Raw genomic sequence first — 72,089 nt, 5'->3', positions numbered from 1 at the left:
TACCAACCTCACAATGTAAGTTGTGATCGGTTATACCATGTTTCCCAAACCAGGTTGTGACCGGTTACACCTTTCTTCCCAGAGGTCGCTTGTGATCGGTTACACCTTACTTCCTGAGTTAGCTTGTGATCGGTTACACCTTGCTTCCCAAGGGTATCTTGTGATCGACTACAGCTAACTTCCCAATTCATCTTGTGACCAGTTATACCTTGGTTCCCAAAGTAACTTTTGACTGATTACAACTTGCGTTCCAATATAGCTTGTGATCGGTTACACCTTGATGGCCAATGAAGCTCATGACCAATTGCAACAAACTATATTATATAATCTATGACCGGTTATACCATAAATCTCAACGAGTTAAGATAGGTTCTACCTTGTCATCTTATATTGGTCAATCAAAAGATATTCAATAAAGAACCTGATCAATCATGATTTCCATTTGATTATGAAACAAGTTCATATATGTACTTCCTTTAATAAAATGTTATAAAAACATTGTTTCCTAGGGTAAAATCATTCCTATATAATGCACACATAATCAAACAACTATTTACAATAGATTACGTCGATGTCGTACTTACGAAGTTCCAAAAGATAAGCGTTTATACTTCGTAATATGTTTTCTTGACACTTTGATCATACTATTATGACCAAGTCACATCGCTAGAGTATATTATATACAATATATATAGCTTCGCATGTTATTTTTTCAATATAGTACTACTTGAAAGATACGTTAGAAATGGAAACAAGATCAAGTCAATATTACTAACCTCAGGTGGAAGAATGATGTCGTTGTTGTAGTCGTTACTTCTTCACATTCTTCATATCTTCGGAGTAATACTTGTACGTCTCAACATTCCTAGAATTTCTAGTCTAACCTAAACGAAGTTGACTCTAGTATTTAATCAAGTGACTCTAGATGAGTTTTGGTACTAAATTATGAGAACCAAACTTGACATACCAACGCTTGGTGAGTTCAACCGAGCTATGCTCTAACAATCTCCCCCTTTGTCAATTTTACTGATAAAACTCTTATTACATATGGAGCTAAACAAATTATAAAATAATTAATTCTTCATACGCTTGATTCCAAGAATCAACAACACAATATTTCTCTCATCGGGATCTAATTATTCCATAAAATAACTTAGACCTTTCCCTTTAGACAAGACAAACACTAGGTTAGTTGACTAGTTTTTCTTGTCAAGGCATTCTTTTAGACTTGAATGACCGAATCCTCCAATTGATAAGTCTAACTAAGATCATAATTAACTAGTTTTTCTTATCCAGAATCATATGGACTAAACAAATGATCATGTATCTTTTGTTAAGCCAAAAACAATATATACATACCAAAATAAATTGACTTGCAATTCTTTTCTCAACCGGATGCAATTGAAACAAATATAGCACTGTAAGCACCACAATTGCACTGAATTTCGTTAAGCAAAAACACTTGATACGCAACAATAAAGAAGATACCAAATCATAAGCCAATAAATTGACACAGTTTTTCTTAACCGGAAACAATTGAATCATAAAATCAATCCATACACATCATAATGGAATACATCAATTGTACCGAAATTTTGTTAAGCAAAAGCAAAATATATGCAATATAAACAGGCTTTTCTTAAACAGGAAAAATGATTAACTAACAATAAAAATCGTTACCTCAATTTCCGCAGCCACTACTCCCCAGAAAGATACATCATTTTAAGCGCAAGTTCAAATAAGAACTCTCCCCCAGTGTGTTGTCATCCCCTCTCAAGAACAAAAGAACAACAACAAAATCAACCTTTACCAGAGAAAGGTTGAATCGGTTTTAACTAATGCGTGCTAATAGCAAAAGTTGAAACCCGAAACACATATGTTATGCTAAACATAACTTATGTAAACACTCTCCCCCAGTGTGTTGGAACACCTAATGATCCTTTGATAAAGCCTATCTACATGGGCTAGAACTTAATCCCGCTAAATCAAAAATCCACACAAACCATAAGGGCATTCACCATATGAGATCGAACATTAAGGTCAATAAAAACTGAAATCAGACATCTCATAAATCCGAAAGTACATAACATAAAATATAGACATTCATACACATGCTATGCGATCGGAACTATCACATGAATCAAAAAAAATTATAATAATAATAATTGTATTCATTCGTAATAAATATTAATAGTTTTATTTGTTAGAGCATTGCTCGGTCGAACTCGCATGCATTGCTATCTCAAGCATGTTTGTCAATGTTAGTGATCAAAACTATAAGTCTTGATTGTTAGTCTACTATAGCTAAGGTCTCGGACTAGGATATAAAGTGTAGTTGATCTCAAGAACTCCATGGCAATCATCATACAAGACGAAGGACTACTCAAGGAACTGGTGGATCTTCATCGACTAAAAGGTATGTGGAGACTTGAACTTATCTATCACTCAAAAGTCTATTTATCTCCTATCTTGTGACAAAATTCGTTTTGCTATATAGACTTAGATTATACACATTTGGTATTTCTAATCTATTTCTCGAAATATGTGTTGGTAAAGCTTTCGCTTTAGCCAAGTTCATCTTTACTTAGTGAGGAAAGTCATGTTATGTTTCAATCACTTTGAAAATTGCTCTGACGAAAAATGGTTTGTGAATAACAACTATATAACGTTCTCTGAGAATGTTTCAATGATTGAAATGAGAGTTTAGACTATATAACCATTTGGAAGATATAAGCATTATTGTGGAAACACACACACACATATATATATATATAAGTCCTTATTGCTTGAACCAAAGTTTGCGAACTTTGTTGATGAAGTGAACCGGAGAAGCGCGTGAGCGCTAAGTACGCGAACTCAGTCCGAGAACTGGCGAAGTTCTTAAACCCGAGAATTTCTGCTGGAGTTTGTGAACTCCATCCGGGAACTTAAGTCCGCGAACCCAGTACGCGAACTTGAGTAGGTTATGTCTAAAAACGATGTTTAGTGAACTTATCTTTATAAAATAAGGAATGCAATTGCAAACCATGGCTATAGAGTTCATGAACCGATTCATGTGAATCAAATAGTTTTTGCTTCAATTGTGTCTTGTGTAGTACATAAGATTTCCTTATAATTGAACAACTCTCTAACTAGTTCATTTGAGTCATTTGAACTAGTTATGGTAAAGAAGAATATGGTTGATATGAAAGTGATCATATGGCTAACCATCTAGTTAACTATTGTTGAACCAACTAATGTACAAGTTTGGGTACGGTTACACAAGCCCAGGAACGTGCATTTCATTTGTGTATAACAAGCTATGTTTTCGATCTAACGATTGATAAATATTAGCTTGAATCTAAATCAGGTTTTCATCTAACGGTGAATATTGAATGCTTTGTTACCAAGCTAACATTGATTGCAAACCCTGATTTGAAAGACTATATAAGGGAGAACTCTAGCAACTGGGAAACCTAATCCCAACACATTCTGTGTGATACTAGTTGTGCTAAGCTAGAGTCGGTTCTCCTTTAACCTTTGGTTTCTTCTTCTAAACCAGGTTAACGACTTAAAGACTTCATTGGGATTGCGAAGCCAGACCGATACTACTTTTCTTGTAGTTGTGTGATTTGATCTTGTTGTTTCTATCATACGAGTACAATTGTATAATTGGCTTGATATTTCTATCTCGGATAGGGAAAATAAAAAGTAATCACAAACATCTTCGTCTCATCGTTTTTTATTCCATAATATCTTTTTTCGCTGCGTCGATTAAGACTATTGTGAGGTGATTGATAATACTAGGCTGTTCTTCGGGAATATAAGTCCGGATTATCAATTGGTTCATGTTCACCTTAATTTATCTATTATCGTAGGTATATTCGTGGGAGACGGATTAATCTATTATCGTAGACTTTTATGTGTGATACAGATTTGTTTATTAAAGTCTTCGACTTTGGGTCGTAGCAACTCTTGGTTGTGGGTGAGATCAGCTAAGGGAATCAAGTACGTAGTATCCTGCTGGGATCAGAGACGTAGGAGCATAACTGTACCATGGATCAGTGTGAGATTGGTTGGGGTTCAACTACAGTCCAGACCGAAGTTAGTTTGGAGTAGGATAGTGTCTGTAGCGGTTTAATACAGTGTGTATTCAATCTGGACTAGGTCCCGGGGTTTTTCTTCATTTGCGGTTTCCTCGTTAACAAAATTCTGGTGTTTGTGTTATTTCTTTTCTGCATTGTATTTTTTTATATAATTGAAATATCACAGGTTGTGCGTTGTTCAATCAATTATAATATCCGACCTTTTGGTTGTTCATTTAAATTGATTGACACTTGGATATTGGTCTTTGGTACCATCCAAGTTATCTCTCCAGTATTTGATAAAGACTTGCAAATTTCTATTTGCTTGAGTATATATCAAATCGATAGATTGAGATATAAACTCTTTGATATACTTTTTTATCTAGATTGAGTCTGACTGTCTAGTTGATTCTCTAGAAAGTATATTGGAGTTTGTCCATACAGATTGCTAAGAGAAATATTGAGTGTGGTTGTTAGACCTCTGCTTTTTCATTATTCAAAATAGGCTTTATACAAAAATCAACGAGTTGAATAGCCTAATTTTAAATAAGAACTGAATCTTACTTTTGATTTAAATGCCTCTCCTGAGATTTCCTTTAGAAGGTTCTCAGATTCTGTCAGATTTCTTTTACAATAATCCAACATCCTTCTATACTCGGCATAATCTCCTTCTTGTTTTCAAGAACGAGTCTTGTAGGTTTTTTGCAGTTGAGTTAATACTATCTAGGTTTAAATACGTACAACTTGTGATTTTTCAATTATTAAGATAAAACAATGTTATGCAGAAAAGAAATAACATAGACACCAGATTTTTGTTAACGAGGAAAACTACAATCTTGTAGAAAAACCTTGGGACCTCCAGATTAAACACACATTGAATAAACTGTTACACCAATTATCCACTACAAGATTTAAGACTAGATGTAATACATGCTTCAGTTGTGTTCGTGCACCTGTATAACTCCTAGCAGAACACCGATTCTCTTTAGGAATCGCTCTTGTAAATCTTCTAGCATAACACCAATTTTCTTTTGAAGATACTCTTGAAAATCTTCTATAAGAACGTTAATCACTTTAATAGATGCTCCTCAACAATTAGGGTTTACCGTTCCGTAACCTAATTGATTCTTCCTCACAAGATCACCTAGAATAGTCTAGAGATATCTTGATCTATCAAATACATGGTTTATGAAAAACACTAAGAAACAAGTTCCTAAATATCAAAGAATATAACTCCTCTTTACTTTATGATCCCCAAGTAAAGTCATCTCACTCTTGTTCATGAAGAAAAAGATATGAAAAACAACCTTATGCAACACGCACACAACTTTTCAAAGGATAGTTTGTGTGGTTATATGAAACCTCTGTTTATAGTGAATGATCAAGGCTAGGTTGCTTGAAAACAAAGCTATCTTGTCTAGGAAACGAAAACACCAAGTATATGACTAAAATATGCCTTTAGTCACGTACTCACTGTTTAAATTCTAGAACTGTTGCCAAAAGTTAGTGCACAATTTCCAATTCACAAAATCATCTCTAGCCATACATATAAGTGTTTTTATAGTAAATCACTCATAACTTCTTCGTTATAACTCGGAAGTGGGGGGATTCTTGGCTCGTTGAATTCGTGTTTTCATTGACTACAACATGAGAACCTTTCCAGGATAAAGGTCATCCTCATTAAAATCTTGGGCTAAAATATCCTCGAGTCTATACAAAAACGTATACTTACCGTCACGGGAATTGTTCCATAGAGTGAGCACTTATTTCGTTTGATAGAAGTATAGTAAACAAGAAAATCAAGAGTTTTTACTAACCTTTAATGAAGTTCTCCAATATGTCTTCGAGTAGTCTTGAATATCTATTCTTCAAGGATAGCTTTTATTTTATATTCTACTTCTTAAACCTAATCTAGTCTGAAACTGAATTTTAGGAGACTAAATCAATAACGCGTTCTGGTAATCTAAATTTGACAACTAACTTGACATACCAACGCGAGTGGGTTCAACCGAGCAATGCTATGGAACGACCATTTATTGGTTTTGTTGAGGATTATACAAATTGATCTCTCAAACTTAAAAGTACTTATATAATACATTTTTTAAGGGTTTAGACGTTTTGCTCTCATTAGCATCATCTTACCTCTTTATTTTACCTTTTTCCATGTAAATCGTTTCTACCACAAAACAACTAGCGACCATCGTGGGAGATTAATTTCTCGATTAAAAACACAATTTCTGAAAAATGGTTGATCTTAGGTCAGGATCAGTTACCAACCTTAATGCTAATCCCAATGTTAGAACTAGTGATGTTGCTCTTGGTACCACTCATTCCATTTCCAATATTGGTACTCTTGGTGAAAAAGCGGGGGTCTAACAACACCACCCAATATTTCTCTTAGCAATCTCTATGGACTAAATCCGAAATACTTTCTAGAGAACCAACTAGACAGTCAGACTCAATCTAGGTAAAAGTATCTCAAGGAGTTAATATATCTCTCTTGTTTTGATTTACTCAAGCTAATATAAATCAGCGAGTCTTTAATCAAACACAAGGAATAACTTGGATGGTACCAAAGACCAATGTCCAAGGATCAATCAATATCAATCAACAACTAAAGGTCGGATTTCCAATTGATTGATTCAAACGCACAACCTGTATTATTTCAATTATATAAACAAATATAATGCGAAAATAGAAATAACACAGGCACCCGAAATTTTGTTAACGAGGAAATCGCAAATGCAGAAAAACCTCGAGACCTAGTCCAGATTGAACACACACTGTATTAAACCGCTACAGACACTAGCCTACTCCAAGCTAACTTCGGACTAGAATGTAGTTGAACCCCAATCAATCTCCCACTGATCCAAGGTACAGTTATGCTCCTACGCCTCTGATCCCAGCAGGATACCGCGCACTTGATTCCCTTAGCTGATCTCACCCACAACTAAGAGTTGCTACGACCCAAAATCGCAGGCTTTGATAATAAACAAATCTGTCTCACACAAAAAAGTCTATCAAAGGATCAATCTGTCTCCCACAGATAAACCCTAAAGGTTTTGTTCCGCCTTTTGATAATAATCAAGGTGAACATGAACCAATTGATAATCCGGTCTTATATTCCCAAAGAACAGCCTAGAGTTATCAATCACCTCACAATAATCTTAATCGTATGGTAGCGAAACAAGATGTTGCGGAATCACAAAAAATGAAGCGAAGATGTTTGTGATTACTTTTTATATCTTGCCTATCGGAGATATCAATCTCAAGCCAATCAATCTGATTGTACTCGTACGATAGAAGATGCAAGATCAGATCACACAACTAAGATAAAAGTAGTACCGGTTTGGCTTCACAATCCCAATGAAGTCTTTAAGTCGTTAACCTGGTTTTAGAAGAAGAAAACCAAAGGTTAAAGGAGAATCGACTCTAGCACGCAAACTAGTATCACACGTAAGTTGTGGGGATTAGTTTTGCACAATACTAGATGTCTCCTTTATATAGTCTTTCAAATCAGGGTTTGCAATCAATGTTAGATTAGTAACAAAACATTCAATATTCACCGTTAGATGAAAACCTAATTTAGATTCAAGCTAATATTTCTCAACCGTTAGATCGAAAACTTAGCTTGTTACACACACTTGACAATGCAAGCTTCTAGGTTTGTTAACCGTACCCAAACGTATGCACTTGTTGGTTCAACAATAGTTAACCAAAAGGTTAGCCATATGAGCATTTCATATCAACCATGTTCTTCGTCACCATAACTAGTTCAAATGACTTCAAATGAACTAGTTAGAGAGTTTTTCAATTGCAAGGAAATCTTATATACTACACAAGAAAAAATTGAAGCAAAGATGATTTGATTAACTTGAATCGGTTCATGAACTTTTATAGCCACGGTTTGCAAACTGCATTCCTTACTCTTTTTAAGTTTAAGTTCAGAAATCATCTTCAGATATATAACCTTCTCAAGTTCGCAGACTAGGTTCGCCGACTTAAGTTACGGGGCAGAGTTTACAAACTCCAGCAGAAATTCTTGGGTATGAGAACTTCGCCGTTTCGCGTACTGGGTTCGCGGACTTAGCTTCACGCAAGTAGTTTGTCAACTCCAGCAAAAAAATCTCGGGTTTGAGAACTTTGGCAGTTCGCGGACTGAGTTCGCGGACTTGGCTCACGCCATTCTTCCGGTTCTCTTGATCAACAAAGTTCGCAAACTTTGGTTCAAGGACTAGGAATTATACATAAATGTGTTTCTACAACAATGCTTATGTACACCATTGCTTATGTAAGCTAAACTCTCATTTCAATCACTAAAACATTCTTAGAGGACGTTATACAGTTGTTACACTATTTCTCGTCAAAGGAATTTTCAAGATGATTGAAACATATCATGACTTTCATCACATGGTAAAGATAAACTTGATCGAAGCGAAAATCTTACCAACACATATTTTGAGATATAGATAGGCGAGGTATACTCGGATCGATTACCAAATATATATAATCCAAGTATATATATATAGCATACGACGTCTTGTCTTAAAGAGTAGGAGATAGAGTAGATAGACTTTTGAGTGATAGATAAGTTCAAGTCTTCACATACATTTTTGTCGAGAAGTTCCACCGGTTCCTTGAGTAGTTCTTCTACTTGTATGATGAATTTCCATGAAGTCCTTGAGCTCAACTACACTTTCTATCTTAGTTCGAGACTTAGCTATAATAGACTAGAAATCAAGACTTATAGTTTTGATCACTAACATTGACAAACATGCTTGAGATAGTAACGCATGCGAGTTCGTCCGAGCAATGCTCTAACAATCTCCCCCTTTGTCAATTTTAGTGACAAAACTATCAATACATATGGAATACAAAAAAGATAAAGAAACTTTAGTAGCTCCTATTCCACATGTCTAATCTTCAACATTCCTCGAAATCTTCGTCACCTCCAAGTACTCCAATGATCCCAAAGGTTGTAAGTTTAGCATCACCGCTGTTGAAGATCCGTAGCTATAACAATGAGAAAACATAGTTCTCGATCATTGTTATACAGTGTCATAGTATTATTACACAACGTCAAAGTTCAATTGTATCACAACTTAAACAATAATACTATGGTGATATATATCACTCCCCCTTAGTCAATACTCCATCTCATATGGAAACCACTCCCCCTTACATAATGATCCGAAAACCATATGTATTTGTAGTATGAACTACATATTAATTCTCCCCCTTTTTGTCAATAAAATTGGCAAAGGTACAAGAACGGGATCATAATGAAGTTTCCGAGAGAGACATTTCATGACAAAAGGAAGAAAATACATACCAACTAATTTAGATGCAATCATAAAGTCAAAGCTAAATGCATTCATCAAGGAGTTTAAAGATACAAGATAACCCCTCTAAAATTACACAACCGCACACCCCTCAAGATATGACCATTAAGCACAAGTTCAAAAGAACTCTCCCCAATTTGATGTCATTTCCGAAAGAACAACAAGAGCGACCTTAATTTCAATATAAAAGAAGGATTTTATTGGAAACCAAAAACCATGAGAACGATTTTCTATATCCAAAAAACTCAATCAAATTAATCACAAGTAAACCCATGATTAATTTATTCGGAATACACAATCAAATTAAGCACAAGAGGTAATCAATTCAATTGATTATGCTCAACATAAGAGAACTTATGGAGACACGTCAACTAGATTAATTACAAGAGAACCCATAATTAATCTAATTGGAATACACAACCAAACTAATCACAAAAGTAATCAATTTAATTGTCATTTATTTTGCTCGACATAAGAAAACTTACAGAGCAATAACTAAATAACCAAACAAGATGATTAATTTAGTTCAATATGCTCGACATAACATATCTCACAGAACACCAACTAAGCTAAAAGATCAACTTGGTTGTATATTTCTCAACATAAGATACATTACGGAGCCTCACAGTAATACATAAAATATGGATCAGGGATGATCAATACTGCGGAATACACAAGGATTCATTCTATCTTCGATCACTATTTGCATAATGACAATTAATAGACATAATCCTTGAAAACAAAAGATTTTAACCTATATTCCATCAAAGATTGACAATATAGGCTTAACTTTTGTATTTGTCAAAAGTCTATTCATTCTTTTACCAGTACGTGAATACCGAACACGAACGACTTTACTTTTGAAAAGTATGGGACAAACATAGTTCACAGACGTAAACACCAATATCCCATAACAAATTTCAATATAACAAATCATAAATATTAAATACTGGAAAACATCATCCTCCAAAAAGTTTTTAGAATTTAAACCAATAAACCCAAAAAAAAGAAGATGAAAAATAATAGCTATGTGTAGTCACAATCATTGCTATTCAAAGCACTACTTATTCTTCCAACTAAACCAAAATGAAGACATACTAGGCAACAATTGAATCAGGTCTCTTTGACCACTTCATACCTTTGAAACGGACCATAAAAGTAAGTATCGCTGATATCCTTGATCTTCTTGACGAAACACCATGTTCAAGAGTTAAAACATTAGTTTTTCAGTCAACAATGCGAGCAAGATGTCTAGCTTTGGCGCAGTCAAGGATAACTTTCTTCTGATTCCTGATTAAGATATTCTGAATATCAAGGATTTTTGCCTGTCCATCAATAAGATGGTTTATATGCAATTGAAGGTTACCAAGTTTGTTCTCAACCTCACTTTATACGAGAATTAAACCCTTGACAGATTCTCCAATCCAAGAGTTATACTTTTTTCTTTCGAGCATCTTTTTCAGAACAAAATCTTGAGCTGGATCACATCCTTTGAAGTCTTCCTCCATTATAGGGTTAACTTCTTCTTTAGGAACAGTTTCCATAGACATCCTTTTTGAAGATTAAGAACACATATATGATATATATATATATATATATATATATAGTACACCCTAGATAAAAACTCTAGAGTTCCTTGAGGAGATATGGACGTCCGTGGGCTAACCCGAACGTATGAACAAAAATGATGGACCAAACAGGGAAAACTGCATATTGTGACATTTTCAATGCTTATGAACAAGTTAGAAGAGTTACAATGAAGAAATACTAAAAACTCACAAAGTAAGATATCAATCATACAGACAGATGAAAATCAACTAAATAATTGAGCATCTCTCATTCATTATCCTTGTATCTCTTAAGTTAGATACGAGAATGGAACTTTCTACTATTAGGTAGCAGAGGGAGACATAGTCTCACCATAGGTATTGAGAGGATAGTTGTGATTTTCACCTGGATGTCTGACCTCAGTATTTCTTGTCTTCCATTGGTTGTTTTCAAATTTAGAGAATTTTCTCACAGCCCTTCCTGAAAGCTCAAGAGAAGAAGCTTTCTGATTACTGAGTCTAGGACCTCTAGAGATCGGTTCTAGAGGATTTTCCGAAATGGGTCTCCATACTCTAGACTTAGATTTACCAGAGTTGTTCTTATAAGCACATGACATGCTTTCATTAGCAGCACAAGAATTTGTACACTAGAATGCACAAAGGTCATGTAATGATTTCTAGGGAAGAGATCATTCTTATAAGTTTCCTGGTTTCCTGTGGACATAAGGTTCACTATTGTAGCCGACTGACTATTTGTTCCATTGATAGCGAAGCGAAGCAAATTGTGAAGTATAGAAATTTGTTTCCTCCTGGCAAAACAATGGATAGCATAATGGTTCCCTTTTCCACAGAAAGTACAGGTTCATGGAGGAGAAGCAAAAAATGGCATCTGTTTTAACTTCACAGCCCTGTGAGAATATGGCAAGTTATGTAAACTTTTCTTGACACAATCTCCTCTTGGAGGATATTTATTCATGTACTGTACGTAAGGAACAGAAGAATTTTTCCTTAAGATAGATTTAGCCTTTTCCAAGGACTTGCACTATTCATAGGATAGTGAAAGGAATGCTTCTAGTTTCTCCTTTTCAACACGAAGTCTGTCAAGATCAGATGAATGCATCTTGATCAAACATTTTTCTCTAATTGACCCTTCTTTGACAATCTTTCCAAGATCACAAATATTTTCACGCTGTAGATTATTTTCTTGAAGAAGTTTCTCAATATCCTTAGAGAAGGTCTAAATAATATTATAGAGTACACGTTCTCGATCAATAGACTTTTCAAATTCATCGATGAGTCGATCATGATTATGAAGATCAACAAACTCAGTAGAAGTTTTTGCGATTCTGGTGAGCTCCATTTCAGCTTTTGCCATTGTGTCCAATGTCTCATTGGAGGAAGAGTGATCAACACAAGATGAGAAAATCTTCCTACCTCGGGATTCAGAAGATCTACTAAGGAGAAATCCTTCGAGGTATTCCCGAGACATCAGACATAGTTGAAATATTTAGGAGGCATCTTGGTATATGTAAGAGATTATGTCCTCAGACTCAGATTGCTTACAAACACAGACTTGTAAGGTCTTGAACGTGTTTGCCTGCTCTGATACCAATTGAAAAGGCGGGGGTCTAACAACACCACCCAATATTTTTCTTAGACATCTAGTATCTCAAGGAGTTAAAATCTCTCTATTGTTTTGATTTACTCAAGCTAATAGAAATCAACGAGTCTTTAATCAAACACAAGGAATAACTTGGATGGTACCAAAGACCAATATCCAAGGATCAATCAATATCAATCAACAACCGAAGGTCGGATTTCCAATTGATTGATTCAAACGCACAACCTGTATTATTTCAATTATATAAACAAATATAATGCGGAAATAGAAATAACACAGGCACCCGAAATTTTGTTAACGAGGGAACCACAAATGCAGAAAACCCCCGGGACCTAGTCCAGATTGAACACACACTGTATTAAGTCGCTACAGACCCTAGCCTACTCCAAGCTAACTTCGGACTGGACTGTAGTTGAACCCCAATCAATCTCCCACTGATCCAAGGTACAGTTATGCTCCTATGCCTCTGATCCCAGCAAGATACCGCACACTTGATTCCTTAGCTGATCTCACCCACAACTAAGAGTTGCTACGACCCAAAATCGCAGGCTTTGACAATAAACAAATCTGTCTCACACAGACAAGTCTATCAAAGTATCAATCTGTCTCCCACAGATAAAACCTAAAGGTTTTGTTTCGTCTTTTGATAATAATCAAGGTGAACATGAACCAATTGATAATCCGGTCTTATATTCCCGAAGAACAGCCTAGAGTTATCACCTCACAACAATCTTAATCGTATGGTAGCGAAACAAGATGTTGCGGAATCACAAACAATGAGACGAAGATGTTTGTGACTACTTTTTATATCTTGCCTATCGGAGATATCAATCTCAAGCCAATCAATCTGATTGTACTCGTATGATCGAAAATGCAAGATCAGATCACACAACTACGATAAAAGTAGTATCGGTCTGGCTTCACAATCCCAATGAAGTCTTTAAGTCGTTAACCTGGTTTTAGAAGAAGAAAACCAAAGGTTAAAGGAGAATCGACTCTATCACGCAAACTAGTATCACATGTAAGGTGTGGGGATTAGTTTTGCACAATACTAGATGTCTCCTTTATATAGTCTTTTAAATCAGGGTTTGCAATCAATGTTAGCTTAGTAACAAAGCATTCAATATTCACCGTTAGATGAAAACCTGATTTAGATTCAAGCTAATATTTCTCAACCCTTAGATCGAAAACTTAGCTTGTTACACACACTTGACAATGCACGCTTCTAGGTTTGTTAACCGTATCCAAACATGTGCACTTGTTGGTTCAACAATAGTTAACCAATAGGTTAGCCATATGAGCATTTCATATCAACCATATTCTTCTTCACCATAACTAGTTCAAATGACTTCAAATGAACTAGTTAGAAAGTTGTTCAATTGCAAGGAAATCTTATGTACTACACAAGACACAATTGAAGCAAAGATGATTTGATTCACTTGGATCGGTTCATGAACTTTTATAGCCACGGTTTGCAAACTGCATTCCTTAGTCTTTTTAAGTTTAAGTTCAGAAATCATCTTCAGATATATAACCTTCTCAAGTTCGCAGACTAGGTTCTTGGACTTAAGTTACCGGGCAGAGTTTACAAACTCCAGCAGAAATTCTCGGGTATGAGAACTTCGCATGTTCGCGGACTGGGTTTGCGGAATGAGTTCGTGAAATTAGCTTCATGCAAGTAGTTTGTCAACTCCAGCAGAAATTCTCGGGTTTGAGAACTTCGGCAGTTCGCGGACTGAGTTCCCGGACTTGGCTCACGCCATTCTTCCGGTTCTTTTGATCAACAAAGTTCGTAAAATTTGGTTCAAGGAATGGGACTTATACATAAATGTGTTTCCATAACAATGCTTATGTCCACCATTGGTTATGTAATCTAAACTCTCATTTCAATCATTGAAACATTCTTAGAGGATGTTATATAGTTGTTACACCATTTCTCGTCAAAGCAATTTTCAAGATGATTGAAACATATCATGACTTTGGTCACATGGTAAAGATAAACTTGATCGAAGCGAAAATCTTACCAACACATATTTCGAGATATAGATAGGAGAGGTATACTTGGCTCGAAATACCAAATGTGTATAATCCAAGTTTATATATGTAGCATACGACTTCTTGTCTCAAAGAGTAGGAGATAGAGTAGATAGATTTTTTGTGATACATAAGTTCAAGTCTTCACATACCTTTTTGTTGAGAAGTTCCACCGGTTCCTTGAGTAGTTATTCTACTTGTATGATGAATCGCCATGAATTCCTTGAGCTTAACTACACTTTCTATCCTAGTCCGAGACTTAGCTATAATAGACTAAAAATCAAGACTTATAGTTTTGATCACTAACATTGACAAATATGCTTGAGATAGCAACACATGCGAGTTCGACCGAGCAATTCTCTAACACTTGGTACCACCCTCTTGTTACCAATGTTGGTGTTAATACTAGTAGAAATATTGGCACCAATAACACTTCTCTCCGGTTAGCCACTAAAGAAGTCAGGAATGACCAGGCTATGCCTAACATAGTTGATTTAAGGCAGAGGAAGGAAGCTTTTTCTACGATTAAAGAAGATATGGATACAACCCATAAGTAAGTTCTTGATTATCTCAAGACTCTGACGGAACAAGAGTTACCACAACAACGCCACTAAAAAGACGAAGAGCCAGGAACGCTTTCATATCATCCGGTGATGTTGGCACTTCAATAACTACTCCTCCTAGAGATGAAGAGGTCCATGTTATCGTGAATCCAACACCAAAAATAAGTCAGCAATCCAACTTCATTACCCATGAATACTTGGAAAGTCTCCTGGAAAGCCGTGGAATGAAAAATGTACACTGCTCGGTCGAACTCGCAAGCATTGCTATCTCAAGCTTGTTTTTCAATGTTAGTGATCAAAATTATAAGTCTTGATTTCTAGTCTACTTATAGTGATATCTCGGACTAGGATAGATTTTGTAGTTGAGCATTAGACTTCACGGCGTTCATCAGTTGAAGACAAAGAACTACTAAGGTGAGCTTGTGGAACTTCATCAACAAAAGGTATGTGGAGACTAAAACTCATATATCACTTGGAAAGTCTATTTCTACTCTATATCCTATGTTGAGACATAAGTCGTATATAGTTTTCGATTATGCACATTTGAGATTTCGAGCTGAGTTTAACTCGCTTACATATTTCTCGAAATATGTGTTGGTAAGCTTTCGCTTCAACCAAGTTCATCCTATATTCTTGACGAAAGTAAAAAGATGATCATCTGAAAATCACCGAGTAACATCTTACATGGTTTGTGTGATACCGTCATTTGGTGTAGACTTGGAATGTTTCGTTAAGATTATTTCAATAACTTGAAAATTGCTTTGATGCTAATAGTGTGTGAAAACGACTATTGTCATCCTCTAAGAAAGTTTCAATGATTGAAATAAGAGTTTAGAACACTTAACCAACATTGGATTATAAACATGTTGTGCACTCTTGCATATATGTGATCCATGTCCAGGAACCATAGTATGCATACCCGTATGCGTACCTGTTGGTTTGAGAAGTCTGGGAACCTAAGCGTGCGTACCCGTACGCACACTAGCACAGGTTTATGACCGGAATTTTATGTTGGTTTTGGAGGTATGCGTACACGTTTGTATACTGGCGAAAACCAAACTTGGTCCGGCTATTTCAACTATGCGTACCTGTTTGTATACTTGAATGGTTAAAGTTCTAAAATCGGTTGTGACATGAACAAATACATTTATATAACAAGGAATGCATTCTTTGCAAACCGTGGCTATAATGTTCATGAATTGATTCGAGTGAATCAAACCGATTTTTCTTCAATAGTGTTCTTGTATACTTCTATGAGAATATAGCAATTGAACAACTCTTTAACTAGTTTCATTTGAGTCATTTGAACTAGTTATGGTTAAGATGAATAAGGTTGATATGAGAGTGTTCATATAGATAATCTCGGTTAACTATGGTTGAGACAACATGGTCTACACGTTTAGGTACGGTTACATAAACCTAAATGAGGGTACATTTCATTTGTGTATAACAAGCTAAGTTCAGTCTAACGGTTGAAAGATATTAGATTGAATCTAATACGGATTTCATCTAACGGTGAATATTAAATGCTTTGTTACCAAGGTAATTTGGACTGCCAACCCTGATTTGAAAACTATATAAAAGAGAACTCTAGCAACTGGGAAACCTAATCCCCACACCTTCTGTGTGATAGTAGTTGCGACTAGAGTCGATTCTCCTTTAACATTAGGTTTTTCACGAAATCATGTAGGTTAAAGACTTGAAGACTTCATTGGGATTGTGAAGCCAGACCCAAATATTTTCTCTGTAGTTGCGTGTTCTGATCTTACTTTTACTATCGTGATTGAGTATTATATTTTCTAAGATTTTCTTGAGATTTATCTCCAATAAGTAAGATTAAAAGTAGTCATAAACATCTTCGTCTCATCGTTTGTGATTCCGCAATATCTTGTTTCGTTAATCGATTAAGATTATTGTGAGGTGATTGATATTTCTAAGATGTTTTTCAGGAATATAAGTCTGCTGTATCAATTGGTTCCTGTTCACCTTGATTTATCAATAGACGGAATAAAACTCGTAGGTATTTCTGTGGGAGACAAATTTATCTATTCCAATAGACTTTTTTGTGTGAGAAAGATTTGTTTATCAAGTCTTCGACTTTGGGTCGTAGAAACTCTTGGTTGTGGGTGAGATCATCTAAGGGAATCAAGTGCGTAGAATCCTGCTGGGTTTCAGAGACATAAGGAGCGCAACTGTACCTTGATCAGTGTGAGATTGATTGTGGATCAACTACATTCCAGTACGAAGTTCATTAGTAGTAGGCTAGTGTCTGTAGCGTCTTAATACAGTGTGGTGTTCAAAGCTGGACTAGGTCCCGAGGTTTTTCTGCAATTGCAGTTTCCACGTTGACAAAACTTCTGGTGTCTGTGTTATTTCTTTTTCGCATTATATTTTGTTATATAATTGAAATATCAAAGGTTGTGCGTTGAATCGATCAATTGGTAAATCCAACCTTTGGTTGTTGATTGAAATTGATTGATCCTTGAACATTTTTCTTTGGTACCGTTCAAGTTATTTCTCTTATGTTCAATCAGGCTCACAAATTCCTATTTGCTGATTGCAGTCCGATCGATTGTGTAAGGCCCGCGGTAGCAACGGAACCGGGAAAGGTATATAGAAAAGATAGTTATTTTCTATTCTATTAGTATTGGATTCATTAGCGCAAAAAGCCCTACTACCTGCCCTGTAATTTCGCTCTCTTAAAAGGAAAAGGGTGCTCAAGACATCATCTCCATTCAGCCGTCGCTTACTCCTTTCCGGATCGAATTGAATTGAGAGATTAAGATATAAAACTCTTTGATATATTTTTCTCTAGATTGAGTCTGATTGTCTAGTTGATTCTCTTGAAAGTATATTGTAGTTTGTCTATTTAGATTGCCAAACGAAATATTGTGTGTGGTTGTTAGACCCCCGCTTCTTCAGAAAGCTCATCCTATGTACACCAGCGTCATCCTTCTAATCATGTTGAGATACAAAGGAGTCCTCTTCCTAGAGAATACTCTTCTCCCCCATTTTCACTTTATCATGGAAACGGGAATGCCCGGGAACACATATCACGTTTCTTGGGATCGCTAGAGGAGAACAAACACAATCACGTGTTTCTCCTCAAGAAATTCTCGAAGTCCCTTACAGGGAAAGCCTACACGTGGTACAACAACAAACACGTCCTTAACCGTATACCAGCTAGGGCAAGATGGTTAACGATTTTTATAGTAAATATTTATTTTTTGTCTGAATAGATTACTTTATCTAACTTAGGAAATATGTTCTAAAGAAACAACGAGCATCCCAACAACTACGTAAAGAGATTTAAGATCCATGCTTTAGATTGTCGTGATCCGAATATGATCGAAAATCAGCTTGTAGAATTATGTATTAATGGCATAATTTTTATATACCGAGCATTACTGGAGAACCCGTGTTTCCAAACATTATACGAACTTCATGAAACATCCAAATGATAGGCTACTACTGCACCTGCCTTGTTGGAGACAGCCAGACTTACCAAGATCGAGGAAGCTTGTGAAACTAATGGCAACAGATGCCTCATCAACAAGCGGTATAACCTACATCAGTCTATAAGTGTTATCACTAAAGGGATCAATAGGAAATCTACCCCAACAGAGACAACAACCTAAGCATGTGGAACCACCACCATCCTATACTCAAGCACCACTAGCATGACTGCCATGAAGAGCAACTTAAATTCAAGCGACACCATCTTTGGCTCAACGCCCACAACAACAACATAGGGAAACTCCAATATTTCTGGACTTTCCTCTTCCTATAGAAGAGATGGTTGAATTACTAGAAGTGTGGATACAAGATAGAACCATCAAATTACCACCTGTCCAACGACCACCAACTGAACAAGAAATAAATAACCCAAGTATTGTTGGCTCCAAAGGTTTTTTAATCATTCCACAAGTAAATGTAATGGTTTAAAGTGCATAATTAAGGAAAAGGTCGAATCAGAAGAGCTGCACTTGGGTAGTGAAAGAGTACACCGAAGTCCTCTTCCACTTAAGACTTTCACTTTCTCTAGAGAACTTGTCAAGATCTTATCTACTTCTCAAAAGGACAACGGAAAAATATTTTTATGGCACTCAATCATGTTGCTTCAGGAAGGCGTCTGTCTAACCTAGAAGAAACTGAAATACCTCTTGAATCACAGACAAAGAGAAGTATGACTGTAGACTGCTCGACACTGCCAGTCTCAAAGATATTAAATTTGGAAATATTGATGTTGGCACCATCATCAATATCATACCGATCAAGATTCTCAATGATGTGGTATTACTCATTGAGAGGATGTCTATGCTCCAACAATAATCAACAATCATGAAGAGAAATCCATAAATGCTTATAGTTACCTCACTCTTGAAGTAAAGATGAGTTATGCTTATACGGAAACTTAATCTATATAGACACTCAGAAGAATAAGCATTTATTAGAAAACTGACCATCTCAGTCACGCCCCGTCTCACGATGCTTGACAGTGCAGATGCTCGATGCTAGCGCCGACTTCAACTTCAACTTCCATCTAAGTTCCTTCTCCAACTAAATCAATAACAACCAACAACACAATAAAATATGATATCTCCCGCATTTATATGATACATAATATCAAGTTACTAGAGCATAGACACAAATGTTATACAAACGATGAGGAGATCCGGTAGTCAAAGAACATTTGGTCATTCCATGCAAACTTAGTGAACTAAAAAGTTTATAAGGCTTCTAGAATGAATGATGTGCAAATAAAGGTTTCCAGAGGGTATTTAAGACACTCAGCTTTACGAAGACCTTATCCACTTATAGGTTCTCATATGCTCAAGGACACTATCATCTCAGGTTCCACTTAATCTCCTAAGAGAGTTCACATCAAAAGATCTCATCAACCTTGTGTCACCATTACTCTACTGCTATGACCCTTGTCGTTTCAAATTCCGATGCTCATGTTGATATCCTTATTACTCAATGCTCATGATATGAGATAATCCGGATCTACTGGATTCTATTTTCCCCGACCTTGCTGCCACGTGGTACAACTCAAGGCTTCATCTTTGGATATTATATCTCTCATATTTTTGCTGACATCCTAATGTCATTACTAGCACTTGGTACTACACATTCGAACTCTAAGCGCATACGTCTACAACTTGCTCACCGAAGGGTCCAATATATTCAAAACATATGATTGCATAGAGGACACTCCTGGTGGAGATATAACTAGGTTTATAGAACTACTCGGTAGAAATCACAAGTTTTGTTATCTCAAGCTTGTTATATCAATATTAGATGCACAAAATTATATCTTGATTTCTAGTCTATGAAATTCAAATCTCGGAACAGGATTGCAGTTTGGTGGTTGAATATCAGACATCACTAAATAATTCTCGAAGACTGAAGAAAAAACAAAGATATTTGGAGAACTTCATCGAAAAAGAGGAATGTGAAGACTTCAGATACACCTGGAAATGAGCTCTTTTGATTCAGAATTAAAAGTAAATAAGATATAAAGAGATCAAACAAAACTTGTTCTTCCCTGTTTCACCCAATTAAGTAAATAGGATGGTTCAATATTCATATAAATCTTTGTTAATAGTTCAGCCTTCACATGCCTGACACAGTCTACTGTAGGTGTGTATGACTTACGTTCAATTTATGAATCAAAAGAGAGCAAATGAAGCTTGTTCCCTACAAATTCTGAGTCAAGTTTTTCCGCGTTGCAAGTTCATCAAGACGCAAGTCGGTTACCTTGTGCTGAGTATTTTTATGTTGAGTATAGCACTAAGGGTGGCAGTTATTTGGTAAATCGTAATTAAAAGTGTTTGCGTAATTCTAGATTGATATTTGATTTGTTCATTAGAGGCGGAGGCTATTGAGCACATTTTTGTACTTTGTTATTTTCCTCAAGTAATACAATCTTATTTCATTAGTGCTTTCAAGGTGAAGTGGTGTTTTCCACGTTAACTTGGGTGAATCTTGGTTTTGCCATTGAGAAGCCTGGATCCTAAAGAATTAGCTATGAAGGTATTAATCACCAGAACAACCTAAAAGTTTAATAACTCGATTTTTATCTTATAAGATTTGATAGACTTGTGTGTCATAAATGTCCTTGTCAGTGTTGAATTTCAATATACTGATAAAATCGTTGGGTGATGATACCAATGACCCGAGTTCGAAACTCCTCAGCATCGATCGGGATGAGATCTTTCTTTTCTTCATGCCGCTTCTCATGAAAGATTTTTCATTTTTTAAGTGACGACTCCGATTCGAACGTAAATCAGATATATGTACATCAGACTATTTCAAGCATGTTGAAGCTCTCTCTCTTGATAAACAAAAGATCTGAGTTCGATACACGTTATCATCAGGGTGATGGGGATTTTTTTCTTCTTTCTTTTCCTAGATACCCGGGCTTCTAGCATGCCTCTTCTTATAAATAAAATCTTTGAAAAAAAATAAAAAAATGGTGATTTTGATTCAGAAATTGAACGTAAATCAGATACACCTAAATCAGATTGTGTCAGGCATGTAGAAGGTATCACTCTTTTGATTCACGGATTAGTAATTGTTAAGGAACCAAACCGGGAATTGTTATAATCCCATGAGTAGAAATCATCTCTCTCTAAGACTGGTCTACAAATTGAGGGAACCCACAGACTTATAAGCTACCCAGTTCTACACCACTTAAATGATGTGGGACTAAGGTTCCAACGTTCCACCATGCTTCCAGAGCCAACGTCCTCATTGACCCAACACTGAATCAGAAGTGTTTTTTTCCTCTCTGGCTGTTCCACTCGACCACCAGTATTCAATGTGGTGGCTCCACTCGACTACCAATATTCAGTATGGTGACAAATATGGCCATAATTCCCCCCACCCCTTTCGTCTTTGGTGGCTCCACTCGACCACTGGCATTCAATGTGGTGGCTCCACTCGACTACTACAATTATGCCCATATACGCAGTGCCCCCACAACTTAGTATAGGTCGCTCGATTAATAGTATTCAATATGGTGGCAACTATTCCCATATACACAATGCCCACACACACCTTAGTATAGGTCATCCCTTCCGTGAAGGGAGCTTGGATCGTGGTGGTTGGCTCGGATACCAACAAAATAAAACAAAAAAAACGTCAGGGACCCCCATGACAACTATACCCATATACATAATGCCCTCACACCTTAATCAATCTTATAAGTAGTTGAGTTATTCAAACAAACAAAACAAAGTTCTTCAAGAAAAACAATACAAACTCTCTGCAATTACTCAAAGTAATTGTCTTTCTTACATCAACCGGAAAGAGAAAGGAAACTATTAATACCAGACACCAACACACACAGATGACCAATCAGATCTAGATCTAAAATCACCAATGAAAGAGTTACACGTCACAAGGAGTGACAATTAGCAGTGACAGTGAATGATAGGATGTCACAGAATAAGAGGAAAATAGAGGAGTTACCGAGAGTGTGGTTAAGTGTTTCTATTAGGCCCCCTCAAGTTGGAGTGTGCTGCAGAGACCACCTTCAATTTGTCCCTGAAATAACCAAATCTTGGTGCAGAAAGCCCTTTAGTAATAATGTCTGCAAGCTGTTCAAATGTGCAGATATAAGAAACCTGTAAAGCCTTAGTCTGTACATGTTCATGCACAAAATGAAAATCAACATCCATATGTTTCATACGACTATGAAAAACTGGATTAGCAGAATATGAGATGACACTCTGACTATCACAATGTAAAGTTGGAGCCATTGGAATGAAGATGTGAAGATCCTTTAGTAACTGACATACCCAAGATAACTCAGCTGCAGAATGAGTTAAACTTCTGTATTCTGACTCAGTTGAGGATCTAGCAACAATATTCTGCTTCTTACTAGACCAACAAATGAGACTGGAGCCAAAAAAGATGCAGAAACCACAATACTTCTTCTTGTGTTTGGGTCACTAGCCCAGTCAGCATCACTAAAACCATGAACAACAAGAAGACCTTTTGAAAAGAGAATACCATAATCCAAAGTCCCTTTAATGTACCTTAGAATCCTCTTAGCAACTATGAAATGATAATTTGTTGGTTGTTTCATATGTCGACAGACATGATTAAATGCATAGCTGATCTCAGGTCTTGTCCATGTTAAATATTGTAATGCACCAACTAGAGATCTGTTAGGTATTGGATCGGATAAAATGGTGCCCGAAGAAGCAGTTAACTTGCAGCTAACAGGAATTGGAGAAGAACAAGTCTTAGCACCAGTGATGTCATATTTTTCCAGAAGGTCAGGTGCATACTTAGTCTGAGACAAGAAAAGGCCATTGGAAATCCTCTATCTTCAAGACCAAGAAAATAATGAATGGCACATAAATCTTTCACAGGAAAGTTTTCACCAGGTGAAGATATAAGTGAAAAGCAATATGCTTTAGAATTGCCAGTAATCAGGATATCATCAACATACACTAGAATGATGATTAATCTGGAGCCAGATTTTTTAACAAATAACGATGTGTCTGCAGTTGAAGGTTGGAAACCAAAGGAGAGTAAGACATCCATAAGCTTCTGGTACCAAGCTCTTGGTTTATGCTTTAGTCCACACAATGGCTTATGTAGTTTATAAACATAGTATGGTTTGGTGGCATCAACAAAACCAGGTGGCTGAGTCATGAAGACATCTTCAGATAGATCACCATGGAGAAAGGAATTACTCACATTAACTTGAGAAATGAACCAATCAAAATGCACTGCAAGATCTATGACAAGTCTTATTGTGGTTGGTTTCACTACATGACTAAATGTTTCTGTGTAATCAAGACCTTATTTTTGATGAAACCCTTTGGCAACAAGTATGGATTTAAGCCTAGCAATGGTACCATATGGATTTTGTTTTATCTTATATACCCATTTACAACCAACTAAATTTTGAGAAGGATGGGGAGGAACAAGAGAAAAGGCACCTGCATCTTGTAAAGCAGTGTGTTCTTCTTTCATAGAATGTAGCCAATATGGACTCTTCTTAGCTTGTGTAAAGCATGTTGGTTCAGTAGGTGAGATGTTGGCAGCCATTGCAACAGAAAGAGCATGCTTGGTAAAATAAAATTCTGGCTTGAAAACTCCATTTTCGCCTCTAGTGATCATTTAGTGAGTATTAGTAGATGAATATGGTTGTAAAGATGGACCTTGAGGTGCAATAGATGAAGTTGGTGGTTCAGGAGAAACAACAGATGAATCAGAAGATATGTCAGCTGCAATGGTGGTGTTCAAAAGATCAGTTTTCCCTTGAGATGTGTCACATACTGGCAAGTCAAGCATTGTATCAGGAGTAAAAATAGGTACTGAAGAAGTATGTGTGAGAAAATAAGGAACTGAAGTAGTCTTTAGTGGAAAAATATCCTCCTGAAATACCACATGTCTTGACACATAGACTCTGCCTGAAGTAGTATCTAAGCACCTGTAACCTTTATGTTGCTGGTTGTAACCAATAAAGATACAAGCTTTACTCGTAGCTTCAAGTTTAGATGAAGAATAAGGTCTAAGCCAAGGATAACATTGGCAACCAAAAGACCTCAGAAAAGTATAGTCAGGTTGATGATGAAATAAAAGTTCATATGGTGTCTTAAGACCAATTTCTCTTGTAGGTAATCTGTTGAAAGTAAAATTGGCAGTGTGAAATGCTTCTACCCAAAAAGATTCATACAAACCAGATTGAAGTAGTAAGGTTCTTCCAACATCAACTAAGTGTCTATGTTTAGAATCTGCAACACCATTCTGTTCAGGTGTGTGTGGAGAAGATAACTCATGAACAATACCACTATTGTTAAGAATAACAGTCAAACATTTATGTAAGAATTCTCCTCCTCCATATGTTCCAATTGTGCCAATATGATTGTTAAGAAGATTTTCAACTTGAGCTTTGAAATGAAGAAAAACTTGCTTAAAATCAGATTTTTCATATAATGGAAATATCCAACAGTATTTGGAGAAGTCATCTATGATGTTTACATAATATCTATATCCTGAATTTGACTTTATAGGACTAGGAACCCAAAGATCTAAATGTAAAAGCTCTAGAGGCTTTATTCTACAGTGACTAGATTCAACAAAGGGCAATTTGTGACTTCTTCCAATACTGCACTCATGACAGAACAAAGGTTCTTAGATTACATTCTTCAAATCTAAAGTTCTACACACATACTGCATTGTTTGAAAAGAAGGGTGTCCAAGTCTTCTATGCCACATGTCTGCAGTTGTTGTAGTTGTAGTGACTCCAACAAGAGCTTTGTGAGATGAATCATGTAGAAAATGTAATGGATATAGTCCATTAAGATGAGGGCCTTGTCAAAGAGTCCTCCCAGTTGACAAGTCCTTTACAATAAATCCATCAGAATCAAATGTAATAGAACAATTTTTATCAGAGGTAAACTTGTGAACATATAACAAGTTGTTTGATGCTTTGGGCACTAGGAGAACATCGGATAGTTTAAAAGTATGATTTGAAAGAAAATCCTGTGTATTAGTTATTTGCATACCTTCACCATTAGAAGCTTTTATTTCCTCAGCTCCATCATAGACAGAAGCAAACTGAAGTTCAGAGCCATCTGAAGTAATGTGATTATTGGCTCCAGTATCTGCATACCATGGATTTTCACCAAGAATATTGGTTGTAGCTAACATAACACTCATATTATGTGGAGTGCTAACATTCTGATAGACAAAATTAAGCCTATGTCTGCAATCTTGGGTTGTGTGACCACCTTTATTGCATATCCGAAAAATAACACTGTTCATAGCAGTAGGAACAATAGGAGTAAAAGAATGTGGTGGTGGTGTTGGATGTGGTGGTTGTGGTGGTGGTTGAGAATGAAATATATTGGAGGTTGATGCTCTAGCAAGTAATTGAAAATTGCTTCTGAAAGAAGGAGTGTGAGAGTAATTACCTCGACCTCTTCTTCTGTTAGATGATGAGAAAGAAGGAAATCCTGAAGAGTAAGATCGATGCGGAACTAAGAATGCCTGTTGAGATTGAAAAGCTTTGTTGTTTGCCTCAGTAAGAAGATTTTTAGATATCTTATTGACAACGATTTATTCATTGAGCAACAGATTGTGAAGTTCACCAAAAGGCACTGGTAGATTGCGAACACGAATCGAAGTGCTAAAAGCATTATAATCAGTACTAATACCATTGAGAATCAGAACAACCAACTCAGCATCAGAAACATCAGATCCAGCAGCAGAGAGTTGATCGAAGATTTTCTTGATTTCTACCAGAAATTGAGTAATTGTTCCAGATCCAAGCTTTAAGGACTACAACTTTGTTCGTAATTGAATAGAATGAGTTGTAGAAGTTCTTGCAAACCTGGAATCAATGTTGAGCCATAGATCACGAGAAGAATCGCACCAACCACATGGAATCACTGCATCTGAAATTGTTGATTGAATCCATAAAATCAATGTGTTGCCATCATCAACCCAGGCAATGTAGTGTGGATTTACATTTCTTTGTTCGAGATCATCCTGATTAAGATATTTGGGGAGGACAGATGATAGAACCATTAATAAGACCAAGAACTTTGTATCTCTTAAGTAAAGGTAAAAGTAAATTCTTCGATGAAGTTATCATCTTTGAGTTCGAAGTTGATAATACTGGAAATATGATTGAGAGGAATGTTGGAAATTCGTGATTCGTAAGCATTCATCGCCATTGATGAATCAAAAAAAGAAATTTAAAAATAAGAAAAGACAAGATTTGGTAAGGTAAAAACTAAAGAATCGATCAGAGAGATGAAACGGAAGTGAGGATTTCTGCTCCTCTTGATACCATAGTTGAGTTATTCAAACGAACAAAACAAAGTTCTTCAAGAACAACAATACAGACTCTCTGCAATTACTCAAAATAATTATCTTTCTTACATCAACCGAAAAGAGAAAGGAAACTATTAATAACAGACACCAACATACACAGATGACCAATTAGGTTAAGATTTAAAAGCACCAATGAAAAAGTTACACGTCACAAGGAGTGACGGTGAATGACACGCTGTCACAAAATAAGAGGAAAATAGAGGAGTTAGTGTGGTTAAGTGTTGTTATCAATAAGTCATCCCTTATACCATCTAAATGATGTGGACTATGGCTCCAACAAGACACCCAGAAACTTTGCTTCAAGAAAAATCACTAAAACCAAGGAGATAAGAAAAGCCTTGATAATTTCCGGAAAAGAGGAAAATAACCGTTAAACTGGTCTTTTTGAGGACAACCACCTTTACAAATAAGATATGCACGTACAAACATATATAAAATTCCAAGATTTCCAGCACTTCTTCGTGTTCAATCAACCAACCAATCAAACGAGAGATCTATTAATCTTTCTTGTTAGTATTGGAAGTGATGGATGCAGGCTCAACAGCTGGAATTGGTGGCCGCAGTCCTAGATACAAAGCAGGACCTACGAATGGAATTAGTGAGAAGGGCAGCAACCATGATCCTCTGTCAAACCTGCCAAGAAAAGAATGTAACAGAAGTACATAATTTTATATACATATAAGATTGTCATTGAACACAACAACAAGACCGCAGTATTTCTTTAGTTTGTAACTTCTGATTATTGGGTGTGAGACTTAAATAGCCAGTCTCTTCTTGTAACTGATTACTAGGGGAACATGTTTGAAGGGAAGATATGTAACCGATTATTCCTTGCAATTTATGTTGGTCCAGTTGGTCTGCTAAAAGAATGGTTGAACAAAACAGGCTTCGACAACCAAAAATGGAGAGAGATGATAGGGAATTCCAAAGAAAAATACAGAAACAAGAGTGGATAGAAACCTCACCATTTCCTGGTAGTCATATCATTGTACACCCAGAAAGGAGCAAATGTTGACAGTAAAGTGAAATCAAGGCATGTGGCATGGATCTGCAATGTAGATCATATAATAATCAACGAAAATGTAAATGCAACCCGCCTGTATGGCATGCCGCAACTAGTGAATCTCCAAACAGAGTAATGGTTTGGCGATTTCTTATCTTTAAATATTTGTATCGCTTTTGTATAGGGATCTCTTAGAAGATTTATATTAAATCTAATCAAACACAGTCTAAACCACTTACAAATTTGCTCTCTCTGAAGTACTGATAGAATTCTCTCCATGCATCTCCACCAGCCAGTGCAGCATATATGATCAGACCTAATCCTGCAGCAACTGATATCTAATGCGCAATGGAGTTATACTTTTCCTTCATTGAATAAAGAAGTAATAATTTTAAGAAAGCCACTGAGATGGTATAAATTAATCCAAGTACCAACAAGTCTCATACCCCGGCAGTTAATTTTGATTCCAGAAAGTTTAAAGGCCATTTCTCGAGTTCAGCTTCTTCTACTGGAGGTGGAGGTGGTCTCCAAAGAACGAAATATGGAAGAAGAACATATGCACCACCAAAGCAAGAAAGAACTAGGAATGGCCACACAGGAACTTTGCTTCTTGAGCTGCATATTCAATTCGATAGTGGAGAAATTAGACAACTCATTTCCAATACAGCGGTAAAAGGGAATACTCGAGCCAGGTGCTGTAAAACCTAGCTCCATGCATGCATGCATGGAGATAGCCACAGCGCAATATGACTCATCAAGGAAATCTTATGAAGGAAGTCCCATAAAGACAATTCAAAGTAAACTGGTTATAAACTTATGATCATCTAAAAGAGCTGTTTCTCAATTAATGTACCCAGCTGTACCAGTTCAGTGAATATATAGAGCAATTTCAGGATGACACTTCACTGTCAAACATCTCAAATAAGCTAAGTACATTCTTAAAATGATATCCTTCAATGACCTAAATCTAAACCATATCTTATAGAGAAAAAAATGACATCCTCAATTCAAAGTGGTTGAATGCGGTGAATGATGATAACACGGAATTTCTCAATGGATGGTTGGTAACCCCTTTGTGCAGATCAAATTTCAGCTCTTTAAAGCTACCATCTGACCCTTGAATCACTAGATAATAGCAAATTATAATCATGCACGAAATTCGAAACAATGAAACTGCATTCTTAAACCATCATAACTTACCTTCTACCAGACGGAAGTAAAAGCATACTATAAACTAAGGGCCACAGGCCCATGATGTACCACAATGACACTAGCACCTGGTTCATCTCAAATCCATCATCTCTCCTCAAATTTAAGAGCTTTTCCAAGAAATATATGTCCCTGGTCTGTTAAAGTCCAAAAGAGGCAATTAGAAAAAGTAAATCACCAAATCAGGAAAAAAAAGAAGGCATATTTAAGACTATATATTCAGGTACACATATGTTTCAACTCTAGTCGTAAAAACATATAGTTAAACTGAATAGCGGCAACAAGGAGTATGACCGGCGTATACCCAAGAGGGAAGACAAACGGTATACCAAGGGAGTAGTTGAAGCTTCCCACATAACTTAGAGTTCTGCGACGGATAACTCTTCCCTTTGCAAGCCGTTTATCGATGAGAGTTAGGCCTATGAGTTTTTAACATGGGCCTCTAAGTATAGCTAATTCAGTTTGACAATCACCACCACCATAAGATTGAGCTTCTCTCACTTTCAAAATTCTTCCTCTAAGTCTATGTAACAAGACACTTTCAACATATTCTTCATATCAACACTTCAAAACTGATAACTTGTGTCTGATACTTGCGAACCCTCTAGTGAGCAGTAGCACTTAATAATGTTAGAGATTGTGCGTAAATATAGTATGTACTTGCAGATATTGGTGTTCAGATATAGCAATCTTTCTCAGTTAATGTTGTGTGCATAGGGAAAAATCTTTGACTGGTGTTCAGACATGGCAATCTTTCTCAGTTAATGTTATGTGCATCTGTAACAATCTTTGATTCCAAAGTCCAAATTCTAATTTAAAAGTAAAGCAGAGGATATCAGAGACAAGTATCTATGAACATGTACACCCGTGACCTCATTTTGGTTATTTCCCATCTCAATACCCCCCACATCTTGTGTTATTATTGGACACCAACATGCATACCATATCACTGGTACATAGCTGTTACCAAGAGTATACTCGTAATAAATCCTAAGCAAAACTGTGAGACACTACCTAAAAGAACAATCTTCTGCTGTGTTCGCTTTTTCATGTCTTTTGACAGTTCCAATATAAAAAGGTAACACTTAACACTATAAGCAATCAAGAAAATGAAATGCAACAAGCTTAATACGATTGAACTGGCAAAACCGGGTTGTTCCTATATTATGTGAGCAATGTGCATAAAAGCTAATATGCAATCGAATCGAAAACATACATGGCAATTCACTTATTCATAAACGAAATGCATTTTTAGAGTATGCGATAGGGATTTTTACCGGTGTCTGATTCGGAGTGAGCATGAAAACATAGTACATAAGTCCAGCCCATAGACCAAATAGCAAAATTGAAGTCGTCCAATCTCCACCATTGTTATTACCACTATTGCCAAGCTTACTTTCATCACTTGTACTCTTCTTCAACACATCATTCTCTGAATTCTTGATACTAAAAGAACTTCTATAAATTTGAAGAAACCCAGGTCTCTTAAATGGGGAAAATGCAGCTGAAACTGAGAGATTATTGCAAGGTTTAAGAGAAATTCTATGATTTATTACAGTTTTGAAAAATGAAACTTTAGAGATAGCAAATTGGGATCTGGGAATCGACTGAAACGAAGTTCTAGGATTTATCGGTCTAATTAGTAATAGTGACGGAGAGGATGATAAATTGCAGGAGATTAGGTTTAGATTGGGTAACATTTTGGAGGGAAACGCAGAGAGGGAAGTCCTCAAGCTTGGGATTCATCGCCTTTGACTCTTTGTAGATAAGCCATGGGTATTTTCGTCAATTACGAGGCAAAGTTATTGCCCTTACCCGCCATAAAAAACGAGATTTAACAGTATTTATTACCGTAAACACTACAAAATAAAAGCCTTACATTTTATCTTCTTCTCCTAACAGATAAGGGTTTTTCCTTTCGGTTCTCTACTACTTCACTCTCTGTGTAAGTTGTAACCATGGCTGAAACTTCCAGAAGTTTCTATTCAACACTGATACCCAATTTCTCAAAACCCATTTCTTCAATTAGAAGAACAACATCTGTATCTACAAATACAATCTTAAAAAGAAATTCAATATCTTGCTCTAGTATTTCAACTACTACTACTTCAAATGATAACAGCATAATCACAGCAAATAAGAAAATTCCGTGGGGTTGTGATGTTGATTCTTTGGAGAATGCTTCTTTGTTGCAGTCATGGTTAACTGAATCAGGTCTGCCTGAACAAAGAATGGCTATCCGAAAAGTCGATGTTGGTGAGAGAGGTCTCGTTGCTTTGAAAAATATCAGAAAGGGTGAAAAATTGCTCTTTGTTCCTCCATCTTTGGTTATTTCTGCAGACTCGGTAAGCATTTTGATCAAGTTTTTAATCTTATTAGCCGTTTTTCTTATTGTGTTGAGTACTAGTAGGAATTATGGTGTTGACAACCCAGTGAAATTAACCCTCTACTAGAGAGGCAGGCATTTGCACTTTAATTGTCGATAAATTAGAACTGCATCTCTTGTTATGTGCATAAGGAATGGAGCTGCCCAGAAGCTGGAGAAGTTTTAAAAAAGAATTCTGTACCAGACTGGCCATTGCTGGCAACATACCTTATTAGTGAAGCAAGTTACATGAAGTCTTCGAGATGGAGCAATTATATCTCGGCCTTGCCACGGCAACCTTACTCGCTCTTGTATTGGTATATTTCCTTCTACATTAACTACTTAGTGAGTACTTTGTGAAGGTCTATGTTTCCCGTTACAGAAGGGTGCACTCTCAGTTTTTTCCCTACAGCTTCTATATATGATTTCAGGACACGCTCAGAACTAGACACGTATCTAGTTGCTTCGCAGATCAGAGAAAGAGCTATTGAAAGAATAAACAATGTAACTGGAACGTATGCATTCTATCTTGCTTTACCAATGTGTACCACTTCTTTCGCGTACTTTGCATCCTTGTTAGTTTTTTTCTATGTAGCTAGATTTATGGCTTTGGAGGTTCTAGTAACTAAATCTAGTCTAAATTGCTTTTGTAGATACGAAGATTTGAGGCTCAGGATTTTTTCTAAGTACCCTCATTTATTTCCAGAGGAGGTACTTCATTAAAGTCCATCTGACTCTTGATAACTTTCAACTTGTTCTCGAATTTGGTCTTGTACGTCATTCATTAAGCAACTTTTGTGTTGTATCCCTGCAAACCAACTCATGTATAGGTTACTTGAATTTGTTTTATTTGTAAGGTAAATATGAGGTGTAGTAATACTTAATCAGCTATAGAGTAAGAAAATATGACCAGAGGCTAGAGGAGCAATCTTGAATGTTTATTTGCTTTCCATGTTTGTCTTCTGACCATCGACAATAATTTAGGATATAATGTTCAGTAGTAGGCCAGCTAGTTAGCCTTTTAGCCCCTAAGGGTTGTTGTTCACCCATATCTTCTAAATCTTTGTATTAATAAGTCATATCATGAACCCTATCTCCAATTGGTGAAGTATGCAGTGTTTTGTTTGATTCCTAACTCTACTGTTAGATATATGAAGCTGTTATCCTCTTATTGCTTCTTACGCAGATTTTATTACAAAGTATTTTTAACTTGCATGTAATTGCAGGTGTTCAATATGGAGACTTTCAAGTGGTCTTTCGGTATTCTTTTCTCACGTTTAGTAAGCAAGCCTTACATTTAGTTTCAGATTTATTTCCTTTTCAATTTCTGAATGACAGCTGAATAAAGTATCAAAAAAAGGTGTGCGCAGTTGCACTGCTGGCATTTACTTTTCACTGTAAATTCGTGTAAATGCTTAGCTTCTAAAAACTTGGCAACTGGTTAATTTATTCGATAAAATTTACTCATCTCTTCTTGCCACAGGTTCGGTTGCCCTCACTGGAAGGAAGGAATGCTTTAGTCCCTTGGGCGGACATGTTGAATCACAGCTGCGATGTAACTTCTTGCGCATAATTCAATATGCTTTGTGTCCGTGCTAATGTATTTCGGAGTCTAATTAGATGCTGCACTTGGTTTCTCTAGGTGGAGACATTCTTGGACTATGATAAGTCATCAAAGGGAATTGTTTTTACAACTGATCGGCCATATCAGCCAGGCGAGCAAGTAACTACCAACTTTACAATTATATCTTAAATATTTCTTTAAAGGTTTTACTATTTTTCCTATATACTAAGCTTTTGCAATTATTTTGTTTCAATTGCTTGCTGACAGGTTTTTATATCATATGGGAGGAAATCTAACGGAGAGCTGTTGCTGTCTTATGGTTTTGTTCCAAGGGAAGGCACAAACCCAAGTGATTCAGTTGAATTGTTACTATCACTTGATAAATCTGACGACTGTTATGGGGAGAAAGTAGAAGCTTTGAGGAGGCATGGCTTGTCTGCGTGAGTGAACAGTTCTCCAGAAATTAAATATAGTGTTTACTGTTAGTCAAACATTAACTCCAGCTATAATGCGCATCTTCTCAGTAGTACATCGTCATACTTGAAAAGTAAAATTTTCTCTAGATGGTGAACGAGATATAATCCAGGGTGATTATCTTCGACTAATATTCTTATCCCGATATTGCAACTTTGAAGTGTGGATGTGTGCCACGTATTGCCCCATACAGGAAGTTAGAACTAGTGTCTGTGACATCACGCTTATTACAACTTCAATGTTCTGTTAACATGATGAGCATGACACACAATTGTGGTTTATGTTCTCGTTGAGCAGGTTTCAGCGGTTTCCGGTGCAGATCACTGGTTGGCCATTAGAGTTGATGGCATATGCTTATTTAGCAGTCAGTCCTCCAAGTATGTCTGGACAGTTTGAAGAGGTTAGGCAGTTGAAACCCTCTCTGGCGTTCCTATAATTTCTTCAAATGCTTCTTAAGATACACACGGATTAAGAATGTTATGAGATTAATATAGTGCTTCGTTCCTTCCTTTCATGAACCAGATGGCTGCAGCAGCTTCAAATATAACAACATCCAAGAAGGACATGAGATACCCTGAATTGGAAGAGCAGGCTCTACAGTTCATTTTGGATAGTTGTGAATCAAGCATATCAAAATACTCAAAGTTCCTTCAGGTGAGGAACCTCTCTCATTTTTTGATTAATATGCCGCCACTTACTCACTAACTAAGATTAGTCGTATTAGAAACATAAATCATCATTCCAAACACATTGTCTACATATGCAGAAGTACTTGAGGCCGCTCCGTACTACTCACTCAGGCTTACTCTATTGAGGTCGAAGTTCTTGGGTTTATGCTTACGCATTGATTTTCTTCCATCTTTCAGGGGAGTGGTTCACTGGATCTGGATGTCACTTCACCTAAGCAAATAAACAGGAAGTTGTTTCTGAAACAGTTAGCCATAGACTTGTGTACCAGTGAGAGACGTATATTATTCCGTTCCCAATACGTAAGATTATTAATATGCCCTCTTATTTTTCTACACTTGAATATCACTCTATATGAATTTATTTGCAGCTGTTTAATTTTTGACCTTTTATGTTGGAATCCAGATACTGCGAAGGAAGTTGAGAGACATGAAAAGCGGTGAACTTCAGGGTCTTAAGATTCTGAATGGATTCTTGAAGTTCTTCAACTAAGATAGATGGATAGATAAGAGGGCACAAGTAGTGCTTCACTGGTAACATAGCAAGGAAGGACTAAAGGATATATTGTGTAATATAAGAATTTCGGGATGTCTCCCTGTTATAGATCCTTGTATGTTGTTGTAACTCTTAAGTTTGATCAGTGAATATGCAAGAACAAATTGCTCATTTCATGGGTTCCCTTTCTCTCTTTTGCTCTCTGGTTCATGTCACAGAAGTCATTTGTAAGACGTGTCTGTCTTACTCGGTTGTCGCTCCGTCTAAGGTTTATGACATGTTATATGTTTTCTTCTAAATCAATCTGATTCATCTGAACTTGACTCGTTACATCTGGATCTAAGTTATTATGTGCGACTCAAGATATTTAAACAGTAGGATTACAAAAAAAAAAAAAAAAAATGCATCCTGTCAGACATGTGCATAAAGAGTACATAAATATCTCCGAGTCAGTTAGATATATTAATCGAGTCAGACCTTAGACATCCGAAAACTTTAGGTAGAGTCCTAGAGTGGTAGATATCAGAAAAATAAAAGATGCATCAAGTTTATTAGGCCGAGTCAGATCCAAATATTTAAAGAGACCTGAGTCAGACGCCAACTCATATCTGCCATCAAACTTAATAACTACTAGTTAATTGTAGGATCACATTGGATTTTTTTCCCATTAAATTTGTTTCTTAATTCACATATAAATGATTCACCTCTCTACCAACAAAAAATTCTTTCCTTTTCCGTTTGATTTCTTTGATTTTATTTGAAATTTCTCAGGACATTGACCTAAAAATCTCTTTCACCTACCTGTCTAAAAATTATAGCACATTTTCATTTTTGGTCAATCCAATAGTTATGGAAGCAACTTCTATCAGAGCAACCACAACTAGGGTTTGTGTTACGAACTCAACCGCTCTCAAATTTAAACAAAACTATCTCTCATTCAGAAAGTCTGTCTTATCAGGATCTCCAATGGATACAAAATCGATCTCTCCAAATTCAATTCGAGCTCAACAGGTTAGTATCTTCTTCTTGATTAGGCTTCCCCCAAGATTTAGGGTTTAAGTTTAAATTTGCTGATTGGGGATGAATATATGCATTCTTAATCACCAAATTCTCCGTTGTTTTGCATTTTGGTATTTGCAGTCTACAGCGACGATGGCAGAAACTGATTACAAGAATGAACTCAAAATCAAGGAGTGGGAAGTGGGCAAGTTTCAAGATGAGTTAGCTGCAAGCCAGGGGATTAAAATCAGAAGAAGGCCACCTACAGGACCTCCTTTGAATTATGTTGGTCCATTTGAGTTTAGATTAGCAAATGAAGATGACAATACTCCTCGTGACATCCTAGAGGAAATCCTATGGAACAAGGACAAAGAAGTCGCACTGGTACTTTCTAATCTTGTTTGTATGGTACAATTCAACTATTTGTTACTACTCATTGATGATGGTTAATTATGTTTTGAATTATTATAATCTGTTGGGTGGCAGCTAAAAGAGAGAATGCCTCTAGCTACTCTAAAGAAAGAGCTCGAAAATGCTCCCCCAGTTAGAGATTTTTTGGGCGCTTTGCGCAAATCTCATCTGCGGACAGGATTGCCTGCTTTGATAGCTGAAGTGAAGAAGGCTTCTCCGAGCAGAGGGGTATTGAGAAAGGACTTTGATCCGGTAAGTCTGTTTTAGGTTCTTTCTTTTCTATAATTCACTTTTATATTGATTTTATCTCGCTTTATTCCTCATTTCTTTACAAGGCATTGTAAAACTCAATGGCTGTGTTCAATCATTGTAACTCGTAGTCCTGTCATTCCATGAAACTAATCAATCTAAACATGGCAAACTCGTCCTGTGAAGTACATAAATTTAGGAGGTTTGATCAGATTTCAACCATTGACAGATAGGAACTCAGTGGTACGCTTGGTTGATGCATCTTGTCTCATTTTTCTCATCTAGAACACCTCAAGCGACAAGCATTACTTGAATAGTCATTACTGTTTTCCAAAGTGGACCTCGAACTGGTCATTACTTGAATATTAAGCTTCGCTTAAATCTGATGATGGAACATCCCATCTCTAGTAAATGGCTTCTGGAAATGAAATGATGCAACTTTTGGTTGGTATGATTATTCTCATCCATAAGATGGGTTTTGGTTTGACCATTGAACAGGTTAAAATAGCTCAGGCGTATGAGAAAGGGGGAGCAGCATGCCTCAGTGTTTTGACGGATGAGAAGTACTTCCAGGTATGTAATTGTATATTGATTTGATGGATACTTGTTGAAGATTTGCTGGGCTCTGAAAGGCTAAAGGAATAGAAGGATCTAATTGTTCTTCCATTTTTTTGTTATTGTTATTTGAAGGGAAGTTTGGAAAACCTTGAGAAAATACGCAATGCTGGAGTACAGGTTTGTGTCATCACACTTATGTACCCTATCCCCGAGTATAGTAGTCTGTCCACCCATTGCAAGCTAATAAGTTCACGGTACTTGTGCAATGATTGCAGTGCCCTCTTCTGTGCAAAGAGTTCATCATCGATGCATGGCAAATATACTATGCTCTCACAAAAGGGGCAGATGCAGTACTTTTGATTGCGGCTGTGTTGCCTGATCTTGATATACAATACTTGACGAAGATCTGTAAAACTCTTGGTTTAGCAGCCTTAGTTGAGGTTTGTGCATTTACTTTCCATTTTAAATTTTATCATGATAAACTTGAACTTATTATAGCTAGTGTACTGCATCCTTTGATAAATAGATTTTTAATTGATGATGTGTATCGTACAAGTAGACGCGTTCTTTCACTGAATTAACGGACTAAATGTTGTTTGGCCTAATTCTTCTTTCAAGGTTCACGATGAAAAGGAAATGGATCGTGTTCTTGGAATAGAGGGGATTGAACTCGTTGGCATAAACAACCGTAACCTTGGTAAGGTGCTATCCACTTTCATCTCTCTCAGAAATTGGCAACCTTTCAAAATTGAAATCTTCCATACCTTGTCCTCATTGGTATTACTTGATATCTCATTTTTATTATCAACTTACTTTTCGAAGTGTTAGATGGTTATTGACCCTTGCCTCGATACAGAATAAACATAGAAAGAACACAAGCAGCATTCAAAATATTGAGTAATTGTTTTTCTTGTTATCTGCAGGAACATTTGAGGTTGATATTAGTAATACGAGACATCTTCTAGAGGGAGAACGTGGTGAAGTTATCCATCAAAAAGACATCATCGTAAGAAACTATGAGATAGCTCATCACTATCTCCTGTGAAGTCGTAGATGTTGATTGAACAAATTTGTTTTATGACACTTGTTCTTTTGGTCATACTGCAGGTAGTTGGGGAATCAGGGCTGTTCACTCCAAGTGATATTGCTTATGTACAAAATGCTGGGGTTAAAGCGGTAAGCCCTCTAAAACAATTCAATATCGACGAAGAGTTTTCTTTCTTCTTTTTTCCAAATCAGTTATGACTCTTTGACTGGGTTTGTTTGCTTTATATGTAGCATAATTCAAATGTTGATTTTTATTTTGCAGGTACTGGTTGGGGAGTCGATTGTGAAACAAGATGATCCAGGGAAAGGAATAAGTGGACTGTTTGGTAAAGATATATCGCCATAAGCATGATTCAAATTTTTCATTTTCCCTTTGTCTACGACAAACACTGTTGTATGTTGTTTACTAGCACTGCAATGAATAAAATTGAGTTTTTTTCCCAGAAAACACTGAGATGTTTTTATTTCTTAATAATTTAATGAAACCAGAAACAAGGGAATGTGATAAGAATGGATTGCTATCTTTTGTTGTGCATACGATGAACCAACCTTCGTATGCACCAAGAAATATGACCAGACTCCAGGCCTGGCGCTGGAATACTGTTCTGGCCTGAGGCAGGGTACTGTCCAGGCCTGGTGCTGGAATACTGTTCAGGCGAATCAGGCCTAAGGCAGGGATATTGAGATACGTGGGATTAAAATTTTAAAAAATATGTATGTCATTTTTAATATTTTAATAGTTTAAAACTTAATTCAGATTTCGTTTTAAGCTAGGATTTGTCAACATAAATTACCCATCTGAAAATTATAGCACGAATTAGCCTAAATAAGCCGGCTGTTGTGGCAGTATTTTAATCGTTTACTTGTGTTTGTTTCTTGACCGGTGGAGCACTTTCATCCCATCACCAAGTTGGTTCTTCAAGTATAATATTTTTTCTGGTGAAAAACCTTTAAATAAAAAATGAAGTAGTAAAATATGATTATGGTAATCATGCACCAACCCCCTCATTTGGTCAGGTCCAGCCTTTGTGCTTGCTTACATGTAGATAGTGATGCATCAGCATGAGTCAATCTAATACTTCAGTAGTTCATTCTTCTGACCTTCTTAGCTTCTTCTCACCTATATACAAAGTCATCCTTTGGTTGGTCCACAAACACCACTCTGAATTTCGAAAAAAAGAAAGACACTAATTGTGGAAAGGAAAAGTAAAAAAGTGAATGGGCTACAAGTAGTAGTACATATGCTGGGTGTGGCCAAGAACATGAATCTGCTTGGAAATTCTCTAGCATATACAGAAAGAAACATGTGACTGATTAGAAATAAAAATCAAGGTAGGCTGTTAGTGCTCATTTCTTTCTATCCATATCAACACATATATAAACCCAACATAATGATCTAAAACAATCACTCACACAACTTCTTCCTTTCCTCATTAGCAAACTAAAACAACTTTCATTTTAACTTCAAAGCTTCATATCCATTTCCAAGATCAGCCTTCATCCATTCTTAGGTTCCTTATATTGGTTTTGATTTTTTAAACGCAACCTCCCATAATTCCTTAGCAATGGCAATTGGTTTGATTAACAACACCATCTTGAAAGCTGGTTCTTCTTTTACATCACTAAGCACGATGCACGATCAATCAGTTAGTATCCCTGCTGATGATGTTGTAATTCCTCTTACGGTCTTTGATAAAGCTGCTTTTGATCTCCACGCCCCCTCATGTGTAGCCTCGTTGGGTCTTACACGTGGACTGCTCTGATACCATGTTAGAATACGGGCATCCAACTCAAAACCAATTGGCAATAAGTGGAGAGGCCCATAGGATTATAAACCGCAGGATCTTAGATTGCCCAAACAATGTGGGACTAATAATCTCAACAATATGCATTTAAACCTCCCATGCCATCAAATGAAGTCTTGAAAGATGCACTCTCTAAAGTTCTTGTTTATTACCCACACTTAGCTGGAAGGTTCATAACTGATGATCTAGGCCGAACTTGTATCATTCTGAACAATGCAGGGGTTCGCATAACCGAAACCTACATCCCTTCAACATTAGCTGAGCAGCTCCCATTCAATCCATCCAAAGATGTTAGCCATCTCCTTCCACCTGTTGAAGGAGTTGAAGAGTTGTTTCAAATTCAACTCAACCGTTACGCATGCGGTGGTCTAGTCATCGGTGAAACTTCTCATCACCGTGTTGCGGATGGTCAATCCATAAGTTCTTTCTTTGTAGCATGGGCAAGAATGGTCCGGGGACTCGACATAGAAACACTTATCATGATAGATTTGCTGTTTCTCAACCTAGAAGCCCACCTAATGTTGAATTTGACCATCCATCCATCGAGTTCAAAAAGACTGTTGTCAATCCGGACATTACCCCAGTCTTTTCCTCCATTGAAACTTTGATCAACTATTCAACTGATTTCATTAACAAGCTCAAAGCTAAGGTTCTTGGTGAAAATAGTAACCCACACAGAAGATACAGTACGTTTGAATGTTTACTTTCTCATACGTGGAAGAAAGTGACCCAAGCTAGAGGACTTGACTTAGAAGAGTCAACACACGTTAGAGTTGCTGTAAATGGAAGAGCAAGAATCAAACCAGCAGTGCCCATGGAGTATTTCGGCAATTTAGTCCTTTGGGCTTATCCAACTTTGAAAGTGAAGGAATTGTTGCAAGAGAGTCATTCATATGTTGCAAAAGCAATCCATGATGAGGTTATTCGAGTAGATAGTAGGTATTTCAAATCCTTTATCGATTTCGGAGCCTCAAATACTGAAGGTGAGGAACTTGAAGCAACAGCACCAGAATTCGGAAACACACTGTGCCCGAATCTGGAAGTGGACAGTTGGTTGAGATTCCAGTTTCATGATCTTGATTTTGGTGGTGGAATTCCTTGTGCCTTTTTTCCACCCAACATTCCAGTTGAAGGTTTAATAATTTTCTTGCCTACATGCAGTGAAGATGGCGGGGTAGATGTAGTGATTTCGCTTTTACCTGAACATGTTCCTCTCTTTAGACAAATTTCCCACTCGATGGATGACTAGATAAAGTCTCCTAAACTTGACTTTATAAACAAACTGAAGGTTGTTTATGTATGTTTAGTAGTGATTCAATTGTTCAAGGTAAATTATTTTCTTAATTCTTGTAAAGCTGTGTTATTATATATGTAAAATTGCATATATACTTGTAATAAACTTATCAAAATAAGGTATAGTTTGATTGTATTCTTTAATCTCTCAGTGAAATATATTTACTTGAATTTGAAACTTTTTGAGTCAATAAATGGAGTATAACAATTATGCGGGGATATCAGATCAAACCATAATTGAATCATGTATAAGATGGTTTGGCCAAGATGTGATTTCTGCAATAGTGAAATGAAACAGCTGAAGACATTATGCACATGATCCCGGATGCTAATGAGTTGCAGTTCTACTTTAATAATTTAGGCATTCAGAATAGCATGTGTTCAAGAAACATCCCTTTACATTATTTAGGAAAATATCTTCTCATAAGAATGAGACATGTGAAAAATATATGCAAACTACTGCAGTATGTTGTGTAGTGGCAGCTGCGGTGGAAGGAGACCTGTAGTCGTGTGTTTGCTTCACAGGGGAAACGTGAAATTCATTTGTAATAGCCAAATCGTTGGGTCTTTGTAAAGAGCATTGCATCGAGTTTTTTATGTCAATGTACATAGGCTTTTGTGGTTCTAAGAAAATAAATATTGTTCCACTAAATTATTATTATAAAGTATAATAATGGAAGAGTGGATTCTCCATTCACTTCCACTTATCCACACTATGATGACCCGAGACATCGACCATGATCGTGATCCGTCCTGGCAGAAGATTTTGTTGCTAAAAACAATCCTGGTGTTTGCTTTTTCATTTGCAAATTGACCTCCCGTATGCTTCTTCTGAATTCTGCTTGTTTAGCTCTGTATGTTCCTACCATCACTCCTCACTGTCGGCTGTATAACTACCAGGTTCCTAAAACTGAACACCACTTCTTCCTTTCACTTTCGGGAATGAAGTTGCTGCCCAAAAGACTGCTTCTGCTTTCTTTCTTTTCACTGAAAATTGAAACTCCATAGGGCAAATGGAGTATATGTCATATCACTTGCAAATGGAGTAATAGCCCCTCAGAACTCAATAGAGTTGACGAGTATTTTTACAGCGTTGCAACTGACCACTGGATTGGAATAATTACAAGTTAAGGATTTCAGGTCGCTCATCGATTCAACAAGATGAAAAGCCAGAACTAGTAGAGATAAAAATCCCATTAAATTACCCAGAGTATAAACTCTAGATATAGAAGTCTGAAAAAGTTGAAATTCAGCGATGATAAACAAATATTTCACATTTACAACAACATGGAATTGGGTTCAAAAACTTCCCTACCAATAGTCTCGGCAAGAACACAACCCATTTTTAAAGCAATGGAATCTGTTTCTATCGCGCACTACTATCTCTCGATCAACAATATCTGATATTAATTTTAAAGCTGAATGACAGTCTTCGCAAACGCGGAGGTTTTTCATGATTCTTATAGTCGTTCCAGGAGGTGTTTTCATAAGTCCAAACGTTGTCGCCAGTTTCTCACTATGACGATACAAGACTTGCACTTTATTCTCTTCTCCATCCATGTCTAGCAATACAACTTTAGTATTTGGAATGTATCCTCTTGGCTTCATTTGTGTGAGTAATTCATCCCATTTCTGATATATCTCCTCAGCTTCAGGGTGATTTCCATCCCCAGCCACAAACTCGTGAACTTCACCGTTAACTGTCACTGTACTCCATCCAGGCGTTTTCTTCACTCCACGATCTTTCATTAACCTCCTCACTCTAGCTGTCTCTTCCCATCTCCCTTTCTCTGCATAGATGTTTGAAAGAACCACGTAGTATCCATCGTTAAGTGGGTCTAAAACTTGGAGATGTTTGATTGCTTCTTCTGCTAATTCGATATTCTTGTGTACTCTGCAACCACCAAGAAGAGCTCCCCAAACAACTCCATGAGGCTTTATTGGCATGTTCTTGATAAATTCGTGCGCTTCTAAAAGTAACCCTGAGCGACTTAAGAGATCAACCATGCACCCATAGTGCTCAAGTTCTGGGGTTATTCCGTAATCCCTAGTCATGCTGGTGAAGAATTCACGACCCTCTGCTATTAATCCCATGCGACTACAAGCATGTAAAAGACCGACAAAGGTGACAGCATTCGGCCGAATGCCTATCCGAGTCATCTTTGAGAAAAGCTTTAAAGCTTCTTCTCCTTCCCCATGCATTGCAAGGCCACCTATCATGGCAGACCAAGATACAATCGTCCGTTCTTCCATCTCATCGAAAACACTCCTGGCAATCTCTAAACAACCACATTTGATGTACATATCGATTAATGTATTGCACACCCGCACATTCTTCCTATATCCACATTTATCCAAGTATTCATGAATACGGCGACCAAGATCCGACGTGCCCAAATCTGCACAAGCAGCAAGCACAGCGACGACGGTCACCTCATTAGGACTTTCCCCAGCTTCTTCCATCTGTTTAAAAAGCTCAACAGCTTCCTTGGGTTTGCCACACTGTACATAACCAGCAATCATGGCCGTCCAGGACCTAACACTTTATCAGGCATCTGATCAAACAGTTCTTGTGCCTTGTCTATCTCATTCAACTTCGTCAACTGAGTTATTAAGATATTCCAAGTTACACTATCTCGTCTTGGCATTTTCTCAAACAGCTTCCTAGCATCATTAATAGAACCACCCTTTGCATACATATGAACAATCGTATTTTGAAGGAACAAATCCGATTGATAACCAAGTTTCAGGACCAACCCATGAACAATTCTTCCATTATGAAGATCTAATAAGATCGGACAAGCTTTAAGAACGAAAGAACAAGTAAATGTGTCTGGGCAAAGATTAGATTGCCTTAATCGATAAAAGAAATGAATTGCGTTAATTGGAGACTCGCTTTCAGCATAAGTCTTCAAACAAGAATTCCATATAAAAGTTTCATTCTTTTCGACGCGCTCGAATATTGTACGGGCATAATCAAAACTGGGTGAGAGAGCACATATAGACGCGATTCGAGTTACAGGTAAAATAGAATAGTCTTTGTTGGTTTTGATTATGTAAGAGTGAAGTTGTTTGAGTTCAAAAACAGTATTGAAATTGTCAAGAAGATCTTTTGGTGTTGGAGTTAGTGTTTCTGTTGGTGAAGAAGATGATTTCAAGTTTTTTCTTTGAATTTGATTTGGTTTTGGTAATGGAGGAATATGAACAGAAGATAAGGAAAATGAAGAAATCATCTCTTAACTGTGCATCCAGAATTCAGTAAAACATCTCAACTTTAACGGACCATAGTTACTTTAAACCGGGTTGTAATATGGATAGTTTAAATGACCCGAATCTAGTTATGGCGGGAAATTTAACATTTCTCTTTAACAGAAGCCTGTTTACCCTAGGTATTTTGCATAGCAGCACCAATCTCCACAGGAATCCAATTGAGTATCGTTATCAATTGGTGGAGAAACCTTAATTCAATTTTTTAGCTATTGTGATGTTTTTATAGACGAGGATAGCAGAAAAATGGATACCGTGTGATTGCTATCGTTTCCAGAATTTAAATTGGAATTTGCATGGTGCAAGTAGCAGATTATAGTAAAGTTTATTAATTGGGAGTTGATGTATCCACTGAAGGAAACATTTCTAGTGTGGAGGAAATAAGTTCTTACTTCGTCTCAAAGTCTTAATCACACGGGCAGTGGTAAGCTAATGTTTTTCAATCCTTAATTATTTGCATTGTTGAATTTTATTCTCTTTGTATATTGTTGTTTTTAGAAACCAAAAATCCGATTGGAGTAATGCCTCAAATCCAATTACATATTAAAATTGGTTCAATGTATGATGTTAATCAAGGGGGATTTACTGGGGTTTTTGTCAGACTAAATTGGGTTGTTGTGTGAGGATTTACATTGGGGTTAGACTAAATTGGGTTGTTGTGTGAGGATTTACATTGGGGTTAGACTAAATTGGGTTTTTGTTTAGGAGTTCATTTGAACAAGAAATTGATGGTACAAAGTTGATGATGGTTTGGTAGTTTTTGACCATGTTTTTTGCCGAGTGGCTGTGATTTTGTGTGTTTATACCTTGTGTAAGACTAGAATATTTGATTTCCTACCCAATTCAAATTTTATAGAGGACGAGAAGGTATAAAGGGCTTTAAATACAGCATTTAGGCTCTCGTCATTACAAGTTTCAAAGCGTTCGGTAAAATGCGGGAAATAGAGAAAGAGGGTAAAAGTTCTTACGAATTCTTTACTTATTTTATTAATAGTATGGGGTGGTCTGTTAGAGCAACTGGAGTGGTGCGACCAAAATCAAAGACCAAAGACTAAAAAAAAAGATCAAATTTAGGTTTAGTCCGTCGTGTGGCGTAGAGGAAGAAGAGTAAATTTGGTCGCGCGTTGATATAAAGTTCGCCTGGACATCGAGCGTTGGTAAAGTTTACGCCTGGAATCAGGCGTTGGTAAAGATAACGCCTGAAATGGGGCGTTTGTAAAGATTACGCCTGAAATCAGGCGTTAATAAAGATTACGTCCCACTGAATTCAAACAAAAATATAAAAAAAAAAAGAAAAAAAAATGGGGCGGAGGTATAAAGCCCGCCCCATGTGATGTATCTCATTTTGGTCCAAAGTATATCAACGCCTGGTCTTCAACTCAAAGAATATCAACGCCCAACTAAGGGGCGTTAACTTTATGTACGCCCCATCCAGGCGGACATTATACCAACGCTCCATCCAGGCGTAAGGTATACCAACGCCCTGCATCAGACGTTAACTTTACGAACGCGCGGCTACTAGCGGACATTATATCTACGCCCGTTGGGTAGGCGGACATTATATAAACGCCCGACTATATTTGGATTTGGTCTTGGTCCCCGACCAAATTTGGTCTGGATTTTAGTCTTTGATCAAATTTTGATCGATGGTCCGTCCCACTACGCCTATCCACTGGATACTATATTTGGGTTTAGTCGTCCATTGTGGACGCTCTTAGTAGGTTTGATATTTCTAAATACATGATGCTAGCGTACAAGATTAGTTTTAATTTAATGGGTTTTATCGGTTGATGCATTTTGTGGTGGCTCGATTGGGTTGTAGAATAATTAAAGTTGCTATCATTAATAAAAGTCTGGGTGTATTTTAGAAATTATGCTCTTTGTTGTCCGGCGTTTGTTGTTTATTTCATAGTAAGCTAGCTTGTTCATCGCTCCCTTCTACACAAAGGGATATGAGTCACAGCTAAAGTATACGGCACAAAAAATAAACATATATTATTTTTAATACCGTCCAATAAAATAAATTGGGTAGTTTTCCACAAATGTCATAAATAATAAACTCGATATACAATAAATTGATCATATAAAATAAACTGGGTCTATTGGCGTATTAATTTATTTGGATTTTGTTGTCGCAGATGACTCATACGCATTTGCAATTTATGGAGCTCCGTCAAAGACAATTCATGCATGAAACCTATTCATTGAAGTTAAACTCACTTTTAGGCAGGACAGGACGAATGCAACAAAGGTAACCGTGCACAAAGTTATCGTGACCAAGACAGGAGCTTTAATTGATCGACATCCATGTCTTAGTCATTGTGAGTGAGTACATGGATGTGGCGAAAGCCTAAGGCTCTTATTCCACGATTCTGGGCAGATGTTGTAAGGTGTGTCGTGGGGGTTTTCAGTTAAGTGCTTTAAAGATGATTCTTTGGGCATTCTTAGGTAAAATCCTTGTATTCTTAACAATTCAATTTCTACTTTATATCAAGTTCAAATGAAGCTTATTAGATACAATTCTTTGACCATATGCTTGCAGCGCGCGAACAGAAAGGTATGCTTCTTTGGTGGTTTCTTGTTGGAACATGATTGGGTATTGATCCATTTGTTGCTTCTCTATATGACTGATATATGCTTTTCTTCGATCCATGTTGTCCCTATGTTGCATGTGTTTCCGGGTATTTGCAATTCCTGCTGCGATATTGTTTTCGCAATGGAGTCCTGCGCGGAGAGTCCTCAATGGTTTCATTTTGGTCAGTCTGTCAACCCTTATTTTTGCCCCTCTTAAGAGATTCTTGTTTTCCTTTGATCTATATCTGTTTGCTATTTGTTTTCTTCTTAACTCTGGATTGGCCTTCAAAAATGTTCCGCAATCTCTCTTAATGTTTTAAATGAGAATTTCCTTGTTAAAAAACTTAAAACCTTTTAATAGGTAACAATATGCTTAATACATAAATTTTGTAACATACCAATCAAGAAAGAGATCTGCTAATTCAGGATCTCTGCTCCAGGCATTGTCTGTTCTTAGCTCTTGTGCACGTTTGTTCTAATAATTATATCCATACGCTTTTAAATTTAACACTAATATAAAAAAATCACCTTAGTGGAACCGATTTGAGAAGCTCTGGGGAGGATTGCACGTCAATTCTGTGATGTTAGACAGAGGAGATGAGCCGAACATCCTTTGGAGTTATTTTATGGCAGTCATTTCAGAGATATCCATGAAAATTCTTCACTCATTCATTTTTTCCTTTTGATAGTTGTTCTCTATTACTCACTTTTAATGTATCACTCCAAGCCTTATAAAGATTTATAGCTGATCTTCGCAATTTCTTGTAGAAGGCCTCGATAAATGTAATTTGAAACTAAACGTACTTTTATAACTATTTTTTTAAGTTTTTTCTTTATAATGCCAGTGATGAATCGTCTCCTCCAGTGCATCATTTGTAAGCATATGAAGGAATGTTATTCATGTTGGCGTCGACGAAACTGCATCTGCCATGGGGATAATACGGCATGTACCCAATAATATACAGACGAATCAGTCTGGATAAATTTCCGAGGTGTGGGTTACTCATGAATTATGATTTATTGTTAGCTACGGGCACATTTGTATCTTTTATTCAATTTTAGATTTCCTTGACTTGTGGTAAATCTGAACTTATAATCTATTTTATTGTACTGCATTACTTATATTCTTTTCTATGTTACTTATAATCTATATGTTACTTACATTGCTTATAATCTATTTGAACTTATAATCTATGTTAGTATAGTACATTACTTTCTTTTCTGTAGAAATTGTTACACTATGAACCATTGATATATTCTGACAATGATGTATTGGAACTTCTGGTGTTTTGAGTATAAACTAACTTTATTACACATTTTAACTTATATGACAGTTGTTATTGTCGGGAAACCGAGGTTACGTTCATCTCGAACCGGCATGTTTCCATAGAAGTTAATTTCATGAAACATCCTACTTAGATAACTTAGATCGAATCCGTCTCTTACATCTTTAGATTAGCATGATCGAATAATACTAGCACGAATATATGATAAATACGATAATAGACAATCACACACGGCACAAAGATTACGTGGTTCACCTTTGTAGGCTACATCCATGCCCAAAACCACCCCGAGAATCTTCATTATCATAACAAGTTATTACATCGACACACATTATATAATCAACTAGTTATATAACCCACTAGCGCTAAACGTTAGAAACAACAAGATATATTACGAAGAGTTTACCTCTTCCTTTGTTTTATCTTCTTCCATAAACCTCCACCGCCATGGTTGCTTCGACTTTAGACAAGAACATGAAGAACATCATGAATTCTGGCTTCCCCATATGAACCCTAGAAATCCTAGATTTCTCTCATACTCGTTCTCACTACAAGTCTCTCTTCTCACATTGATTTTGCCCAATCACCAACCATTGTAGGACACAACGGTTGTGACCCTAACACTCTCATAAAGAGAGGATTCTTCAAGAGAATTAACCAAGAGAATGATTTCTCCTCACCATATAATCCCTCTTATATAGTAGTTACATCCTTGCTCCTCAAGTCTTATAAAACTTCTAAAAATAGTCTAACACCTTAATTAGGAAACCCTAAACTTGGAAAACACTCCTCCAAACCGTCATACAAGTTTCCTAATCCAAGTAAACCTTGTAGACACTCCAAACCCAAAACTGCCCTTTAGCCACAGTTTTGACAGCATTAGATCACTGTTTTCTGCTGCAAAACAGTTACCTAAAGTCTGTTTTCAGCCATATGGTTTTGTATACGGAACAAAACCCAACAATCACCACCTTCTGTGACGTGAACAATACCTTCCTCTTCACTCCAAAAAAGAATGAATGTTTACCATCTTATACAGGGCCATCCTCGCGGACATCATCACTAGCACGAATCAAAATTGTCTTGTACGTTGAGCTTGAACCACCACCTAAGCCAAATTCCTCCTTTGCACTTGCACCATTGGAATCGCTATTTTTTCGATCTTCTAGTATCACCACAAACAACTTCTTCATATAATTTATAAAAGTTTCTGCATGACTTGAATCAAACTACTTCGTCGCCATGACCACTCACTATCCCACCTTTTGTAGAATACTTCTTCTTCGACACATGTCTAACACTTGATATTATTTGATCTGAGCCATCAAACAATTCCAGACGGACTTAACCAACTCAAAAAACCAACAATCTTGAGTCATCCTCCATGTAGACAAAACATGTTACAATCTTCATATGTTGTGTATGAACGATTGTCACTTAGCACCACCATGATTCAAAATATTCTCCTGACAATATTTGCAGACGCCAGTTGACCCACGAACGATCTTCTCATAAAGAAAAAACACCTTCAACACGAATCATAATCACATCAAGCAAAGTTGTCGAATCTTTCTTGATATCGTCCCATTCTTTGCTCGGTCTTGATTTACTCATCATCTTCATGATCTATATCATTCTGCTACGAAACAAGATTTTCTCTTCTTTGAAATTTCTTATTCAAATTACCGAACCATTGCCATCTTTATCCACGCTCACTGCACCACTTGTCAGGAAACTGAGGTTACGTTCATCTCGAACCAGCATGTTTCCATAGAAGTTAATTCCATGAAACATCCGACTTAGATAACTTAGCTCGAATCCATCTCTTACATCTTTAGATTAGCATGATCAAATAATACCAGCACGGATATATGATAAATACGATAATAGACAATCACACACGACACAAAGATTATGTGGTTCACCTTTGTAGGATACATCCACGGCCAAAACCACCCCGAGAATCTTCATTATCATAACAAGTTATTACATCGACACACATTATATAATCAACTAGTTATGTAACCCACTAGCGCTAAACGTTAGAAACAACAAGACATATTACGAAGAGTTTACATCTTCCTTTGTTCTTCTTCTTCCATAAACCTCCACCGCCATGGTTGCTTCGAATTTAGACAAGAACATGAAGAACATCATGAATTCTGGCTTCCCCATATGAACCCTAGAAATCCTAGATTTCTCCCATACCCATTCTCACTACAAGTCTCTCTTCTCACATTTATTTTGCCCAATCACCAACCATTGTAGGACACAACGGTTGTGACCCTAACACTCTCATAAAGAGAGGATTCTTCAAGAGAATTAACCAAGAGAATGATTTCTCCTCACTATATATTCCCTCTTATATAGTAGTTACATCCTTGCTCCTCAAGTCTTAGAAAACTCCTAAAAATAGTCTAACACCTTAATTAGGAAACCCTAAACTTGGAAAACACTCCTCCAAACCTTCATACAAGTTTTCTAATTCAAGTAAACCTTGTAGACATTCCAAACCCGAAACTGCCCTTTAGCCACGGTTTTGACAGCATCAGATCACTGTTTTCTGCTGCAAAACTGTTACCTAAAGTCTATTTTCAGCCATATGGTTTTGTATACGGAACAAAACCCCAATAGTGGAGCCATCTAGTGGTTCTGTTGGATTCGAAACAGAAGAGAATATGACAGATGTTAATTTGATGAAGCAAACTGGTCTTCAGAGAAGAAGGTTTGCAATTGACAATAAATCTGAAAGAGATGAAAGATTTGAAATTGATGTGCAACTGAGGGGAAAATTGGAAGATTTCTTGGCAGCACAACAAGCTGGTTCTGCGTTCATACTTGGTCGCTCATACTTGAAAGCGAAACAAGGATCATCCATCTTTAAGAGAACAACTATTGATGTAGGTTACAATTTCTTGAGTAATAATTGCAGGGGACCAGATGTGGTGCTTAGAGTTCCGCCTGTTTCTACCCTTGAAGTTTGCATGGTGTATATTGTATAATTGTTAGAGCACTGCTCGGTCGAACACGCATGCGTTTCTATCTCAAGCATGTTTGTCAATGTTAGTGATCAAAACTATAAGTATTTATTTCTAGTCTACTATTAGCTAAGTCTCGGACTAGGACAGAAAGTGTAGTTGAGCTCAAGAATCCACGGCGATCATCATACAAAGACGAAGAACTACTCAAGGAACTGGTGGAACTTAATCGACTAAAAGGTATGCGGAGACTTGAACTTATCTATCACTCAAAAGTCTATCTACTCTATCTCCTATCTTGAGACAAAAGTCGTTTTGCTATATAGACTTTGATTATACACATTTGCTATTTCGAGCCGAGTTTATCTCGCTTGTCTATTTCTCGAAATATGTGTTGGTAGGCTTTCGGTTTGGCCAAGTTCATATTTACTAGTGATGAAAGTCATGTTAAGTTTCAATCACTTGAAAATGGCTTTGACGAAAAATGGTTTGTGAACAACAACTATATAACGTCCTCTAAGAATGTTTCAATGATTGAAATGAGAGTTTAGATTATATAACCATTATTGGGTATAAGCATTGTGTGGTAACTCATACATGTATAAGTCCTTATTCCTTGAACCAAAGTATGCGTACTTTGCTGCTCTGGAAAATCGGAACACAGTCCGCAAACCCAGTCCGCGTACTGTCGGGGCTTCTCTTCCCGACAAAATCTGCTGGAGTTTGTGAAGTATTTACAAACTTATTCCGGGTACTTAAGTCTGCGTACTCAGTCCGCGTACTTAAGTTAGTTATTTTCTAAAAACGATTATTCGTGAACTTTAACTTATATAAACTAAGGAATGCAAGTTTGCAAACCATGGCTATAAAGTTCATGAATCTATTCGAGTGAATCAAATCGTTTTTGTTTCAATTGTGTCTATTATAAAGATCTAAGCAATTGAACAACTATCTAACTAGTTCATTTGAGTCATTTGAACTAGTTGTGGTAAAGAAGAATATGGTTTATATGAAAGTGCTCATATGGCTAACCATTTGGTTAACTACTGTTGAACCAAAGTACAAGTTTGGGTACGGTTACACAAACCTAAAACGTGCATTTTATTTGTGTGTAACAAGCAAAGTTTCGATCTAACGGTTGAAAGATATTAGCTTGAATCTAATCAGGTTTTCATCTAATGGTGAATATTGAATGCTTTGTTACTAAGCTAACATTGATTGCAAACCCTGATTAGAAAGACTATATAAGGGAGAACTCTAGCAACTGGGAAACCTAATCCCCACACCTCCTGTGTGATACTAGTTGTATTATCTATAGTCGATTCTCATTTAACCTTAGGTTTCTACCAAGACCCTGTAGGTTAACGACTTGAAGACTTCATTGGGATTGTGAAGCCAGACCGATACTACTTTCTCGTAGTTGTGTGATTTGATCTTGTTGTTTCTATCGTACTAAGTACAATCGTAAGGATTGACTTGAGATTGATTTCTCCGATGGGAAAGATATAAAAGTAGTCACAAACATCTTTGTCTCATCGTTTGTGATTCCACAATATCTATTTTCGCCATTATACGATTTAGATTATTGTGAGGTGATTGATAATACTGAGTTGTTCTTCGGGAATATAAGTCTGGTTTATCAATTGGTTCATGTTCACCTTGATTTATCAAAATACGGAACAAAAACTTGTAGGTATTTCTGTGGGAGACAGATTTATCTATTACAGTAGACTTTTCTGTGTGATACAGATTTGTTTATTAAAGTCTTCGACTTTGGGTCGTAGCAACTCTTTGTTGTGAGTGAGATTAGCTAAGGGAATCAAGTGCGTAGTGTCCTGCTGGGATCAGAGACGTAGGAGCGCAACTGTACCTTGGATCAGTGTGAGATTGATTGGGGTTCAACTACAGTCCAGACCGAAGTTAGTTTGTAGTAGGCTAGTGTCTATAGCGGCTTCATACAGTGTGTGTTCAATCTGGACTAGGTCCCTGGGTTTTTCTGCAATTGCGGTTTCCTCGTTAACAAAACTTCTGGTGTATGTGTTATTTCTTTTTCGCATTATATTTTGTTATATAATTGAAATATCACAAGTTGTGCGTTTGAATAAATCAATTGGGAAATCCAACCTTTGGTTGTTGATTGAAATTGATTGATACTTGAACATTCGTCTTTGGTACCGTTCAAGTGATTTCTCTTATATTCAATTAAACTCGAAGATTTATATTTGCTTGAGTGAGTATTGAATCGAGAAAGAGAGATATAACTGTTTGATATAATGTTATTAATATTGAGTCTGACTGTCTAGTTGATTCTCTTAAAAGTATATTGGAATTAGTCCATACATATTGCTAATCGAAATATTGGGTGTGGTTGTTAGACCCTAGCCTTTTCAATTGGTATCAGAACAGGCAAACACGTTTAAAGACCTTACAAGTCTGTGTTTGTAGCGATCTGACTCTATGGAAAGGTACTCTATCTCCATAAACGTAGCACCAGTATTCGATGGCTCAAACTACCTATGGTGGAAAATTATTATGCATGCTTTTCTTTAAGCTCGTGATTTTCAAACATGGGTACGTGTTGTTAATGTCTATGATCCTCCGGTTAATACAGAAGGCGATGTATCTATACCTAAGGATATTGGTAGATATAGTCCATAAAAAATCCTTGCTGCAAAGCAAAATTCTGACGACTTAAATGCTATCATAGATGTCATTACCACAGATCTTCAGCACCATATGACTACGTGCACTAAGTCTAAATAAGCCTGGGATATCTTAGAAACCGTATTTGAAGGAAATACCAGTGAGAAAGAATCTGGACTTCAAAATCCAAATTCTGATTTGGAAAACCTTCGTATGGCAGATGAAGAAACATTTGATGAGTTTAATCACAAAGTGTCTGAAATTGTTAATGCATATTTTGCATTGGGTAATACCATTCCTGAAAAGGACATTGTGATGAAAATTATCAGATCGTTTCCATCTAGATACGATTCTAAGAAGCATGCCATCACTGAAATAAATAATCTCACAACGATGTCCAGAAATACTCTGGTTGGGAAGCTAAAGATCTTTGATCATGAGCACACGTCCAAGTCCAGTAAGGATGTTGCTTTCAAAGCACTAAAGAACACTAAATTACTTGACAAAAGTAAAAGTGTTTACATCTCTGAAGATGATCTTTTTGAGGCTGACTCATCAGATGAAGATCTTGACAAGTCAGTATCGTTAATCACAAGACAGTTTAGGGATCTTCTTTTGAAGAGAAGTAAACGGTTCTCCAGAGATAAATCCAAGTCATCAGATAAACCACATAATCGTGTTCCTCCTAAAATTAGGGATAATTATAAAACTGATGACGAGGATAAGCCTCAGTGCTTCAAGTGTAAAGGCTTTGGTCATTTTTCAAATGAGCGTCCAAATCGAAAGAAATACACTGGGAAGAAAGGTCTTGCTGCAACTCTTGATGAAATGTCTGATAACTATTATTCTAATGAAGACGAAAAATCAAGTGTTGCACTTATTTGTGAAAATATTGATTTTGATAATTTTAGCAATACATACATCAATCTTGATATTCTTTTAGAAGAAAACTCAATCAATCTGGAAGATAAAAACCTTTCTATTGGAAACTTATTCAATAATGTTTCAGGTTCAACTATGTGTCTGGAAGCTTGCACCTCTCAGATGCCTGAGTTATATTCAAGTTTGACGTGCTCATATTGTTCTCTCAAAGGTCATGTACTATCAACGTGTTACAAGTACAAACACAAATTGATACATGTCAACAAACTTCAACGAAGAGCAAATCGACTAGCAAACAAGATCAAACTTGTTCAAAAAATCGCTGAGGTATGTAAGATTTTATCTTCGTATAAGAAGTTAGTTTCCAAGGATAAAACAAGACTATTAGAGAAGAAAGTATGGTCCAATCGTTTTGATAGACAGAGGTATATAGATTCCTTCCAAGAGGAACATGGTGGACAGATTATTATTCACCGCAACATAACTTGATTGTGTTGTTTTGTTGATCTTGTCTCACGTGCCTGATAAAAAGAGACAAGGTTGTGCACCTCTCAGGCTTTAGGAATTTTTTTTTTTTTTCTTTTCTTAGTTTTGTTTTGATGAAAAATTGGAATTTCCTGTCTATCAATAAAGAAGGATTATTCTCGACAATTCTACTCTCTCTAGGGTTCAAAATTGTGCGTGCATGAACCTATTAAAGGTTGCGTAACCCTACATTCCTTTTTCCTTCCCTGAAACTTTTTTTTATCTTAAGACTGCTTGTTGAGTTGAATTGTGATTTTCTCTCACAAACCCATACGCTTATGGATACTCCAAGTATTATGTCTTTCGATGAAAAAGATGTTAATATGATTGTCAAGTCATCAATCATGAAGGAAAAAAAGAAATCTCCATTGCCTCCAACTTTGAAAAGAAAAATAAGGAATGTAAGGAAGCCAAAGGTTGTTCCTTCAAATTCTCAGAAGTTTTCTGATGTTCTTGAAGTATTGAAGGAGACACGAAAGGAGATTCAACAGATAAAGGATGTTGTAATCAAGACTCTTGAGATTCAGAAGGCCCTGGTTCGACATCAGTCAAGAAGGATTATTGATGTTAACTCCTATATTCATGAACCTTATGTCCCAATGACTGTTGATGACAAGGAGTTCGAGGGCGATAAAGAATTCTTCAAAGGTCTTAATGTCTAGTAAATCTTCTTATGAGAATTTTATTCTTGTGTCCTTAGGAAGAATAACTAGAGTTTGGAATAGCCATTATTATGATTACACATAGCTATGTCCAACGTTTTCATCTTTATTGTTTTTAGATTTATTTGATTAAATTCTAAAAAGTTGTTTGGAAGATGATTTTTGCATTATTAATCTTTATGGTTTTATATATTGCAAACTTGTTATGGGATATGTGTGTTTGCGTCCGTGAACTATGATTGTCCCATACTTTGTCAAAAGTTAAGTCTTTCGTATGTCGATATGCATGTATTGATAAAAAAATGAATGAGCTTTTGACATTACAAAAGTTTGAAGCCTATTATGTCATTATGCAAATATTGATGAAAGATAGGATGAAGTTTTGTTTACGAGGATTATGTCTATTGTATGTCATTATGCAAATAGTGATGGGAAATAGAATATATCCTTGTTTATTCCGTAGTATTGATCTTCCCTGATCCATATTTTCTGTATATATTGTGCGGCTCCGTAAGTTCTCTTATGTTGAGCATTTCCGATTAAATTAATTGAGTATTTTTGGATTCAAATTCATATTCGTATATGATTTGTTATTTCCAAAGAAATATTTATTTTCTTGTGAAAGTAAGGTCGCTCATGTTGTTCTTTCGGGAATGACATTTTATGGGGAAGAGTTCTTAATTGAACTTGTGCTTAATTTCCAAATCTTTGTGGGGAGTGCGGATGTGTAATATTATAGGGGTTATCTTGTATCTTAATAAACTCCTTGATGAATGCATTTAGCTTCGGCTATATGATGGCATCTAAAAAGTTGATATGTGCTTACTTTTGGTCATGAAATGTCTCTATGGAAATTTCATTAGGATCCCACTAGTTTTCGTACCTTTGCAAATTTTATTGACAAAAAGGGGGGAAATTATGTGTAGTTCACACTACAAATACATATGGTTTTCGGATCATTATGTAAGGGGGAGTGGTTTCCATGTGAGATGGAGTATTGACTGAGGGGGAGTGATGCATATCACTATAGTATTGTTGTCGAAGTTGTGATACAATTGAACTTTGATGCTATATAATAATACTATGACACTGTATAGCAATGATTGAGAATCCTTGTTTTCTCATTGTTATGACTACAGATTTTCAACAACGGTGATACTAAACTTACAACCTTTGGGATCATTGGAGTACTTGGAAGTGACGAAGATTTCGATTAATGTTGAAGAACCAAGAAGATCAGGCACGCGGAAGAGAAGCTACAAAAGTTTGTTTATCTATTTTTGTATACCATATGTATTGATAGTTTTGTCATTAAAATTGATAAAGGGGGAGATTGTTAGAGCACTACTCGGTCGAACTCGCATACGTTTCTATCTCAAGCATGTTTTTCAATGTGAGTGATCAAAACTATAAGTCTTGATTTCTAATTTACTATTACCTAAGTCTCAGACTAGGATAGAAAGTGTAGTTGAGCTCAAGACTCCATGGCGATCATCATACAAAGACGAAGAACTACTCGAGGAATTGGTGGAACTTCATCGACTAAAAGGTATGTGGAGACTTGAACTTATCTATCACTCAAAAGTCTATCTACTCTATCTCCTATCTTGAGAAAAAAGTCGCTTTGCTACATAGACTTTGAGTATACACATTTGTTATTTCGAGCCGAGTTTATCTCGCTTATCTATTTCTCGAAATATGTGTTGGTAAGCTTTCGCTTTGGCCAAGTTCATCTTTAATAGTGACGAAAGTCGTGTTAAGTTTCAATCACTTAAAAATGGCTTTGACGAAAAATATATAACGTCCTCTAAGAATGTTTCAATGATTGAAATGAGAGTTTAGATTATATAACCATTGTTGGATATAAGCAATGTGTGGTAACTCATACATTTATAAGTCCTTGTTCCTTGAACCAAAGTATGCGTACTTTGCTGCTCAGGAAAACCGGAACAGAGTCCACGAAACCAGTCCGCGTACTGTCGGAGGTTCTCTTCCCGAGAAAATCTGCTGGAGTTTGTGAACTATTTACAAACTTATTTCGGGTACTTAAGTCCGCGTACTTAATTTGGTTATTTTCTAAAAACGATTATTCGTGAACTTTAACTTATATAAACTAAGGAATGCAAGTTTGCAAACCATGGATATAAAGCTCATGAATCGATTCGAGTGAATCAAAACGTTTTTGTTTCAATTATGTCTATTATAAAGATCTAAGCAATTGAAGAACTCTCTAACTAGTTCATTTGAGTCATTTGAACTAGTTGTGGTAAAGAAGAATATGGTTGATATGAAAGTGCTCATATGGCTAACCATTTGGTTAACTACTGTTGAACCAACTAGATGTAAAAGTTTGGGTACGGTTACACAAACCTAAAACGTGCATTTCATTTGTGTGTAACAAGCTAAGTTTCGATCTAACGGTTGAAAGATATTAGCTTGAATCTAATCAGGTTTTCATCTAACGGTGAATATTGAATGCTTTGTTACTAAGCTAACATTGATTGCAAACCCTGATTTGAAAGACTATATAAGGGAGAACTCTAGAAATTGGGAAACCTAATCCCCACACCTCCTGTGTGATACTAGTTGTATTAGATAGAGTCGATTCTCCTTTAACAATAGGTTTCTACCGAGACCCTGTAGGTTTCTACCATGACTTCATTAGAAGTCATGGTTTTTGTGGGTACACCTCTGTTAAACCCACCCGAGATTAACTCGGTTTTATTTTTTAGTTTTGCTCGAGGACTAGCAAATAATAAGTTTGGGGGTATTTGATAGACACATTTTTGTGTCTAATTTGTCCTCAATGTCCGTATTGTTGGAACTCTATTTTTGTACTAATATTGTGTTTTTATGTATTTTTAGGAAATAAACATTTTTGGAAAATTCGGCTCGAAAAGTTGATTTTGGCACCCGGAGGACACGTGTTATTTGGACTCCCAAGTTTGGATAAGGGGTAACCTAATTTCTAAGGGGCACCCCCAGGTCACCCAAGGCATCTGCTATTCGGACACTTATACAGGATAGGGGGAGGTCATCTTCTCAAAATTCAAAATCAATTTTTGGCGGGAAAAGAAAGTTATTCTCTGGCAGATTTTTGGTTCATGATTTGGAAGTGTTTTAGCGAGATTAAATCGCTGTAATTCTTCGGAAAGGTTTATTTGGGCTTAAAAGGCGTCATATGGCTGTTGGTTTTGATCCAAATTGGCTAGTTAATCCGAGAGAAGAAAAACATGGAAAGCACGTCACATGGAAGATATTCTCGGGATTTTTAGCTATATTTGGAATGATTTCGTGTGTATAAAGCGTGCATTACTTCATCAGAGACGCGTAATAAACATGGTGGTAGAATTTCAACACCATGCAGACGCGTGAACAAGGTAAAGAAGGAAATAATTACGTAACTCTGGTAGAAAATATTTTCCGAGAATAAAACTCATTAGTGGAAGATTATTCGAATTGATGGCGGAGATTGGGAGGTGATGTGACTATATAAATGCTTCTGGGATGTCATAGAACGGTTGTCGAGAGTTGGGAGGAGAGAAGGAACGCTGCAGAATCGAGAACCATGATTTCTCTCTGCTGCTGCTGCTGCCATTGATGAAGATGAAGAACACGAAGAACAGACAGCCAAAGACCGTCGTTCTTCAACAGTGTCTAAGACGCACGCCCGAGGGTTGTAGTTCGTCGTACAACAGCAGTTACAATTTATCGTTCTTCTTGTAACAGCTGAACAGCGCCTTTGCAACAGTTATTTCTGTTGCGATTTTTCTGTTCAATTGTTTTACACCTTTTCATCATTTGTAAACCACTTTTTGAGCAATAAATAATTATTTTGAGAGCATTTTTACTATGATGAGCTAAAACCCAACACTGGGACGACGGAGGAGGCCAAACTTCATACTTGGGGTAATTTCATTTAATTCTTTTTTATGACTTTTGCATTAATTTAAAATTGAAATATGATTTGAATTAATTGGTTGTTATTTAATTTGATGATGTATGCTTGGCTTAGGTGTTTTGATACATCATGCTTAGGACTTACAATCAATGTTTTGAGAATCAATCTTGGCAATAAATTAGAGTCGATATATTTAATATATTTTTTGAGCTATTATTGATAAAAGAATTATTATTTGAACCTTAAGAAATGAAATTGGCGGAATCCTAGTCCCAGTACCTCTCGCCCATTGTGACAAATATTGTGTATATATTTTTATTTTTAAATCTTTACAAGTCCGAGCAACGAACTTTTACTACCACTTTCAAAACTACAACAAAATGGCGCCGCTGCCGGGGACTTGTATATAGATTGATTTTTTTTTTAGGTTTATTATTTTTTTTAGAATTGTTTGTTCCTTTTTACGTTTCTTTTTGTCTTTATTTTGCAGGTTCAAAGTGAAAACTAAGGACTTGGAGAGGAAAAATCTTAAAGCGAAAAGAGAAGAAAAAAAGGACAATTTTAGGATTTAATTTTTAATTTTTAATTTTTAATTTTTTTAGAGTGTGTGAGGAAAATTGTAATTTTTTTTTTTTTGGACTTTGGACTTTAAACAATTGGACTTTATTTTTTTAACCCTACGGAAGGGTATTATTATTAAAAAAAAAATATTATATAAACTGTGTGCAGGGAAGGACGACGATTACTATATCGTCTCGGCCCCTCGGGTTCGCACACGGCATAGAAGTCGTGGCCCGAGTCGACGACAACGGTTCATCGCCCGTCTGGTACGGGAGGTAAGTCCAATCGAAACACCCGCGAATCTCCTGCAAGCGGGTTACTGTCTGCCTTAAGGTGATAATTGTTTGAGGACGAACCGGACTGTCTTTATTTTCCTAGTAAAGGGCAAGGCCTGGCATAAACAAGATAAGGGTTCGGATTTCATCACCGCTTCCTTCTTGCCCGCCTTAGGAAAACGAAACCTAACGCGAACCCAAGCTTAAAATTTGGAATAGAACGAGACCGATAGGGTAACGAGCTTAATAGGAAACTCGTTCGAAAAATATTGGTTGCTCTTTAAGCACACTCCAAAGTTCATGATGGTTTCTGTGAGTTGAATGCGTGACTGCGCCGCCTTGTGATAGCGGTGAGGCCTTGGGTATCAAAGCTCCACTGAGCTTCCCTCGCCTCAATTCAACTTACTTTGACTCGGATTGATTCCAGAGGGGTTTGCTCAAATTGCAACGAATTCCCTTTCGAAAGATAGAAGCTGGTCTAGAAACAATCTAAGTGGAGCCATCATGCTTTTTGTTTGCTAGAAATCTTTAGGTTTGTTTTGGTGGAGTCGAGTCGGCCTTGTTTGTGGTTGTGTAGAATTCCCTTGCAATTAAGAATGTCGAACTGGTATGATAGAAGCCAATACAATGAGTATCGATCTGAATTTGAATATGGACATCATCATTTTTATGACCATGGTGGGAATAGTAGTTGGGAACGCCAACCTTTTCAAGGTTATGGTTCATACCATGGTGAGCCCAATTACTATCCACACATGCATCAGTCTTACGAGCAAGAAGATTATAGTACTAGTTCTTCGTCTCTAGAGGATACAATCAAACTATTGAAAAGTAGTCCTTTTTATGATCCTTTTGATAATTCCTCTTTACTAGAGTCAACACGTAAGTTAGCTGAGTCGACGCGTAAGTTAGCTGATATGAATAGTATAATTATAGACGAAAGAACTAGAATAATGAGTGAACCTTCTTTAGAAGACCACCTCAAGCGGATAGCTGAGACGAACGAAAGAATTGCTCGAAATTACTTGAATTGCCAATATAGTGTATCCAATAATACCCTTGAGAATGAAGATAGTTATTTACACAATCAAGAGAACGAGGTTATAATTGGTAACACTACTTTAGATAAGGTTCAATCATCTTCGTACTATTATGATGATGAGGATAGTAGTGATGAAGAATCTGAAATATGTAGGCATAGTGATCAGGAATCTAGTAATCCAATTGAGCTTTATAGTGATTATATTATTTCTACTTCAAATCCAAATAATTTTTATGATTATTCACCTATTCAAGAGGACGAGGATTCGATTAGGAATACCACCGTTTTAGACGATGTAGTATTTCCTTTTGATTACGAAGCCGATAGTGGTTTAGAGGAACGGGTTTATTCTGAAAATGTTTTAGAGTTAGCGACTTAGAAACAATAATCTTGAATGAAGAACATAGACCCGTAGAGATGAGTAAAGATGCACTACCTGATAAAAACTTAGAAGAATCAATTGACCACTTCCAAGAATCTGATGGTCTAGAAATTAGGGAGATTGTGACTAGTCTATCTAGAGACACTGAAAACTCTAAGTTTGGGGGTGATTATCACTTTCCTAGTGCTTTACCTTTAACTCTCAGAAAGTCCCCTCACATAGGACTTGATATCCATGCCTCAACCATCTTACAAGATTATCTTCATACTAGGTTTACCGAACCTAATGATGTCCTGAAAAAAGTTCAGTCGTTAGAAACCCATCCTATGGTTGATGTGGTTTGCCCAGTCTATGATACCCAGATTGATTTTGTTTTCCCACCAAATAGTTTTCTTCCAATTGTGGGAACATATAAATTTCAGATGTGTCAATTATTAAGTTTTGATACTAAACCTAATTACTTTAGGAGATTAGGGTCGACACATCTGTTTAAGGAAGACCACCACTCTCTTTGTGGTCAGCTGTGTAAGTCAAATTTGATTGACTTTAAGGATCCCCAGTTATTCAGGTTGTTATTATTTTTAATTGATTTTTTACAGACTTTTAAACCTGAACTGTTGGATCTTAGCTATGAGGAAGTGCATCCAATGAAAATATTCTATCAAGATCCTTTCATAGAACCTGAACCACAATGGGACATAGGTATCTTAATCAGGAAACTAGATAAGGGTATGCAGTACATGTTCATTTTCTTGGCTTGTTGCAGATTCCTTTTACTTGTGATAGCTCTATTTGGTTTCGATAACCCACAATTATTTCGGCTATTGCTATATGATTCGAGGTGATTAAACTTTTCTTAGTCTGGATGAAGACTATAAACTTAGCACTTCTGGGAGGACCCTATCTCATGCAACCCGGTAAGGTGGTAGGGGTAATATCCTCCTTCACTCTTTGCTTCAAATAGTAACTGTCTCTCCTTGTTCATGCTTTTAATTCATCTTTAGAACATTGAGGACAATGTTAATTTTAAGTTTGGGGGTATGGGAGAAACTTTTTAGTTGCACTTTTGATACTTCTAGCGTCACATGGTATCCGGTTAGCTAAGTTTACATACTGTTTCTCACCGAAAAGATAGAAATTGGAATGCTAGAGATAACAACTTATTGAGACATAGGAAGAAAAAGACATTGAGATCCTTGAAATTCAGGAGAGAACTTGTTCCTTTTAGAGGGTAACGTGTGATGGACCTAACCATCCATGATGGAAAGGCAAGTAGGTCAGAAGGAAATGCCAGAAAGACAGAGCAACCTCACAATGTAGTCTTAGTTACTGGATTACGACTCTCTCTCAGTAGAAACTTATCATCATCAACAAGCGGGAGTGACATCAAAATTTATGAAAAGTTGAAGACGTTTAAGGGTTTAAGCAACAATAGAAAAGATAATTCAAAAATCAAAGTTGAAGACTTAGTTACAAGAAGTTACAAGAGCAAATGATATAAGTTGTTGAAGTTCATGATATCAAGACATCACAAGTTGTGAAGATCCAAGTTCTAAAGTCCTTCTCTCATGGCATGTAAATTTTGTCTTGAAAAAAAAAAAAAAAAAAAAAAAAAAAAAAAAAAACAAAAAAACATCATTACGTTCTTTTGTTCAATAAGGCCATAGGGAAGAAAAAATTATAAGTCAAGCAAGAAATCGAAGAGAAGAGTTTAATTGTCAAGGTTCTATGAGGTTCGAGAGTTTTATCATAAACAGTTGAAGACCGAAGAAGACGTTATTTCTATGAGCCTGTGAGAGAGTCGAACGAAAGATGCATTTGGTGGTGCTTTATTAGTCTGCTTTCAATTGGCACAAGATCTTTCTAGCACTGGTTTAACTCATCACACGTAATTAGTCCAGCTGTTTGTAGCAGATGTCCTTCTCATCTTTATCTCTCTCCTAATCTTATCCAGCTGTAAAGTAGCGGACGCATCTTAACAATGTTTATCTAGCTGTGTAGCGGATTATCTCTTTATCTAGCAGTCGTGGGATGTGTCTCCCCTTTTCTTCAGTCATCTTTAGAGCTGACACCTTTAATTTCTCTGGCATTCTAGTTACTTGGAGATAGGTTGAGAATATGTATGTCCTCATAGCTCTTTGGATACTTGTGACCAATTAGAAGTCATGGTTTTTGTGGGTACACCTCTGTTAAACCCACCCGAGATTAACTCGGTTTTATTTTTTAGTTTTGCTCGAGGACTAGCAAATAATAAGTTTGGGGGTATTTGATAGACACATTTTTGTGTCTAATTTGTCCTCAATGTTCGTATTGTTGGAACTCTATTTTTGTACTAATATTGTGTTTTTATGTATTTTTAGGAAATAAACATTTTTGGAAAATTCGGCTCGAAAAGTTGATTTTGGCACCCGGAGGACACGTGTTATTTGGACTCCCAAGTTTGGATAAGGGGTAACCTAATTTCTAAGGGGCACCCCCAGGTCACCCAAGGCATCTGCGATTCGGACACCTATACAGGATAGGGGGAGGTCATCTTCTCAAAATTCAAAATCAATTTTTGGCGGGAAAAGAAAGTTATTCTCTGGCAGATTTTTGGTTCATGATTTGGAAGTGTTTTAGCGAGATTAATTCGCTGTAATTCTTCGGAAAGGTTTATTTGGGCTTAAAAGGCGTCATATGGCTGTTGTTTTTGATCCAAATTGGCTAGTTAATCCGAGAGAAGAAAAACAGGGAAAGCACGTCACATGGAAGATATTCTCGGGATTTTTAGCTATCTTTGGAATGATTTCGTGTGTATACAGCGTGCGTTACTTCATCAGAGACGCGTAATAAACATGGTGGTAGAATTTCAACACCATGCAGATGCGTGAACAAGGTAAAGAAGGAAATAATTACGTAACTCTGGTAAAAAAAAATTTCCGAGAATAAAACTCATTAGTGGAAGATTATTCGAATTGATGGCGGAGATTTGGAGGTGATATGACTATATAAATGCTTCTGGGATGTCATAGAACGGTTGTCGAGAGTGGGAGGAGAGAAGGAACGCTGCAGAATCGAGAACCATGATTTCTCTCTGCTGCTGCTGCTGCTTCCATTGATGAAGATGAAGAACACGAAGAACAGACAGCCAAAGACCGTCGTTCTTCAACAGTGTCGAAGACGCACGCCCGAGGGTCGTAGTTCGTCGTACAACAGCAGTTACAATTTATCGTTCTTCTTGTAACAGTTGAACAGCGCCTTTGCAACAGTTATTTCTGTTGCGATTTTTCTGTTCAATTGTTTTACACCTTTTCATCATTTGTAAACCACTTTTTGAGCAATAAATAATTATTTTGAGAGCATTTTTACTATGATGAGCTAAAACCCAACACTGGGACGACGGAGGAGGCCAAACTTCATACTTGGGGTAATTTCATTTAATTCTTTTTTTATGACTTTTGCATTAATTTAAAATTGAAATATGATTTGAATTAATTGGTTGTTATTTAATTTGATGATGTATGCTTGGCTTAGGTGTTTTGATACATCATGCTTAGGACTTACAATCAATGTTTTGAGAATCAATCTTGGCAATAAATTAGAGTCGATATATTTAATATATTTTTTGAGCTATTATTGATAAAAGAATTATTATTTGAACCTTAAGAAATGAAATTGGCGAAATCCTAGTCCCAGTACCTCTCGCCCATTGTGACAAATATTGTGCATATATTTTTATTTTTAAATCTTTACAAGTCCGAGCAACGAACTTTTACTACCACTTTCAAAACTACAACATTCTCCAACTATGCCTTGTGATGATACTGCTATTTCTAATCCCACCGAGGCTTCTGTCACATTACAACCATCTCCTTAATTTGATTCATGCATTTTTGCTTCTTCACCACCTACTTCTACTTTCCCAGAATAGGATATATCTCCATCAGCTGCACCTTGCATTGCTTCTTCTTTACGACCTGTCAGGGATACTTCTAATCCAAGAATTCATACAAGATCTCAGTCAGGTATTCATCTACCTAAACCTCTCTCTAAGGATTTTGTAGCCAATACTTCTCTTAAGCATCCAGTTCCTTGTGCTCCTCTTAGCAAAAAAACACATATTTCTGATCCCAAAACTTTCAAGGAAGCTATTAAGAAACCTGTTTGGATTAAGGCTATGCATAATGAATATGAAGCTCTTCACAATAATAACACATTTATTCATGTTCCTTATGATCCTTCCATGAATATACTTGGCTGCAAATGGGTATACAAGACTAAGCTTAATGCAGATGGTACTGTTGAGAGATGTAAAGCTAGACTAGTTGTTAAGGGATATCATCAAGTTGAAGGAATTGATTTTGATGAAACTTTTAGTCCAGTTGTCAAGGCTACTACTATTAGATGTGTTCTCAGCCTTGCATTATCTCATAACTAGTTCATTAAGCAACTAGATGTAAGTAATGTTTTCCTACATAGAACCTTAAATGAAACTGTCTACATGGAACAACCACCAGGATTTGTTGATCCACAACATCCTAATCATGTTTTTTTACTTCAGAAATCTCTCTATGGCCTTAAACAGGCACCCATGGCTTGGTATGAAAAGTTTAGTACTTATCTGTTGAATTATGGCTTCTCCAACTCTGTGTGATACTTCCATGTTTCTTTATCACAAAGGAAATTAAAGAATTATCCTTCTAGTCTATGTGGATGATATCATTCTAGTAGGGACTTCTGATGCTCTTCTTGATGCTTTTATTCTCTCGTAAGTCTGAGTTTGCTATGAAAGACTTAGGCCCTTTACACTACTTCTTGGGCATTGAGGTTACATTTGATTCCAAGGCTAAGAATATGTTGTTAACACAAAATAAATACTCTCTTGAACTCCTGAAGAAACATGACATGATTGGCGGTAAACCTTGTAAGACTCCAGTTCCTCAGGGCCAAAGAGTATCAGTTTATGATGGTACTGCTTTATCTGATGCTGCTTCTTATAGAAGTTTAGTGGGTGGTCTTAAGTACTTAACCCTCACTAGACCTGACACTAGTTTTGCTGTCAATTGTGTCAGTGAATTCTTACAGTGTCCCACTGATGTTCATATTCATCTATCTAAAAGAATTTTACGCTATATCAAGGGTTCTCTTGGTCAAGGTCTCACACTCAGTGCTGGAAACTGTTCAGATTTACAAGCTTTTAGTGACAGTGATTGGGCAGGTTGTCCAAATACTAGAAAATCTACTTCTGGCTACTATGTCTTTGTAGGTGAAAATCTTGTTTCCTAGTCCTCCAAGAAGCAACAAACTATCTCTCCTTCTTCTATAGAAGCAGAATATCGTGGCTTAGCTAATGCAGCAGCAGATATCTTATGGCTATCTTACTTGTTTGAGGAATTTTCAGGCAATCTTTCTCTGCCCTGCAAGTTATTTTGTGACAATCAAGGTGCTGGAAGTCTCACTGCTAATCCCATTTTTCATGCTCGCACCAAACACATTAAGGTGGATTATCACATGATTCGTGATCTTGTTCGTTTTGGTTTCCTTCGTGTCTCCTATGTTCATACTTCACAACAGATCGCTGATTTATTCACGAAAGGTCTCTCAAAATCTTAGTTAAGTGTGTTGAAAGCCAAACTAATGCCTTCTATATGGACATCAGTTTGAGGGGGGATGTTAGCAGATCCAATGGTCCAGATACATCATATCAGATGACTTGCCATCCTATCTTAACTGTACGGACAATTCATTTATTGTTCTTGTTTTTCTTTCCTGAGTCACATGTATTATGTGTAAGTCCTTCCTATATAAAGGAATCTGTCTTTTGTACTTGTTCTTATCTTTGTCAATTCAATACAACACACTCTTACAATCTGCAAATAGAAAGTTCATCAGATGCAAGAACCAAGCACAACACTAGGAAATACATGGAAAAAACACATTATGTTTCAATAATATTGAGTTTCCATGGTGAGGTTGCACATTCTATTGTATCAGAACTCTCATATATCAACTTGTTCTACCATTAGTATATCAAATAAAATCCACAAAAGTTGAAGTTCTCTTATAAATCCGAAACAAATTAGGATTTCTTAGTACAACTTAAAATGTAACTAATACGTGCCAAAAACTGTAGATTGACATGAATAAGTTAGAAAGAAGTGAACATCCTAGATCGAACTGAGCATATGTTTAGTTATATCTAAACTCTAATATAAACTTGAGAAACTAGAAATGTCGATGAAGTATACTCACATAGTAGCATGCCAAACGCCCCCCCCCCCCCCCCCCCCCCCCCTCCATGATCTTTACTCCAACATACCTTTTGTCATTCAGACACACAAAATCACATTGATAAAAATAAAAAACAAATAACATAGTCATTTAGAATAATTATTTGTAGCACTGTTAATGCATTTATGTTTTCTTTGTCCTAGCTGATGCCACTTTTTAGCACTGCAAGTGCTTTTTTTTCAGTTTCTTTTTCTCAACAAAATTTAACATTTCAAGTTTCAAAATAAAATAAAATAAAATAAAATAATTAGAGAGTATGTATTTATACCTGCCCATCATCATCAAAGTGGACTGAGGGTTGGTCCCACGGGAAATAGAAAAGGTGGAGCCATCGACAACTCTAAGACTATCAACACCAATAACACGGAATTCGCTATCCACCACTTCCCCGACTACACACCCACCATGATAATGTCATATGGTATTCACTGTTCTCTTGCAAAAGTCTTCCATTAAACCATCATCTGATTGGTTTGCAGGCAAACCTGATCCCACATACCTAAATTCCCTTCTTCCAAAGAACTCCCTGGTTTTGAACACATCCATTGATACTCCTCTCAATCATCATCATCTTCACAATTCCTTGAACACTCACTGAGTCAACACACAACATCACCAGTTTGCAGTTTTCTCAAAACCACCACCACAACAAACCCAAAAATTCCCAATTTCTATCATCAATTCCTCTATCCCAGATCCATCAAATCGACACCCATTCCGTAATTCGAGCAGTAGCACATCCTCCAACTTGTTTCTTCTCTTCATTCCATTAGCAACAACTTCTTCTCGATCTAAATTCAATCTAAACCCATATTCTCAACCACCAGATCCATCTTCTACCTTGCTTTATTACTGCAAATCTCCATCAATTGAACATCTCAGATCCACATCTTCAATATCAAATACCACCGAAACCCTAATTAATTTCCTCTCCAATCTCTGTCGAAAAAATCATTAAACTCACCAATATTAATCAAACCCAAATCAAATTCTCCTTCTGAAATTCGTCGATTTCATTTCTTGATCTCTCTGGATTATTCACCCAAGCATTAGCAGGAGCAAATCTTCTCTCAATTTCTGTGAACCAAAATCGAAAGAAGAAGAAGAAGGGAAATGAAGGAAGTTTTTTTTTTTTTGCAATTTACAGGTGGTCGGATTTGATCCTTTAACCTCCACCTATGGTTTTACCAAATTACCCCCTCAACAATTGAAACATTTCCAACTTTTGTGTCCTTTTTCTGTCCACGAAATTTACGCGATTACCCTTCATTTTGTGTTGTATTTACGCTAATTTTAGTGAGAAATGGAAACACGGAGGGGCTCTTTAGTCCTTTCATTGTTGTTGAAAAAAGTTTGGGACACCAAATCCAATATTTTTGTGTCAATTGATGACTTACAATTTACAAAAAAAGTGGCCATATAAAGGTCCTCCCTCGCTTCGCTCGGTCGGCCCAATAAGACAAGCCTGAAACTTTTTCACCCAGCGAAGAAGAAGAGAAGAAAAATGAGGGGGAAAGAAGAAAAAAAAAAGATATGCTAGCAAGTTAGCCATCGGGTTCATATTAACCCACCCGTACACAGTTTAGTTAAGTTAACATCTTAAGGGACTAGAATGTCATTTCTCACTGATTATGTGCCAACCAGGAGCACCCAGTTGACTCTGTCCGTCAATAATGGTTGACTCAAACTTTTCCCGTCCATAAGGAAAAGTGGAAATCTTTGGATTTCCACAACGTTAGCCCAACTTTAACGGCCAGTCGAAAGTTGGGTATTATCATGTAACTCTCGCAAGCTTAGGTGATACCTTATCGCTTGAGTCCCTCGGAGCCTTTGGTGGAAATTGGAATATTTAGAGGAGGTAAAAATTGGAATATTTGAAAGATTTATAAGGTGTTTGGATGTTAGAAGTAAAAGTTCTTTGGATACTACTGCCGAACAACGTTAAATATTGTTATGATTTTGATATGTAGAACTTATTTTAACTTACTTGTCATTGATGGGCGATTTCCATCTTAGTTTTGATTTACATATCAAAATCGAAGTTATTTGCTTTTCTATTGAATATAGCCTTCCAGAGTCATCATCATTTTCAGATTCTTATTGATACGTTTATCTCTTCTCATTTCAACAATTTCTAGTGAATATTTTCTCTGCTTTATTTTTGGCGGATATTTTATCTTATTCTCTCATTTGTTTTTAAAGTTAATCACATATATCATCCGATTTTTAGGTTTCAATCTTAAATAGTGGTATCGGGTGTTCTTTTCAGCCTGTGGATATAATTCACTAAGAACTGATAACAAAAATCAATGTTGAATTTTTAATCATCTTTTTTTATCAACCTATTTGATTGTTGTATTCATGTCCAAGACCTTTTTTATTTTTTATGTTAGGCTTATAACAACATGATCATCCAAAGTTTGTGTACACTGTACTTGGTGGAGTTCTATTTTATTTCACCAATTTCAATCATAATCTGAATTCACTGAAATACTTAATCAATCCATACTTGGATTTCATATCCTTGATTCCTTATGCTACGGGATTCCATATCGTTTGCGGGCAATCCCCATTAATTATCTTGTGATCAAAACACATAATCTTTACATTTTGGCAATATCTTACCATTTTATCGATTCCATTATTTTGGAACTTAGTTACATGTTCCGAGAAATTTTGAATGTAACAATTTATTTATTATTTTGGGTGAGAAATATCAGTTCCGAACTATCATTTTATTTTCAAATATCTCAATATTTCACGAATTTTCCAAGATGCTATCAATTTTATTTAATTTTCATTCTAGATGACTTTGCCATATTACAAGCCAACTTTCTTTAGAAAATCTTACTATATCCAATATTGATGTATGTATCTGATATTCTTTCCCTATCAATGATATACTATGTTTATTGCATTTCATCAATGTGCAATTTTTTGTATTGAAATTAATATTTATGTACCTTATTTTCAATTCAGTATAATTTTTTACAAACTCTTATTAATTTTCAACAATATTATTATTTTATTTATTGGAATTTAGTGTAGTTTTCATCAAGTCATCATCAAAACTATCAGATTAAATCTCTTAACTTAACATCTGGTGATGGATGTTCTTCTTCTTAATTGTCTTCGTGTATCTTTTAATCATTTCAAGGGAACTTGATAATATATATACCAACTGTAAGACTCAATCATTATCAGTTACAATCAATCAAGTCACTGCTTAATTATTATCATGATTTTAAACCGCTTTTTTAGTCAAAATTTCTTGAACTCTTTCCGGATTTCGAAGATCTTATTATTTCGAAAATATTTTTTATTTCCAAATACTCCTTCCATGTTATCAAATATTCTTTTTAATATGATGATGTGAATCGGTGATGCTGTAATTTAATTTGTCCACTTTTATGCGCGTATTATCCACATTTTTCTCTGCTTATTATGAGTTAATATTCTTGATGATGATTATTTAACATTATGTTTTACTTTCGGCATAATACTATATTATGTCATGTGTTTTTCATTGGCATTAATAGACCGACATGTTCACTGCATTTTTAGAAATCTTTGTTAAAAATGTATTTTCAACTCAGTATTTCCTTTCATAATAATATTTGATTCTAAATATCTTCCCAAGATAAAT

At 36.4% G+C, this 72,089-nt stretch overlaps 3 protein-coding genes and 2 pseudogenes across 3 annotated transcripts; 3 read left to right on the top strand and 2 right to left on the bottom strand.

Moving 5' to 3' along the window:
• Positions 1–27,028: 27,028 nt before the first annotated feature.
• On the bottom strand, positions 27,029–30,966 carry LOC113288222. The gene is made up of 6 exons (XM_026537186.1): positions 30,526–30,966; positions 29,240–29,385; positions 28,486–28,654; positions 28,279–28,377; positions 28,002–28,084; positions 27,029–27,669 (listed from the first exon to the last, which is right to left on the bottom strand). Exons 1-6 carry the CDS (start codon positions 30,946–30,948, stop codon positions 27,534–27,536), a joined length of 1,056 nt encoding a protein of 351 aa, XP_026392971.1. The 5' UTR covers positions 30,949–30,966; the 3' UTR covers positions 27,029–27,533.
• A 173-nt stretch (positions 30,967–31,139) lies between these two features.
• Positions 31,140–35,029, top strand: LOC113288221 (ribulose-1,5 bisphosphate carboxylase/oxygenase large subunit N-methyltransferase, chloroplastic-like). Its single transcript, XM_026537185.1, has 12 exons — positions 31,140–31,593; positions 31,767–31,930; positions 32,045–32,128; positions 32,267–32,324; positions 32,840–32,893; positions 33,097–33,168; positions 33,256–33,336; positions 33,445–33,617; positions 33,949–34,051; positions 34,174–34,305; positions 34,518–34,640; positions 34,744–35,029. The coding sequence occupies exons 1-12, from the start codon at positions 31,207–31,209 to the stop codon at positions 34,828–34,830; spliced, it is 1,518 nt and encodes a 505-aa protein (XP_026392970.1). The 5' UTR covers positions 31,140–31,206; the 3' UTR covers positions 34,831–35,029.
• Positions 35,030–35,492: 463 nt separating this feature from the next.
• LOC113288220 (indole-3-glycerol phosphate synthase, chloroplastic-like) lies at positions 35,493–38,602 on the top strand. Its single transcript, XM_026537184.1, has 10 exons — positions 35,493–35,844; positions 35,974–36,216; positions 36,319–36,495; positions 36,991–37,065; positions 37,183–37,227; positions 37,326–37,490; positions 37,669–37,747; positions 37,974–38,056; positions 38,158–38,226; positions 38,360–38,602. Exons 1-10 carry the CDS (start codon positions 35,683–35,685, stop codon positions 38,441–38,443), a joined length of 1,182 nt encoding a protein of 393 aa, XP_026392969.1. The 5' UTR covers positions 35,493–35,682; the 3' UTR covers positions 38,444–38,602.
• A 908-nt stretch (positions 38,603–39,510) lies between these two features.
• Positions 39,511–41,331, top strand: LOC113288219 (annotated as a pseudogene).
• A 1,042-nt stretch (positions 41,332–42,373) lies between these two features.
• Positions 42,374–44,428, bottom strand: LOC113288218 (annotated as a pseudogene).
• Between the last annotated feature and the right edge of the window lie 27,661 nt (positions 44,429–72,089).

Source organism: Papaver somniferum, chromosome 6, assembly GCF_003573695.1.
Source record: "Papaver somniferum cultivar HN1 chromosome 6, ASM357369v1, whole genome shotgun sequence".
Lineage (NCBI taxonomy): Eukaryota > Viridiplantae > Streptophyta > Magnoliopsida > Ranunculales > Papaveraceae > Papaver > Papaver somniferum.
The sequence above is the reverse complement of the archived record's forward strand: the minus strand, read 5'-3'. Positions and strand labels throughout refer to the sequence as shown.

What these genes read in the sequence shown, in the direction of transcription:
- LOC113288220 (XM_026537184.1), top strand. Translation starts at nt 35,683, where the DNA reads ATGGAAGCAACTTCTATCAGAGCAACCACAACTAGGGTTTGTGTTACG. An exon ending in ATTCAATTCGAGCTCAACAG is followed by an intron (nt 35,845 to 35,973) that starts GTTAGTATCTTC and finishes TGGTATTTGCAG; the next exon opens with TCTACAGCGACGATGGCAGA. An exon ending in CATAAACAACCGTAACCTTG is followed by an intron (nt 37,748 to 37,973) that starts GTAAGGTGCTAT and finishes TGTTATCTGCAG; the next exon opens with GAACATTTGAGGTTGATATT.
- LOC113288222 (XM_026537186.1), bottom strand. Translation starts at nt 30,948, where the DNA reads ATGTTACCCAATCTAAACCTAATCTCCTGCAATTTATCATCCTCTCCG. An exon ending in TTACTTCCGTCTGGTAGAAG is followed by an intron (nt 28,655 to 29,239) that starts GTAAGTTATGAT and finishes TTGAATATGCAG; the next exon opens with CTCAAGAAGCAAAGTTCCTG. An exon ending in GATATGACTACCAGGAAATG is followed by an intron (nt 27,670 to 28,001) that starts GTGAGGTTTCTA and finishes TTTTCTTGGCAG; the next exon opens with GTTTGACAGAGGATCATGGT.
- LOC113288221 (XM_026537185.1), top strand. Translation starts at nt 31,207, where the DNA reads ATGGCTGAAACTTCCAGAAGTTTCTATTCAACACTGATACCCAATTTC. An exon ending in CATATCAGCCAGGCGAGCAA is followed by an intron (nt 33,337 to 33,444) that starts GTAACTACCAAC and finishes GCTTGCTGACAG; the next exon opens with GTTTTTATATCATATGGGAG. An exon ending in AGGAGGCATGGCTTGTCTGC is followed by an intron (nt 33,618 to 33,948) that starts GTGAGTGAACAG and finishes CTCGTTGAGCAG; the next exon opens with GTTTCAGCGGTTTCCGGTGC.